General features: G+C 46.6%; 1 protein-coding gene and 1 pseudogene across 2 annotated transcripts; one reads left to right on the top strand and one right to left on the bottom strand.

Moving 5' to 3' along the window:
* The first annotated feature begins 28,386 nt into the window (after positions 1-28,386).
* SPOCD1 (SPOC domain containing 1) lies at positions 28,387-63,128 on the top strand. Its single transcript, XM_053576418.1, has 16 exons — positions 28,387-28,463; positions 28,763-30,118; positions 51,153-51,194; positions 52,213-52,389; positions 52,647-52,772; positions 52,898-52,955; positions 53,270-53,360; positions 53,987-54,146; positions 54,262-54,378; positions 55,864-55,989; positions 59,219-59,330; positions 59,514-59,664; positions 59,974-60,124; positions 60,629-60,718; positions 60,933-61,119; positions 62,301-63,128. Exons 1-16 carry the CDS (start codon positions 28,461-28,463, stop codon positions 62,948-62,950), a joined length of 3,597 nt encoding a protein of 1,198 aa, XP_053432393.1. The 5' UTR covers positions 28,387-28,460; the 3' UTR covers positions 62,951-63,128.
* Positions 42,009-42,443, bottom strand: LOC128575094 (thymosin beta-10-like; annotated as a pseudogene). Its single transcript, XR_008376922.1, has one exon. The product of XR_008376922.1 is annotated as a thymosin beta-10-like (transcript).
* Positions 63,129-71,241: the final 8,113 nt, after the last annotated feature.

Below are 71,241 nucleotides of genomic sequence, written 5' to 3'. Positions count from 1 at the left end.
GGTTTGAGAGGTTAATAAATGTGGGATCAGGGAAGGCATTAATAGGAATACATGTGGGTGGGGCTCCTCAACAAAATCTCAGGACACTGCTGAGCACTCCAGACAGCTGTCACTGAAGGCTCTTGGTCAGGCAGCGAAGGACTCAATGGCTAATGTGGCCTTCCAAGGTCACCCATTTGCGTGGACACAGAGGGACTGCAGGGATGACCCAGCCCTCAGGAAATCCCCTAGTTGTGATGATGGAGGTGGCTCCACTCCCCTCCTGGTGAGCCTGCAGGTCTATTGCTCATCCCAACTCCCCACCCACCTCCAAACCTCTCCAAGGTCACACCTCACTCCTGCTCCCTTTCTCTCTCCCAGCCAGTGACCCCACTTTCTTCCCCAGGGGGCAGCACACAGTCTGGGTCTTTTCAATCTATAGTTAAGCCTTGAATTTTCCCTCCAGCTTTCCTCAAGACCTTCCCTTTTGATTTTCAAGTGCGTTTTCTTTTCTCAGCAAAAGAAGCTTCTTGCAAATCAAAGACTTTGCCTTTCGAAAGTGTGGTTTCTGATGTGGGCTTCAGTAGACTATCCTAGAAGTTAAAAAAACAATAACATCTAAACACTGACTGTTTTTCTCTCTTTATATTCTTGTTATAAAAGCCCTAATTCTCCTGGAGGTAAAGTGAAATCTCTGATTGATGTGAGGAAGTGGGAAAAATGAAAGCAAAATTGTTATTATTTCAAGATAAGTTCTTGTTGCCTTCCTGAGTGTCTACGGAGGGTTTGCCCTTCCTGTCTCGTACTCAACTTTTAACTCTGTTCTAGTCTTCTGTCATTCAGAAGTTAATGGCTTTTAGGTAGTCAAATCTACCCACCTGTCTTACTTTTCTTCTAATGCTTTTATGGGGTTTTGTTTTTTGTTTCTAGTTTCTTTAAATCAAAGGAATTTTGTATGTGTGTCTGGTGGGAGGTAGAGTTCAAATTTTACTTTTTTTTCAGATTGGAGAGCCATTTGTCCCAATGCCTTTTATTAAACAGTCTATCTTTCCCTCATGGATTTGCAATGAGACACTTGTGATAAATAGATAGATAGAACTTATATTGTTTTAGAAGTTATTTTATTTTTTTTTTTTGTAGAGACAGAGTTTCACTTTATTGCCCTCGGTAGAGTGCCATGGCGTCACACAGCTCACAGCAACCTCCAACTCCTGGGCTTAGGCGATTCTCCTGCCTCAGCCTCCCGAGTAGCTGGGACCACAGGCGTCCGCCACAACGCCCGGCTATTTTTTTGTTGCAGTTTGGCCGGGGCCGGGTTTGAATCCGCCACCCTCGGTATATGGGGCCGGCGCACTGCTCACTGAGCCACAGGCGCCGCCCTTAGAAGTTATTTTTATTTCTGGCTTGACATCTTCCAAATTTTTATTCATTAACAATGTTTTCTTGTGGTGAAGGGTTGAGGGAGGATTACTGTTTGATAGATACAGAGTTTCAGTTTAAAATGCTGAAAAATTTCTGGAGACTGGATAGTGGTGACGGTTACACAACAATGTGAAAGTACCCAGTGCCACTGAACTGTGCACTAAAAATGGTCACAATGGCAAATATTATATTATGCATATTTTATCACAATAAAAAATACTAAAACATTTTTCTTGGATATTCTATTCTTATACCCTTTCTTTGTATTTTTTTTCCTTTCGGATTAATTTGCGATTCAGCTTGTCAAATTCCATAAGATATGCCTTTGATATTTTGATTGGAATCATATGAAATTTATAGATTATTTGGGGGGAACTGACATCTTTACCGTATGGAGTTTTTCCTTCTAGGAGAATGATACATCTCTCCATTTACTCGCATCGCCTTTTTTTCCCTTCAATAAAGTTTTATAATTTTATTCCTGTCATCTTATTCCTAGACATGTGATGGTTTGTGATGTTTCTGTGAGCGGAAACCTGAGGATGGCTCAGGGGCTGTTACTCAGGTCTGTCCCCAGCCCAGCCCCTGGGACACGTGACTGGCTCTAAAAGACACCTGGGGCATTAAGTACAAACAGCGGAGATCATTTCACCGAAGCCTTTGCTACAGGCAGCAGGTGCATTCAAGCAAGAGGTCTGGCAGCCAGAGAGAGGAGAGAAGCTGAACTGAGCTGAAGAAGCTGGCAAGGTCAAGATGAAGGTCCTCCAGGATCAGAGAAACCGAGTTTATCAACAAATGGGTCAGGAGGAGGGAGAACCCAAGATATGGGAGATTGGGGCTGATGTTCAACATTAATACTAATGCAGCTAAAAGGCATCTTTTCTTTTCCTTTTTTCTTTTTGGAGACCGAGTCTCATTTTGTCTCCCTCTGTAGAGTGCTGTGTTGTCACAGCTCACAGCAACCTCAAACTCTTAGGTTCAAGAGATTCTCTTGGGCGATGCCCTGTGGCTCAGTGGGTAGGGCACCAACCCCATATACTGAAGGTGGCAGGTTCAAACCCAGCCCCGGCCAAACTGCAACAAAAAAATAGCTGGGCGTTGTGGCGGGTGCCTGTAGTCTCAGCTACTTGGGAGGCTGAGGCAAGAGAATCGCCTAAGCCCAGGAGTTGGAGGTTGCTGTGAGCTGTGTGATGCCACGGCACTTTACTGAAGGCGATAAAGTGAGACTTTGTCTCTAAAAAAAAAAAAAAAAAAGAGAGAGATTCTCTTGCCTTAGCCTCCCAAGTAGCTGGGACTACAGGCGTCCACCAATGCCTGGCTATTTTTTTTTTGTTGTTGTTTTTTTTGTTTGTAAGCAGGCCTGGGTCAGGTTCGAACCCACCAGCCCCAGTGCCTGTGGCTGGCGCCCTAACCACTGAGCTATGGGTGCCGAGCCACATCTTTTCTTTCATGCTGCAGAACAGATTGTGGCTTTGGAGCTAGGAGACCCAAGTTTGAAACCTAAGCCTGTCACTCACTGTGTAGGTTATTTAGCTGGCGAGGACACTAGAAAACCCAGTGTCCTCACCAGCAAAATAAGGGTGAGTTCTAATTATATATTTAATTGTTTAATTATTTGTCTGCCTCCCTCTGGACTGTAGCTCCACAAGGACAGGGACCATGTGGCTTTAATTCATTAATGTGCAGGGCTGCTGCCAGCCTAAGCAGTGCTTTTCAGGGAATTAGAAAAAGACATCCTGTTGGGCAGATGCAGCCCTTTGAGTCCACAGCTTGTTGAAAAGTCCCTGAGCTGGATCTTGGCCCCTACTTATCCTGGGCCGGGTGCCCTTGTGCCAGAGCAGCCTGCCCTGGCTTGTCTACCCAGCACTTAGCACAGGCTGACACCTGAGAGGTGCTAAAGAAATGTAGTGAGCAAACAGATGATTGGATGTGGAGGTTTAGAGAGAGAGAAAGAAAGATGAGCAACATATTTCTGGAAGCCCCCGAGGCTCAAAAAGAAATCTCCTGCTTCCAGGTGCAGACTAACATGGACTTTTCCAAGTGCTTTATTTCCTGTATGTCTGCAAAGGCCAGAGGTGGTGTCATCCACTGGCGCCTTGGCTGGGACCCCAAAAGGATTGGGCCAATCTGATGATACAGACTCCCACTTTGCAGAGGCCTGGGAGCTGCCAGGAAGCATTCTCCTTAGGGGAGGGGGGAGCCTGACTTGGTAACAAAGCCTAGAGCTACCTAGAGAAGTGGGACCTGAGAGGCTCTCTGAGGAGGGAAAGGGCGTGGAGATAGGAAGATGAGGCACACCCAGGTATGAGAAGAGCAGAGCAGAGCAGTCTAGATAAGGGGATGAAGGTGCAAAGTTCTTGGGGCTGGACAGAGGTTGCTTGGCCCATTCAAAAAGAATGACTTTGGCCAAAATGTCTGGCCCTCCATGTGTCACTTCATAGCACCTTCACCCATTAGGAGCTCTTGGGGTTTTCCTGCAACTGATCCCTTCTTTGTGAACTTCGCGATGTTGGAATAACTCAGACATACCCACGGCACCTCTGTGCCCACCAACACGTACTTCATCGTTGTACAGAGCCAGCCTAGGGGTTGATAGACTCATCCTATGAAATAAATGAGAATCCCAGCTCCACCGGGTGTTGCCTGTGGACTTTGTCAATTCCTCCCTGTTTCCTTCTCCATGTGTAAAATGGGAATAAGAGTATCAACCCTGCAGAGTTTGGGGGAGGATTCTGCCTTCAATAACAAAGGCAAAATGTGTAAAAACAGAGGAAAGACAACTAAGAATTCCATGGAAAACATATAGATGGAGATGGAAAGATAGACACAGACTCCTTGACTCAGTAATAAAAAATATTTAGATGATCACAGTAATCCTTAAGATTTTAATTTCTTTTTCTTATCTTTCTGAGCTGAAAGCCCAGTGTCCAATATCTCTCATCCTGTCCTAACCCTGAAACTTCAGGGCTCACCCCCTTGTCCTGTTTGAAATGTACGGCTGGGCAAGGTGGCTCAAATTCTAGTACCTCCTCTTGGGAGGCCAAGGCGGGAGGATCCCTTGAGTTCAGGAGTTTGAGACCAGCCTGAGCAAGAGCGAGACCCTGTCTCCACTAAAAAATAGAAAAACTAGTCAGGTGTGGTGGCTCATGCCTGTAGTCCCAGCTACTTGGGAGGTTAAGGAAGGAGGATCGTTTGAGCCCAAGAATTTGAGGTTGCTGTGAGCTATGAAGATGCCACAGCCAACAGAGTGAGACTCTGTCTCAAAAAAAAAAAAAAAAGAGGGGAACATTGGGGTATTACAGGTCACACCTTTGTTGATATCTTGACTTCTGCCTTGAATATCTGTCATCTGTTTGATGCCTTCACCCCTGCCTGCCCGCCCGCCTTTGCACCTGCTCTTTTCTTTGCCCGGGATTCCCTTCCGCTCGGTTCCTCCAGTTCATCTTTTAAAGGGAAACTCAGTTTATCAAGGAAGCTGCCCTCCCACTCTTTTATAGTCCCAGACACAGAGCCCAACATCTCCTCAGATCTTTAAGTATCTGTTGAACAAATACATAAATGAACCTCTAACTAAAACTCTGGGTCACTGTACTGAAAATAGTCCTGTTCTTGCAACGAACCCAGACGGCGCTGCTGCTTCAGCCTCCAAACTTCCCACACATGCTCAAAAATTTTGCTGTTAGCCTTTATACTGGAAAATGGTTTGGCTGAAAATAAAATTCTTGAGTCACACTTTCCTTCCTTTGTAGGTGTTGCTGTATTGTATTCTAATGCTAGAAACTGCCATGAAGTCAGAGGCCAGCCTGGTATTTTTCTCTTATAAGTGACTTGTTCTTCTTTGTCCAGATGCTCAAAGAGTTCTTCCTTTAACTTGAACATTTAACAAAGTTGTATTAGAATATATTTTGATATTGCTCATGCTGAACCAATTTTTCTGGGCCTCATTAACTTTCTTTCTTTTTTTTTTTTTTTGAGACAGAGTCTCACTCTGTCACCTTGGTAGAGAGCCGTGGTATCACAGCTCACAGCAAACTCAAACTCGGGGGCTCAAGCAATTCTCTTGCCTCAGCCTCCCAAGTAACTGGACCACAGGCACCCGCCACATGCCCAGCTGTTTTTAGAGACAATGTCTTGCTCTGGCTCAGGCTGGTCTTGAACCTGTGAGCTCAGGCAATCCACCAGCCTCAGCCTCCCAGAGTGTTAGGATTATAGGCATTGGCCACCACGCCTGGCCTCTCATTAACTTTTCAATCAGTTTCCTTTTTTCTAAAACAACTTATTTTATTTATTTATTTTGAGATAGAGTCTCTCTTTGTCACCCTTTCTAAGAGTGCCATGGTGTCATTGCTCATAGCAACCTCAAACTCTTGGGCTCAAGCGATCCTCCTGCCTCAGCCTCCCACGTGGCTGGGACTACAGGTGCCATAAAACCTGGCTAGTTTTTAGAGACAGGGTCTCGCTCTTGCTCACACTGGTCTCAAACTCCTAAACTCAAGCAATCCACCGGCCTTGGTCTCCCAGTGTGCTAGGATTACAGGCATGAGCCACTAGGCCTGGCTAAAACATCTTTTGGAATAATTATCTCTTAGAATATTTGTTTGATGTCATCTTCTTCTTCAGAGACTCTTGAAGTGTGTGTAAGGTCTCTCTTTGTCATTTCTGTTGTTATTTAAACTTTACAAAAATTATTTTCATTAATTTTTTCTTATTTCCCCGTGTGTTTCAGCAGAGTTTGTTCTCTTTTTGTGCTACTTTCACTTTGATTTTCATTTCTGTGATACTGTCGTTTCTTTTTGCTTTTTCCTGAACCCCAACAGCTTGTATTTTATTTTATTGCCTTTTACAAACTTGCTGTTATTTCTTTTTTTTAACTTGCGGTTATTTCTATGAGTCTTATATCTCATCTCTATACTCATGGTTTGTACAAATAAATGCTTCATTGAGGTTTTTTGTTTGGTTTTGCTTTGTTTTTATTCTCGTAAATGTTCTTTGGGGTTTTTTGTTGGTGGTGGTTGGGTTGTTTTCGTTTCTTGTTCTTTCCCTCTTTTTGTTTCTTGTATCTGTGTACAGAGCTCGAGAGGGTTTATTTTTGGTTGCTAATATTCATTCAAACGAGGCAAATTTTCCCTGGACCAGCTATTTGCAAGAGGTTCCTGTTGGAGAAGGGCCAGAAGTGTTTAGAGTCTGGCTCAGGGTTGTGTAAGAGTTCTTGGAGCCTTTACTTCTCCACAGCTAATGAAGATGGGGCTTTTCTTTTTTCTTTTTTTTTTTTTTGTAGAGACAGAGTCTCACTTTATGGCCCTCAGTAGAGTGCCGTGGCCTCACACAGCTCACAGCAACCTCCAACTCCTGGGCTTAAGCAATTCTCTTGCCTCAGCCTCCCGAGTAGCTGGGACTACAGGCGCCCGCCACAACGCCCGGCTATTTTTTTGTTGCAGTTTGGCCGGGGCCGGGTTTGAACCCGTCACCCTTGGTATATGGGGCTGGCGCCTTACCGACTGAGCCACAGGTGCTGCCCCGAAGATGGGGCTTTTCACTCTGTTGTCCAGACTGGACATAGTGAAGCACACTATAGCCTTGAACTCCTGGGCTTAAGTGAACCTCTCAAGTGATCACTACTTGAGAGTGCTCAGCCTCTCAAGTAACTAGCACATGCCATGATGCCTGGCTAATTTTTGTTTTTTATTTATTTTTTTTAGACGTGGGGTTTTGCTGTATTGCCTAGGTTGGTCTCGAACTCCTGTCCTCAAGTGATCCTCCCACCTCGGCCTCCCAAAGTGCTGGTATTACAGGTGTGAGCCACCATGCCTGGCTTTGTGGTGGTCCTTAACTCAGCCTCAACTCCTCTGTCTCATGAAACCAATCAGGTCCAGGGAAGATTCTGACACCAGCCTCTTCCCTACGTGTTCCATTTCTCTTGCGAGGTCCCCTCCCATCTCCTCTGAGATGTGGATTCTCTGTTTCTTCTTGAACTCTTTTCTGAGCTGCCCTGCTTTTATTTGCCCTTTCTCAGATTTCATTTCAGATTTCTCCCAGCTTCCTCAAAGATAGTGCCCTTCTTTTTGTTTTATGAGAAGAATGGGAAAGTACCACCTTTACGGTTTTCAAACAAGAAATTGCAGCAATATTGGGAATCCAAACACATCTCTCCTTTTCAGCAGCTTCACGTTGTCACCATTGTGGCTTGCCAGCTCTGCGTGACCAGCCTCTGGTGACCTCATGGCCTTCTTTTCAATGCACGGCACTCTGGCCACAGTGTCTCTTTCATTTCATCTCCTTGGAAGCTCCAAATTGTTCCTGCCTTGGGGCTTCCACCCATGCCGTTTCCTCCTCCTTCTGCTCTTTGCCTGGCTGACTCCTATTCAACCTCAGATCTCAGCTGAAAAAGGAGATCTTAGTTCACCTCCCCAAGGAGACCTCCCTGACTCCCCAGATAAAGCTCAGCAACCCTGGTCGAATGCTCCCAGGACTCTGTACCTCTCCTGGTACACAGAGTCAGGACACGTTTCCATCAGCCACATGGCCTTGCTCAGGGTGAAAATACAATTCCCATCTATCTGGATTTTCAACATACAGGCAATAGTGCCGGATCCCCATGGCAGAGATAACTAGAGCTCCTGGGGTAGAAGGAGAGTCTTGGTGAGGAGAGTGGAAGAAAGGCCAGGTGCCTCCCTGCAGACTTTAAATCCAGTGAAGAGGGACATAAGACATGGCAGGACTGTGTTCTGGGCAAATCCATGGGTGTTGGCCAATGGCAGGGTGGAGGTCTCTGGAGGAAGCTGGCTAAATCACCTTCCAGAGACAGCTTTGGTTTTTCTTTTAATTGTGTTTTAATTGCGCAATTGACATTTAAACAGCACTAAAGACAATGTTTAAAAAGTAAGACAAGTCACTGGACCCCATCCATCATACACATCTGAATTGGAAAGAGCACCAGACTTAGAGCCCAACACACCAGGTTTGGCAGCCCTCTGTGCCCGAGACTGCCTGCGCCACCTGGGGCAGCTTCCCTTGCCCTCTCTACACCCTAGCTGCCTCACCTGCAAAGCAGACAATGCCTGTCTCCTAGGGATTTGGGGAAGATTGGGGGATTATGTGAGATAAGGCACGTGTAAGCCCTTGGCATAGTTTCTGGGGTATGGTGGGCTCTCAGTAAGTTTCTTTCTTTCTTTTTTTTTTTTTATCAAGGCAACTGTTTTCTTTTTTCTAGTATTTTTCTGCCAAGCTTTTATCAAGTCCAGATGAACACTTTGCACGCTGTAATCATGCTTTGAGTTTAATTTTGCAGTCTGTTTGTAAGCACACTGTATTATAAGCACTATTTCAACATTTTCGTAATTATTTAATGGTGGAACACCATGCCATTGAGCCAATATGTCATTATTTATGTAACCATTCTTCTGCTAGTGGACATTTTTTGGTGTTATAAGTGATTGTGTATTGAATTCTGTATTCTATGTTATTTTGCTATCATTTTTATCTCATTAGTTGAAGGTTGACTATTCTCCCATGTTTACTTACTCCTTGAATGGCTTGCTTATGACCTTTGTACGGATGTCTCTTAGCAACTCAGATATTTTTTACTGATGTATGTGAAGTATTTACATAATGTGGACATTAGCCATTTGCCATTTTCCCCATTCCCAGGTGATATTTCAATTTTAGTTATTTTTCTATTATACAAATTCTAAATTTTTTTTTTTTTGAGACAGAGTCTTATTTTGTCACCCTTCGTAGAGTGCCATGGCATCATAGCTCAAAGCAACCTCAAACTCTTGGGCTCAAGTGATTCTCTTGCCTCAGCCTCCTGGGTAGCTAGGACTACAGGCATCTGCCACAACCCCGGGCTATTTTTAGAGCAGGGTCTGTATTTTGCTCAAGGTGGTCTTGAACCCATGAGCCCAGGCAATCCACCCACCTTGGCCTCCTGGATTGCTAGAATTACAGGTATGAGCCACTGCACTGGCCCCAAACTCTAAATGTTTTATCTTTTCGTCTTTGCATTTATGCAACATTATGTCAACATCACTTCTGATGGCAGGTGCATGAAGAGGTACTGGGAGTAAAGGCTACCCTGGTTCCTGACTCCAGAAGGCCTCAGTTATGGATACAAACATGGAAAACATTACAATGTGACTCTGGGGCCCAGCACAGTGGCTCATGCCTGTAATGCTAGCACTCTAGGAGGCAAGGCAGCTGGATTGCATGAGCTCAGGAGTTCGAGACCAGCCTGAGCAAAAGCAAGACCGCTGGGTGTTGTGGTGAGAGCGAGTGCCTATAGTCTCAGCTACTTGGGAGACTGAGGCAAGAGAGTCGCTTGAGCCCAAGAGTTTGAGGTTGCTATGAGCTATGAAATCATAGCACTCTACCAAGGACAACAAAGCGGACTCTGTCCCAAAAAGTAAAATAAAATAAAAATAAAAATACAGTGTGACTCTGATAAGTGCTAGAACTGTTAGAACCGCAATAGCGGCAGCTGGTTGAGCCCCCTCTCTGCGCCAAGTCCTGTTCTTAGAACTCCTATATACTATCTCATTTAAACCTCACCAAGATCTGTTGACTTAGCCACTATTTTTATCCCCACTTTATAGATGGGAAGATTGATCCTCAGAATGGTTACTTGACTTACCCAAGCTCTCATAGCTGGTAGAGCTGATGTGAAACCAGGCAGTCATATTTCCGAGTTTTCCTTCATTTCTTTGTTTTTGTTTTTTTAGAGATGGGGGTCTCACTTCATCACCCTAGCTGGAATACAGTGATGTGATCATAGCTGACTGAAAACTCAAACTTTTGGGTTTAAATGATCTTCCTGCCTCAGCCTCCCAAGTAGCTGGGACTATAGGCATGAATCACCACACTTGGCTAATTTTTTTCTTTTTTATAGAGACAGTCTTGTTATGTTGCCCAGGCTGGCCTTGAACTCCTGGCCTCAAGTGATCCTCCTGCCTCCACCTCCCAGAGTGCTAGGATTATAGGTGTGAGCCACCAAACGTGGCTAGGAACCTACCTTCTTTTTTTTTTAGAGACAGAGTCTCACTCTGTTGCCCTGGGATTGAGTGCTATGGTATCATAGCTCACAGCAACCTCAAACTCTTGGGCTCAAGCGATCCTCTTGTCTCAACCTCTTAAGTAGCTGGGACTACAGGTGCCTGCCACTACACCCAGCTAGTTTTTCTATTTTTAGTAGAGACAGGGTCTTGCACTTGCTCAGGCTGGTCTGGAACTCCTGAGCATAAGCAATCCACCTGCCTCAGCCTTCCAGAGTAGTAGAATTACAGGCGTGAGCCACCGCACCTGGCCCCAGAACCTGCCTTCTAATTACTGTATGAAACCAGCTCCCCAGGGCAAGGATGTAGAGGTGGTGGCAATAGTGGTGTATAGGGCTGGAGTCGTACATCAAGGAAAGCCTCCAGGAGGAGGTAAGTACTGTACTCAAAGCTGAGTATTGAAAGGTAAAGACAACTTTCTCCTCAGGGAAGGGGTAGTGGGGGAATGGACATTCCATGAAGGAGGAACTGCTTTGCCAAAGGCCTGGGGAGAGAGCCCTGTGAGAGGCTGTAAGTTGGCCAGCAGCCTCGAAGTCTGGATGCTTCTATTATTATGTACATTTTCTTTATCTGTTTATTCAAAACAGCCTCTGTATTAGGTGCTGGAGATACAGTGATGAATGTATCTGTCTACATGGAGTTAATAGTCTAATTGGGAAAAACAGACTGGAAGGAAGATGTTCTGAATGTCATTCGTCACTGCTGAATTATTTTTAAAATTCCTGTCTGCGTTTTGGACTACTTATATCTTTTTTAAATTTAATTAAATTAATTAATTAATTAATTATTAAATCATAGTTGTGTACATTAATGCAATCATGGGGCACCATACACTGGTTTTATATACCATTTGACATATTTTCATCACACTGGTTAACATAGCCTTCCTGGCATTTTCTCAGTTACTGTGTTAAGACATTTATATTCTATATTTAGTAAGTTTCACATGTACCCTTGTAAGATGCACCATAGGTGTGATCCCACCAGTCACCCTCCCTCTGCTCATCCTCCCCTCTCACCTCTCCTCTGTCTCCTCCTTCCCCATATTCTTAGGTTATAACTAGGTTATAGCTTTCATGTGAAAGCCATAAATTAGTTTCATAGTAGGGCTGAGTATATTGGATACTTTTTCTTCCATTCTTGAGATACTTTACTAAGAAGAATATGTTCCAGCTCCATCCATCTAAACATGAAAGAGGTAAAGTCTCCATCTTTCTTTAAGGCTGCGTAATATTCCATGGTGTACATATACCACAATTTATTAATCCATTCGTGGATCGATGGGCACTTGGGCTTTTTCCATGACTTAGCAATTATGAATTGGGCTGCAATAAACATTCTGGTACAAATATCTTTGTTCTAATGTGATTTTTGGTCTTCTGGGTGTATACCTAGTAGAAGAATTATAGGATTGAATGGCAGGTCTATTTTTAGATTTCTAAGTGTTCTCCAAACATCTTTCCAAAAGGAATGTATTAGTTTGCATTCCCACCAGCAGTGTAGAAGTGTTCCCTTTTCTCCACGTCCACGCCAACATCTCTGGTCTTGGGATTTTGTGATATAGGTTAGTCTCACTGGAGTTAGATGATATCTCAAAGTAGTTTTGATTTGCATTTCTCTGATGATTAAAGATGATGAGCATTTTTTCATACGTCTGTCGGCTGTGCACCTGTCTTCTTCAGAGAAGTTTCTCTTCAAGTCCCTTGCCCAGCCTGCGATGGGATCACTTGTTCTTTTCTTGTTTATACGTTTGAGTTCTCTGTGGATTCTGGTTATTAAACCTTTGTCGGAGACATAACCTGCAAATATCTTCTCCCATTCTGAGGGCTGTCTGCTTGCTTTACTTACTGTGTTCTTGGCTGTGCAGAAGCTTTTTAGTTTGATCAGGTCCCAATAGTGTATTTTTGAAGTTGCTTCAATTGCCCAGGAGGGGTGTGGGGGCTCCTCCTCATAAAATATTACTCCTTATATCTTAGCTAAACCACTCTTCCTTGCAGCTAGAGTGCAAGCGTGTGACCCAGGTTCCTCCAATCACACTCACCTACCTGAGATATCAATTGATGTGTGGGAAGAGCTGCAAGTGGGGCACCCTTTTCTGCTGTCCTGGTGGCAGCCAAAGAAGTAAGGTTCTGGAGTCAGTGACATCTGTGACAGCTTCGCTGGGAGTTAGATTTAGCTGTGTGCTTCTTGGAGAGGCTCCTGAGAGCTGCATCTAGAACCTGTTTCCCTAACATCCCTAAATAAATTCCCTTTCTACTTAAATGAGCTAGAGTGCACTCTGTTATCTGCAAGCAAGAATACTAATAAACGTGCAAATAAACAAATGAATATACAGTTGACAGCCTGGGTGCGGTGGCTCACGCCTGTGATCCTAGCACTCTGAGAGGCTGAGGAGGGTGGAGTTTGAGACCAGCCTGAGCTAGAGCCAGACTCTGTCTCTACCAAAAATAGAAAAAACTAGCTGGGCATTGTGGCACATGCCTGTAGTCCCAACTACTCAGGAGGCTGAGGCAAGAGGATCCCTTGAACCCAGGAGTTTGAGGTTGCTGTGTGCTGTGTTGATGCCGCGATGACTGGCACTCTACCTGGCGCAACAGAGTGAGACTCGGTCTCAATAAACAAATAAATAAATCAAAATTAAAAAGAATAAATATATAGTTGATCCTTGAATGACACTGGTTTGAACCGTGAGAGTCTTCTTCTTCTTTTTTTTTTTTAGAGACAGAGTCTCACTTTGTTGCCTTCAGTAGAGTGATGTGGCATCACAGCTCACAGCAACCTCCAGCTCTTGGGCTTAGGCGATTCTCTTGCCTCAGCCTCCCAGGTAGTTGGAACTATAGGTGCCCACCATAAAGCCTGGCTATTTTTTGTTGCAGTTTGGCTAGGGCCAGGTTTGAACCCGCCACCCTCAGTATATGGGGCCGGCGCCCTACCCACTGAGCCACAGGTGCTGCCCGGGAGTCTTCTTATACTCAAATTTTCTTCTACCTCTGCCACCCCTGAAAAAGCCTGGCCAACCCCTCCTCTTCCTTCTTCTCCTGAGTCTACTCAGCGTGAAGGCAGTGAGAATGAAGACCTCGATGAAGATTCCCTTCCACTTCATGAATAGCAAATGTATTTTCTCTTCCTTATGATTTTCTTAAGAACATTTTCTTTTTCCAGCTTATTGTAAGAATCCAGTATATAACACGCGTCACATACAGAATACGCATTAGTTGACTATTTATTAAGCTTCCAGCCAACAGTCAGCTATTAGTAGTAAAGTTTTAGGGAAGTCAATAATTATATATGGATTTTCAACTGTGCATGGGAGATGTCAGCATCCCAAACCCCCACCTCATTCAAAGGTCATCTGCGCACATTGAGGAAACTAAGGGGTGGAGAGGTCAAGGGTGTGGCCCAGGGTCACACAGTGGTACAATTCCAAACCCAAGAGAATGAGAATCCAGAGCCCAGAGTCTTATACTGGCGGCTGCTGGATCGACACCCCACCTGGTGTCTGGGGCAACAGGGGCTGCTCCTGCTTGCAGATGGTCACCCAGTCTTCCTCTTTTTATGCTCAGCCTGGGCAGAACATGGTTTCTTTTGCTTGTCAGGCGCCCAGGCTGCAGGTGGCTGGGAAGAGAGCCTTTGCAAGTGGTGCCCTGGCCCAAGGCTCTTGAGCTCTTGCAGAAACCCACTATCACCCTTTCTTGAGAACTGTAATATGATAGGATTACATATTTTTATTAATATTATTGTCATGCAATTATGTTCCCGTCTTGGGGTCAGAGATGAGCAGCAGACTGGGGGCTGGAGCCTGAGGGACCTGTCCCAAGAAGGCGGGGAGAGAAGCAATCCAGGCACGAGGCCCTGAGGTTGTGGGGTGTCTAGCCCCTGTGTATCCACTTGAAGCAGGTAGGCTGGGTGGTAGATTCATGGCCTTTGACAGCACCTATAAGACTAGGTACAGAAGGGAAAACAGTGCCTTCAATTGTGGGCTCCTGCCCACAATTCATGATCTGCCTTAATTAAAAGTGTCACGTCCTGGGAGACAAAACAAGTTGCCAAGAGCACTGAGCCGATGGCAAGAGAAGTCGATCACACAGAGGTGGTTTATCCACTGGCAGCACCAGCCTGTTAGCCTCTCAAGACATGAGGGTTTTTCTGTTGATGCATTTCTTTGCACTTTCCAAGGCTGGTGGATCAATAGCTACAAACAGCTAAAATGGATTTCTGTCTTGGCTTCCCACACCTCAGACTGGAAGATGGACTTGAGACAGCTCAGGGTTCCACTGTTCCATTGTTAGGTGTTGCCACTGTCAGAGGCTGCTATCCATAACTGTAACCTTTGCAAGTGCCTATTTCAGAGATTTGGAAACTGAGGCTCAGAGCTGGTCATTGGCCCCAAGGCCTTCACCAGTGCTTGTTGTATGTTGTTACAATGTTATTAACATCGTCAGTTTCCCAGCTGAGGCTCTAAGAGGAAAGTTTGCTTGCCCAAGATCCCACGGCCTCAGTCCTGGGCTGGAGTGAGAAGCCAATGAATTGGAGAGCTCAGCTGAGGGCTGGCCTGGCCTCTGCACGCCTGCCTGGAAATCAAGGGGAGAAAGGCCAGAGGCACCAAGATTTGTATTTCTCTGAAAGGCCCTTGAAGGGAGATACCGGCTCCTTCCCTATCCACAGTGCCAAGGGCTTCAGTTCCTGGCTCTGGAAGGACCTATTCCCCAGGGCTGCAACTCTATTTTTAGCCTTGAATCTGTCAATAAATGAAGCTTTGCAGAGCAGCCAGCCTGATCCTGGGAAGAAAGAGGCCCTTTATTAATATTAAGCACTTTCTGCGTGCTGGGCATTATGTGGAGTGCTTCATATGGATCATGTACTTAAATCTCTACAACATTCCTGTAAAATAACTACAATTACCATCATTTTATAAATAAGGAAAATGAAGCTCGAAAAGGTGAGGAAACTTGCCGAGGCCAGCAGCTGATAAGCTGCAGAGCCAGTATCCAAATGCAGATCACGCTGGAGTCTGTGGGGCTCTAAGCCCATGTCCTTTCTTCCTTACCTCCTGCCCTAATGAAACATGACCTTGACCTGTCTGAGGTCAGGAGAGGGTGGGCAGAGAGTCAGCACATAATCAGGGGACTAGGGAGGCGCTGCCATGCAGGAAGGATCCACTGGCTCCAGCTAGAGGGGAAAGGTTTCACTGAGAAAGAAATCTGGACTGGACTGTGGGGTCCCCCCAGGTGGAGGAAGAAAGGGCCCTGCAGGCAGAAGGAGTGGCAAAGGCTCAGAGGTGCGGTGTGCGAGACCTGTTTGGGGGACAGTGAATAGTCTGGTGGGATTTGGGAGAGAAGGAAGGTGAGGCCAGGGGTGTAGGCCAGGGGCAAGATTCCCCAAAGATCTTGAATCCAAAGGGGTTTTGAAGTCTGGACTCTGGAAGGATTGTGAACAGAAGAATGACATTGTCACGTCTGAGCTTAGAAGGTGTGTAGAGGATGGATTTGAGGGAGATGCCGTGGAGAGGGGGACAAACAACTCTGCCTACTTCTAATGAGAACAGCTTCCACGCGGGTGCTTTTTATTATTATCACCTGAGACCCACAGCAGGTGCTCAGGCAACAGTAGCTATTTGAAGGCTGTTGTCATCCCTTTTTTTTACAAATGATGAAAACTGAGGCTTTGAGAGATCAAGTAACAGCCCAGGGTCACTAGGATTGAAATCAGAGTCTGGTGGATTCCAGAGACCATGATGCTACCCTGGCCAGATGGGAGGCTATGCAATAAAAACAGTCTTAGGCAAAAGGATGTTTATCTGAAGTCCAGGAATGGAGAAGATAGGGCAGGCTTCAAAAGTGGTAATAGAGTCAGATTTTTGTTGTTGTTTTGTCCTTTAAATACATTTGTTCCTGCACACTGAGGACTGCAATTTCATCACTAAGGTTACAAAGCTTTTCTGGGGCTGGAACTGGAGGACAGAGTCAACCAGGGAAAGGGCATTGTTTCTGTGGGGCTGGGGTAAGGGGAAAGGGCAGGGTCCAAAGTCCAGCGTGTCCTGCAGTTCTGAGGTCCCCACAATCAGAGGCGCAGCCTGGGCTTAGGGTTTGAGTGGTAAGTGGCAGGGGTGAGTGAAGGTGGTGGGTGAATCTGGGTCTTAGCTGCATCTGACATATGACATGGAGGGCTCAGAAGTCTCCGGGTAGGTAGGAATACACTCCCCCCCACAATAATGGTGGTATGTCAAAATGTCAAAAAGACTCAGGGGTCAACTAAGAGACTCCCAATGGCTGAAATTGGAAAACTTTGAGGAGCAAAATAGAGTAGCATTGGATTACAACCCAGAGCATGAAATAAATATCCATCAGTCCATACAGATATAAATAAATGAAATAAATAAATGAATGAGAAGGGACAAATCTCCCATGCAAAATTCCAAATAATTTACATAGATAGTCTACCGTCAAGGAGGTGGCGTGTAAACCCCACTGCTTAAGTGTGTGCTGTTGCATAATGAGTGCCTTCCTAAAAAGGAAAGGAAAAGGAGGGTGGATGGGAGAAGAGTCACCTTTTCAGTGGAGAAACTTGACAAACACCCGGGCCAGGTGATCCAGGCCGGCATCAGCAGTGATAAGTCATGCTGAGATCATGTGTCCATCAGCAGCCCTGTCAGGGCGTCAGCAGCCCTGTTGGGACGCCAGCAGCACCTGGCAGCCTTGGAAAAGGTCCACCCACGTTTTATAAGCACAAGTACTTCCGCCTGCAGCAGCCCAGCTCTGGTTTCCTCCTGGCCGTGTCTGCCCACGTGCTGGTGGGATGAGGATCAGGGCCCCGGAGCATCTGGTTGTTTCTCATCTGCTAGGAGCTCAGAAGCTCAGGAAACCCCGTCACTTTGGCAGTGGTCTAGGTCTTTGAGGTGCAGCCACGTTGATTGGAGACTCCATGTGGGTCTGTGGGAGGCACAAGCAACACCCAGCAAAGGTGACAGCGATCTGCACTACAGAGTCAGCAGTGCCCAGTGGCAGCAGATCTGACCTTGAGTGCAGAGGAGCAAGAGCATACAGAGGAGACCCCAAGGGGTCAGCAGGGCAGTGGCATCTGGCAGCCACAGAGGGCCCTGGTGGCTGCGGGGTCCATCTCTAGGCAGGGACTGAGCCTTGGGACATGGAGCTGCATGTCCTGTATTCTGGAGCCTCTTGCCTGGGCTCCAGGGGGTCTGCTTCGGGTTTTCTAGTTCCTAAGATGAACAACCATGGACGTATCCTTCAGTGAATCAGGGAACCTGGGAGGCAGAGTGACAGTGAGCAGTGGGATGTTCAGGCCAGGTCAGAGGAGCTGTGGACAGCAGTAGGGATCTCCGGCTGAAGGGTCTGGAGCTGGTGTGCCCAGCAGTGGTGGCACTGCCAGCTGGCAGAGGCTGAGCCGGGCATGAGAGTGGCAGTTTCAGGAGCTCCCTGGGCAAGTGTGGCTCCCGTGACTCCTGGTTCTTCCCCACAGTGTCCACCTGCTGGCCACCCAGTGTGGTCCAGATCAGCCCCCTCTTTCTCTTGTTTCCTCACCTGGTAAAGCTAAGCTCAAGAATGTGCACAAAGGCATCTGTGGAAAATCAGTCCGTCTTCAGGGCTACAGGACTGAGAGCAGCCCCCCAGTTGAATCCCCCGTAGATACAGGGTACAGGGTGGTAGCCAGAGGGAGAACCAACAGCGGTGCACTGGTGGGAATTCACCACTTGCTGGCTGCCTGGTGCTGCAGGATGGCCCCAGCCCCAGGAACCTCCAGGAAAAGCAGAGCAAGGTGGAGTCACAGACGGAGGGCTTCAGAGGGAGGGCAAAGCACATTCCCAGTTTCTGGCTTGCAGGGCTCAGTGGAAGGACTCTAGGATGGGGACAAAGTAGGCGGGATAGGAGCTAGGCAGTGGCAATTTCCCTGCCATCACCTCTTGATCTCTCCCTGACTCTCCTTCTGGGTCCCAGACCCTAACCCTCACCTTTCCTCCCTCAGACTCATGGAATTCAGAGCCCTGCACCTGACTCAGCCAGGTGTCACCTCCACAAAACCTCCCAGCTCCTGGGAGGTCTGCATGGGGCCTCTGGCCACAGACTCTTCTGTATAGAAAGTAGGGAGCGAGAGCTGCCAGTGCCGGACACATGCCCGTCCTCACTCTCCCTTAAACCTTATAACCAGCAGCTTTGAGCTTTGAACCTACCTTTATCTGGCTCCAAATCAAGTCTCTTTCCTCAAGAGGGGAGAACCGCGAAGCTCCCTGAGCTCCTGACACCATCAGCCCCTTCACCATGTACCTTCATTGCCCCTTGTCCCCGGTACCTCTTCATTTGCCTAAAAACTCAGTTCTCCCTTTTCTGAAGTCCCCTCGGTTTGACTTTGCAGTCATCTCCTTCCTTTGGTGACCACACCTCTTGCTCAGTTCCCTTCTGTGGCATCCCTCCTGTCCCAGCCTCTGAGGTTCCACCGACCTCCTCCTTCTCCAGAGTTACCAGTAACTCGGGGCCTCAGGATGGGCCCTTTCCTGGTCTTTGTGTTTCTGGGCCCCTCTGTAGCAACTGACACTCTCAACAGATAAACCACTCATTGGAAAAATAAGATTTATTTTTACTTCTGAATTTAAAACAAATACATGCACAAAAACCCCACATGCTCATTCAGACAGGAGGAGAGAAGAAAGAGAGAGATTGAAAGGATGAGAAAGAAGCCATCAAGGATCAGAAATTTGTCACAAAGAAGCTGGGCCATACCAAGTCCTGGAGAGGATGTGGCTCTCCATCGTGGCCGACGGGAGTGGCACAATTGGCAAATCACTTAGGAACCCAGGCATTAGTTTGTAAGGCCGAACATGCACTTCCCTCCCTGGTTAGCGGCTGCCTCTGGCAGCATCCCTCTCTCTCAGCTCTAATTTAATGCACAGCAGCCATTCTCCCTGACATCAGGACTCAGCCCAGCTGGCAGGTCCCACCTTAGCCTCAGTTGCATATCTTTCTGTCTTCTGCCAAGGGTTTTCTCCTTTGGGGTGGGCTGGAGGGCAGGGACTCAGCCCAAAGCCAAGCACAGGCTGGAAGTGTAGGGAGGTTAACATTCCAGGGCCATCCTGGATGGATGAGGATCAGAAGCCTGCAGATACAATTCTGGAATTGCAGAATTCAATGACCCGGCAATGACCCAGAATTCAGTGCCCCGGCAATGACCTCTATCTCCTCCCTGTCTCATTCTCTCAGCTGCCTCACTTCTCCTTCTGGAGATAGCTACCTGCATGTTGGCATCTTAGTATTTTTCTTAGGCTCTGCTTTAGGACCACCCAAGCCAAGAGGTCTATGACCCAGCATTTTCACCCCCAGCTTCACGTGCAAGAGAAACTCTTACCATGTACATCAGGAGACACATACTAGAATGTTCCATCAGCACGAAACCTGCAAATGATCCAGATGACCACTGAGAGGAGACGCAGGAACATACGATGGAATATTACGGACCTAAGATGGAATATTACACAGCAGTACAGATAAATACGACCATACGGATGGAACACGGCACTAGAATCGTGAGTGATCAAAGTATATCCCCAAATATCAACATGCTATCCTTTCAATACAAATAGGACACTAGAAAAAATATATACTTTTGAGAAACAGATGAAATGACATAAAAAGGAAAGCAAGAGAACATTGAAAGTGGATTCAAGTTAGGGGTCACTTAAGGATGAAAGTGGGGGAGATCACAGTGTTTTGTTTTTCACGTTGAGCAGTGGCTACACGGATATTTTTTATATTACTAAAATAGTCACACAAATACATAAATGCATGAACAATTTAAGAAAGGCCTTATATGGACCAATGATGAGAATTTGAATTATATACCCAATTATTAAGATAAACCTCATTCTATGCAATTGAGGTCTAATAAAAAATAAAACAAGATTGATTAAAAAAATAGAAAAGTACATAGAACCACAATAAAAAACTGCCACCCAGTGACAACCCCTAATTACCGACATTTCATGGAAGTCTTGGCTAGGCGACTGTAGCTCAGTGATTAGGGTGCCAGCCACATACACCAGGGCTGGCAGGTTCAAACCCAGCCCGGGCCTGCTAAACAACAACAACAACAACAAATACCTGGACGTTGTGACAGGTGCCTGTAGTCCCAGCTACTTGGGAGGCTAAGGCAAGAGAATCAGAGGATTGCTTAAGCCCAAGAGTTTAAGGTTGCTGTGAGCTGTGATGCCACAGCACTCTACTGAGGGTGACAGTGAGACTCTGTCTCAAAAAAAAAAAAAAAGAAAGTCCTATACATTTTTCTATTAATAAATATGTCTGTATATATTATATATAATATGAAGGTGATACTATATACAGTTATTAAAAACTTTAAGAAATTTCAAGTTATATATATTCATTGTAGGATAATGAAAAATACAGAAAATTGGAAGGGAGGAAAAGGAGCAACTTAGAAGCACTACTAACACTTTGGTACATTTCCTTCCTTCTTTTCTTTCTTTTGGTTGACAACACATGATGATACTTTGTGTATGTTGTTAAGTATTCTTTGACAAATTACCTCTCTTTGTCTTAAAACTCTTAGAACAGTAATTTTGCAGCAGAGAAGTCTGGAAAACACCGTCAAGCGATGAAAGTTAATAATATCTATGGCTATCACGTGTCCACTGATAGGATATGAGGAGAAGCTACTTCCCCTCTGTGGCATTCTTTCCAACCCTCCCCCCCCACCAGTTTAATCAGGAGAAGAACAGAGAAACACAAGTTGGGAAACCTCCAAACTGTCAAAGTCGTGTAAAGCAGAGAATAACTGAGAGACTGTCACAGATCGGAGGAGTCTAAGGACACCTGTTAGCCTAAGCAGTGTTGTACCCTGCACTGGAGCCTGGAACAGATAGCACAGGAAGGGGAAAACTGGTGAACTCAAAATAAAGTTTGGAATTTGGTTTCATAGTAACATACCAATGTTGGTTTCTTAGTTGTAACGCATACTTGTAGAACACGCTATGTAAGATGTTAACGTGGAACTTCTCATAATATGTGTATTTGCAACTTTCCTATAAGCCTAAAATTATTCCAAAATAAACAATTTATTGGGGAAAACTCCAAAAATGAAAAACCAAAATACTCCTCGCTTGGCTTCCATCAGGTGGGGCCCATGTTCTCTTCCTCCCTTCTGAATGCCTCTGCGGGGTGTGTGTGTGTGTTTTCTTACTTACTAAATGACAGTCGCCACCGGCACAGTGAATGAACTGGACGGCAAGGCAGGTCCTGCCCTCGTTGGAATCCAGCGTAGAGGGACTTTGGATGGAGCTGGTCTGAGGTTGGACATCAGCTCTGCTTCTCCCCAGTGGTGGGATCCCAGGCAACTCACTTCTTTGAACCTTTGCTTTCCTCTGTAGGACATGAAGAATGATGCCTACCTTACAGCTTTTATGGGAAGACTAAATAAGATAATATACCAAAGTCAGTCCCAACCCCCAGTAAATGTTCACTAAGTATTTACTTTTTTTTTTTTTTTTTTTTTTTTTGTGGTTTTTGGCCAGGGCTGGGCTTGAACCCGCCACCTCCGGCATATGGGACTGGCGCCCTACTCCTTGAGCCACAGGCGCCACCCCACTAAGTATTTACTAAAGAAAATACCCCACCCTGGATCATGGCTCGGTCTCCCACGTAGTCACTCTCTCTCTAGTTTCACCTCCTCCATGGAAGGAATTTAACGCAAGAAGCAACTGAGAGACTGAAAAAAAAAAACCAAAAGTTAAAGTCTGATGGTAAACTGAAATAAGTATGAACTATAAAAACATTAAAGACTAATGTTTATGTGTGTTAAAAAAGACTGATGTTCGGGCGGCGCCTGTGGCTCAGTGGGTATACTGAGGGTGGCAGGTTCAAACCCGGCCCCGGTCAAACTACAACAAAAAAATAGCTGGGCGTTGTGGTGGGTGCCTGTAGTCCCAGTTACTTGGGAGGCTGAGGCAGGAGAATCGCCTAAGCCCAGGAGTTGGAGGTTGCTGTGAGCTGTGTGGCACCAACAGCACTCTACCAAGAGTGACAAAGTGAGACTCTGTCTCTACAAAAAAAAAGACTGACATTAAAATAACAAAGGAATGGAGATGGTACTGGGGGTGTGTGTGTGAAGGCTGGTGGTGCAGTTCTTTTTGACAGAAGAACATAAGTGACAACTTAGACTGTCCTGGAGAAATTTAAATTATGGTACACATGTTGGCCAGGCGCGGTGGCTCACACCTGTCATCTTAGCACTGTGGGAGGATGAGCAGATGGATTGCCTGAGCTCACAGGTTTGAGACCAGCCTGAACCAGAGTGAGACCTCATCTCTAAAAATAGCTGGTCATTGTGGTGGGTGAGGAGGCTGAGGCAAGAGAATCGCTTGAGCCCGAGTTTGAGGTTGCTGTGAGCTATGATACCCAGTGCAACAAAGTGAGACTCTGTCTCAAAATAAATAAATAAATAAATAAAATAAACAAAAACATACTTCTGAGAAATTGATAGATCAAGTACATGAAAAATAATGAAGAATATTATAAAGAATATTCTCAACACATAGAAAAGATAAATATTCAAGTGGATGGATACCCCAAACACTATGACTCAATCATTACCCATTCTATACCTGCAACGAAATATCACATGTACCCCCAAACATATAAAATATTACGTATCCGTAAAAACCTACAAGTTCTATAATCCTCTGATAAAAAATATTGCTGAATATGTAAACTGACACAGTCAGCATCTAGCCTCACATGCTATTGTGCTCCTATATTACAGAGAATAGAAAGCTAAAATCTATTTCCCAGATTCCCTTACAATGAGTATTTTATTTATTTATTTATTTTAAATCTTTTTTTTTTTAATTCACTTTGTCACCCTCGGTAGAGTGCTCTGGCGTCATATCTCACAGCAACCTCAAACTCTTGGGCTCAAGTGATTCTCTTGCCTCGGCCTCCCAAGTAGCTGGGACTACAGGTGCCTGGCACAATGTCTGGCTATTTTCAGCTATGGCGTCTCACTCTTACTTAGGCTGGTCTCGAACCTGTGAGCTCAGGCAATCCATCTACCTGGGCTTCCCAGAGTGCTAGGATTACAGGCGTGAGCCACCGCGCCTGGCTATTTGTTAATTTTATTGAGACAGAGTCTCACTTTGTTACCCTGGGTAGAGTGCTGTAGTGTCATAGCAAACTCTTGGGCTCAAGGGATTCTCTTGCCTCAGCCTCCCAAGTAGCTAGGACTACAGGCACCCGCCACAATGCTACTTTTCTTTTTTCTATTTTTAGTAGATGGGATCTCATTCTTGCTCAGGCTGGTCTTGAACTCCTGAGCTCAAGCAAAGTGCAAGGATTATAGGCATGAGCCACCATGCTTACACCACGCCTGGCTTACAATGAGTATTTTAGATCAGAATTCCATTCCACCACTTAGTGCCACTGTGAAAGATCTGAAAGACTAAGGAGAAGGCCAAGACCATTGTTCTCTTCCTTGGTCTGTTACTGTTTCCAAGTCCAGTCTCTGAACCATTGAGCTTTTCAGCATCAAAAAACTAGGCTTGTCCCTAGTTTTGTGAATGTTCAGTAGTAGAAACAGCAAGGCAAGACAGATATCCTATCTACCAGTTGTTGCCACAGTGATGTATTTGTTAACATGGTCTCAGTATGTGCTTAGGATCCACTCCTACAGCTTCACAATGACTTTGGGAACACTCAGTGCCCTATATTGAACTTCATTCTGCTTAAAATACCTGGAATAGTCTCTGTTTTCTTCACTGAACACTGATTTCTATAGATTTAAGTTACTAGAGATTACCACAGATTTGAAAAACATGATTAGGGCAGCGCCTGTGGCTCAGTGGGTAGGGTGCCGGCCCCATATACTGAGGGTGGTGGGTTCAAATCCAGCCCTGGCCAAACTGCAACAAAAAATATCTGGGCGTGGTGGCGAGCATCTATAATCCCAGCTACTCGGGAGGCTGAGGCAAGAGAATCGCCTAAACCCAGGAGTTGGAGGTTGCTGTGTCCTGTGACACCATGGCACTCTACCGAGGGTGATAAAGTGAGACTCTGTCTCTAAAAAGAAAAACATGATTAAAAACATGAGTTAATACAAAGAGGAGCAAGAAAAGCTTATCCTATTAAACTGAGAATTTATTACATTTAATACATTATTTTTCAAGGACACAATGAACATTAACGACCAACAGTATTTCAGATCATCAAAAACATCTTGAAAACTTTTCAGAAGAAAAATTGACATTACATAGACCATGTTATCTGATCGCAATGCAGTAAAACTATGCTCATTTTTATTTAATTTATTTTTTTGAGACAGATCTTGCTCTGTTGCCTGGACAAGAGTACAGTGGCATCACCGTGTCTCAGCCTCACCATCATGACCAACAGAGGTCAGACAATTAAGTTTGAGAACTTGCCACTGTGCACTTAATGTTGGCAGCACTCTACAAACAGCTCAGTAAGGTTTTCTAACTTGGAATATTAGTATCTCACATCTGTGTTGGTGTCAACGTGTGGCAATGTCTTGCTGAGTGGCTTTCATTATTGTTGTGGGTTTCTGTGTGCCATTGCAAGAATGTCAGAGCTTGAATTAGAGCAATGAACAAATATTAAATTTCTTGTTAAACTTGGCGAGAGTGGAAGTGAAATCAGGGACATGTTAGTCCAAGTGTCTGAGGATAATGCCATGAAGAATACAGCAGTGTACAAATACATCACATGTTTTCTGAGGGAAGAAAAATGTTACTGATGAAGAGAGGTCAGGGAGGCCAGTAGCAAGCAGAACCAATGACAACATTGCAAAAATTCATGGAGTTGTGCATCAAAATCGTCAACTGACTATGAGAAGCATAGCAGACTAAGTAAACATCAGCAGATAATAGTTAGGAAAATCTTTAGCTGAAAATCTTGGCATGAGAAAGGTGTGTGCAAAAATGGTCCCGAAGGAGCTCACCAATGAACAAAAGCAAAGGAGGGTTGAAGTTTGCCAAGACCTTTTGGAGAGCAAGACCATGTTTTGGGCTGTTTTATCACTGGGTAACATGGGTGGACCAATACAACCCTGAAACAAAGCATCAAAGTGCACAGTAGAAGTCAGCCAGTTGTCCACAACCAAAAATGTTCAGTCAGTCCAAATCAAGAGTCAAAATGGGGCGGCGCCTGTGGCTCAAGGAGTAGGTTGCCGGTCCCATATGCCAGAGGTGGCGGGTTCAAACCCAGCCCCGGCCAAAAAAAAAAAAAAAAAGAGTCAAAACGATGTTGCTAACCTTCTTTATCAGAGGGATCATTCATTATGAATTGGTATCAAGTGGAAAAAAATTAACCAAGTTTACTACTTGGTAGTGCTGAAAAGGCTGCTTGAAAAAGTTAGACAAAAACATCCTAAACTTTCGCCAACAACTCATGGATTTTGCGTCACAACAGTGCACCAGCTCTCACCATGGCACTGTCTATGAAGGATTTTTTATCCAGTAAACAAATAACTGTATTAGAATACCTTCCCTACTCACCTGATATGATCCCCAATGATTTTTCTTTACCTGAAGATAAAGGAAATATTGAGAGGAAGACATTTTGATGACATTCAGGATATTAAGGGTAATATAATGACGGCTCTGACGGCTATTCCAGAAAAAGAGTTCCAAAATTGCTTTGAAGGGTGGACTGGGCACTGGTATTGGCGTATAGCTTCCTAAGGGGAGTACTTCGAAGGTGACCATAGTGATGTTCAGAAATAAGGTATGTAGTACTTTTTCTAGGATGAGTTTGCAAACTTAATTGTCATACCATTGGTTTTCAATGTTAAGAATCAATTTACAGGCAAACTATGCCAAACTGAATTATCTGCACAAGCTAGAACATAAAGCTATAAATCTCAACCATGCAAAGGTAAAAATTTAGGTCATGAGGAAAGGCAGGAGCTGGGAGAGAATATCAAGAGAAATTATCCATTTCACATGGGACAGAGTCAAGAGATACAGTCAACAGAAAAAACAGCCATTTAAGACTATTATTCAAAGTGATAATAATAACCAATAGAAAAACTAAAATATAAATGGAAAATGGAAAAACTGGGAAGAGAAAGGGGGTAAGGGTGGTTAATCAAAATATCACCCCAGAGGCTGGGCGAGGTAATCCTAGCACTCTGGGAGGTCGAGGTGGGTGGATCACCTGAGTTCACAGGTTTGAGACCAGCCTGAGCCAGACTGAGACCTTGTCTCTAAAAATAGCTGGGCATTGTGGTGGGCTCCTGTAGTCCCAGCTACTAGGGAAGCTGAGACAAGAGAATCACTTGAGCCCAAGAGTTTGAGGTTGCTGTGAACTGTGATGCCACGGCACTCTACCAAGGGCGACAAGTAAGACATGTCACCAAAAAAAAAAAAAAAGCACAACAAAATATCACACCAGGAAGTCAATAGATACTGTTAAATTAATAAATCAAGCAATAAAGGTGTCATTATCTTTTTGCTGTTATGAAATTAAAAAAGGAAAAAATTACAATAAATATTGTTTAAAAAATTGTTCACATGAGTTAGGGATTGGGGAGTGAAAAGAAGTTTTAAACTTTTATTTATTTATTTATTTATTTTGATATAGAGTCTTATGTTGCCCTCGGTAGAGCGCTGTTGTTTCACAGCTAGCAGCAACTTCAAACTCTTGGGCTTATACGATTCTCTTGCCTCAGCCCCCCAAGTAGCTGGGACTACAGGCGCCCGCCACAACGCCTGGCTATTTTGTTGTTGTTGTTGCAGTTGTCATTGTTGTTTAGCAGGCCTGGTCCGGTTCTTACCCGCCAGCCTCCCTGCATGTGGCTGGAGCCTTAACCCCTGTGCAAAAGGCGCCAAGCCAGGTTTTAAACATTTTATATCTAGCTTTTCTATTGGGCTTGAATGTACATTGCTATCTACACAAATTGTATTTGAGCTAATAATATTAAAATAAGTAATTAGGCAAAAAACATCTACTTCTAATTCTGACATCCCCCTATGGACTAGGGCTTCAAGTAACTTTTTTTTTTTTAAACAGTGGTAAAGGTTTTATTTTATTATTATTTTTTTTTTGGTGTCACAGCTCACAGCAACCTCCAACTCCTGGGCTTAGGCGATTCTCTTCACCCTCCTGAGTAGCGGGGACCACAGGTGCCCGCCACAACGCCTGGCTATTTTTTTAATTGCAGTTTGGCCAGGGTCAGGTTTGAACCCGCCACCTCTGGTATGTGGGGCCTGTGCCCTACTCCCTGAGCCACAGGCGCCACTTACAAGTAACGTCTTATGGTAGGATCTCGTTTAAACTCTCAGGCAAGCAGTGAAGCCCCTTGGCCTTCCAAGACTCCTCACCAGGTCTACTAGTAACACACCATTCACTCATGACTGACTTATACGCATTATTTCATCTCACGCTGGCAGCCACAGGTGAGGAAACTGGGATTCTGAGATGTTAAGTGACTCCCCAAGAACACAAACATAGAAAGTGGAAGAAAGCACCAGGTGCACCCACCTACCCCTGTTCAGAAGCTTGAGGGATTGGCACATCCTCCAGGAAGCCCTCCGGAGGGAGAGAGCGCCATCTGCTGGGCGGGAACACAAGAACTCCTGGGTGCGGCGTGGTGCGCGTCATTGGGACTCCGCCCCCACCTCACCAAAGGCCGCCCCTGCCTCACGTGATCCCAGAACTTTCTCAGCCAAAAGGTGGAACCCCAGGAGGGTAAACCGGGGGACCCCCGGAGAGACAGGCTAGATTGGTTGGGCCCAGTTCTCTGGGTGGTTGGGGACTGTCCTAACCGGGGCTTGGCACCTGGGTGGGGTGTCCATCAGAAGGAACTGAAAGAAAGGGAGGGATGGGGGAGGGGCGATGGGGGAGTGGTTTAGAGCTGGGCTTTCTTCCACTTTTTATGTTTGTGTTCTTGGGGAGTCACTTAACATCTCAGAATCCCAGTTTCCTCACCTGTGGCTGCCAGCGTGAGATGAAATAATGCGTATAAGTCAGTCATGAGTGAATGGTGTGTTACTAATAGATCCCATTTAAACAAAATTGCAAACTCTGAGAGGCAGGAAGACCTTGAAGGTTGCTATAGCTCAGTCCTGGTTGGGGGCAACCCTGGTTGGGGGTAGGCTTGTTCCCTCTTTGCCCTGAGGTACTCACACGCCTGGATCGCTCACCTCTAGGCCTCAGAAGTGGGCAGGGCCAGAACATTTCTGGGAAAGAGGGCTGCCTCCCAAGTTTTCCCTGGCCTGGTGTCCTGAGTGGACTGGCATGTGAGACTCTGTGGTGAAGACCCTTCTCTTTTTCTCCACACAGTGCCTGAGTTCTGCTTTTGACCCAGGTAAGTGGACAGCCATGTCCCAGGAAGAGGATGCAGAGGACTTTGTGTTCAGTCCCCCACACAGCTGTGGGCTTTTCCAGGAGGACATGGCAGGAGCCAGCCCTATGCCAGCCCTGGCACCAGATCTGCTAGGAGCAAGCTTAGGGGCCCAAGGTTGGGCAGGTGGTAGGAAGAGGACCTTCAGGGAGGAGGCCCAGCAGGTTGCCAGCTCCCAGACTGGGCTTGTTGCTGGGGCCAGCCTGAGGATCTTGGAGCAGGAAGTTGTGGGCCAGGACCAGGATGCAATACCTGGTCCCCGGGTCCACACGCAGGTGTGCACAGTGCCTGTTCGGAGGAGGGTTCAGGCCTCCAAGAGGCTCCAGGTTTCTCTGCATGACATCTTAACTGAGAATTGCCCCAGAAATCTTTGTAGCATGTCTGGGTGTCTTCCAAAGAGAGATGTGATCAACAAGGAGAGGCTGGCAGGGGTGGAGGAAGTGAGCTGTCCTAGGCCCAGAGAGGGTAGAGATGTCAGAATGAGTTCTCCAGGGTCTGATGGAAGAAGCCCCGCACTCAACAAGGACCCCCCTGAAAGGAGCCTGCCATCCTCACCAGGCCCAGCCCCCATGAGGGCAAGAAAGAAAAGCAAGAAATTTGGAGCCTGTTCAGAGGGTAAGGAGGGAGCTGGTGGCTTCTTGTGGCTTGATCAGCACTCTTGGGGAGGCCCTCCCCAAAGCACTGATCTGGAGTCCTTGGAAGGCCCCTGCAGATCGCTCTCTCCTGAGGACACTGGGTCTGGGTCTGGACATCCAGGTGGACGCTGGGTGGGATGTGACGTGGGGACTGAGAATTTTGGGGATGAGGCCAAGTTGGCCTGTGCCAGTGGCCCTGTTGGTTCCCCAGAGCCCAGTGGAGGAGAGGCCCTCAGTCCAGCTGCGCAGTCCCCTCCACAGAGCCCTGCATTGTGCCTGGGAGCATCTGGACAGGCTTCTGCAGAGCAGAACAAAGCTGAGCACACCGTGGGGCCTGGTACTGCTGAAGGTCCTATCACATTACAAGACCAGAAGGAGCTGGAGGTCAAGGCTCAGCCAGCATCCAGGGGGAGGCTGGGGCAAGGACTCACTGCCCCCACTGGCACCCATGCCAGCTCCCTGGAGCCCTTGGGCAGTCTCAGCCCCTCCCTGGAGCCTGCAGCCAGCGAGGCCTGCTCGGGCCCATTCACAGGGCAGAGAAGATCTGAGTATGCTAAGGAACTGAAGAGGGACCTAGTGCCTTGTGCCCGAGATCAGGGCACAGACAGCTCCAACCGGGATGAGCCAGAGGAATCCAGCCCAGGAGACTGCCCTAGACTGGTAAGTTAAGACTGAGAGTTGGGGATAGGAATGGCAAGGCTATGTCTCTCAATACCAGGCTTGGCAGTGGGATATAACAGTGCTAAGCTAGACAGGGAGAATGAACATTCTGTCTCACCCATTTTAAGTAAACTGGATAAACTGAGGCCCACCAATTGTGGAAGGAGAAAGTGTGCCATATTTACTGAATTCTTGTGAGAGGTTGTTATATTTTGAAGTCAGTGAGTTGTGGGTTCAATTCTTGCCTTTATTACCTGAGTGACCATGGGACTACAATATATATTTGCAGTTTTTGGCCAGGGCTGGGTTTGACTCCACCACCTCCAGCATATGGGGCTGGCGCCCTACTCCTTTGAGCCACAGGCACCGCCCTCCATGGGATATTTTTTAATCTCTCTGTTTCTGCATCTATAAAAAAGGAATATTAATTCCAGTTCAATAGAATTGTTTTGAGGGTTAGGTGAGATTATGGTATAAAATAGTGTGCCTAGCACAGCATAAGGAACAAAGAAGATTGCTTAATTTATGTTAAATTTGCTTTTAAGATAGGAATTGGTTCCATATTACCAGTTGGGGAAACTGAGGCTCAGGGAGGTTAACAGAATTGTTTAGGCTCACACAGCTAGGGATTTAATGCCCAGCCATGTTCCCTATATCCACTGCTCCCCACCCATTGCTTTTTTTTATAATCATTGTCATCATTGTATTAATAATTAGCTTACATATTTACACACCAGAGGCAGAAGATGACACTACTGTTTTTGGTATATGTTTCTCACATAGTTGAATTTTTATCACATTTGTTGAATGTATATATTATGTGTTAAGCATCTTTCTTTCTTTTTTTGAGACAGTCTCACCCTGTCGCCCTGGGTAGAGTGCCCTCTCGTTATAACTCATACCAACCTCAAACTCTTGGGCTCAAGAAATCCTCTTGTGTCAGCCTCCCAACTAGCTGGGACTATAGGCGCTGACCACTATGCCCGACTAGTTTTTCTGTCTTTAGGAGAGACAGGGTCTCACTCTTTATCAAGCTGGTCTTGAACTCATGAGCTCAAGCAATCTACCCACCTCATTCTCCCAAAGTGCTAGGATTACAGGTGTGAGCCACTGCGCCTGGCCAAGTGTTTTTGATTTGATTCTCGCACGAACCCTGAGAGACAAGGTGACAGACCCAGCTGGTAAATGACAACTAGCATATGAACCCAGGCAGTCTGTCCTGAGAGCTTGAAGCCTGTCTGTGTATCTTCCACGTTATCAGCACAGTAGTCATAGTATCTAATTTGCTGAAGACGTGCTGGGTACTGTACTAAATGTTTTACTTTCAATCTTTGTAACAGCCCTATGAGGACTGATACATTCTCATTTTACTGAGATGGACACTGAGGCTCTGAGAAGTGACTGACTCATCAAGGCCAAATAGTCAGTTAAGTAGATCTGAGATAGGAATCAATGAGCTATCTCTGTGTTTACCAATATTTTCTACTATGTAGAGATAGTCCCCAACTCCCAATGGCTCGACTTATAATTTTTTGACTTTATAATGTTGCAAAATCCGTATGCATGCAGTAGAAAGTGTACTTCACATTTTAAATTTTGACCTTTTGCCAGCCTATATTATATTCTCATAATGCTGGGCAGTGGCTGCGAGCTGCAGCTCTCAGTCAGGCATGAGATCGTGAGCGTAAACTGACACTTTACAGTGTAGTAAACGCATTTTTGATTTATGTATTTTAACTTACGATGAGTTTATCAGAATGTAAACTTATCATAAGGTGAGAAGCATCTGTAATTATACTCGAATGCTATTACGTGTCTTTGTAAACATCACTCAAAATATTAACATTTAATTTAAAAAGTAATATGTATTTATCACAGAAAACAAAGAAGAAATAAAAATCCCCCATATGCCAATATTCAAAGCTAACTTCTGTTGACATTTTGCTGTATCTTTTTTTCTGTTTTTCTCCTATGCCTATGTTGCATGTATTAAATTTTATAATTTGCTTTTTTGGCATTTAAAAAAATGTTCATGGGTAGCGCCTGTGGCTCAGTGAGTAAGGCGCCGGCCCCATATATTGAGGGTGGCGGGTTTGAACCTGGCCCTGGCCAAACTGCAGCAACAACAACAAAAATGTTCACATTTAGTTTGCTAACACATAGTGCGAAGTCTCTTTTCGTACCTCCTGGCCCAGTTGCCCTTCACCTGGAGATAGCCACTGTTAATGGTTTGTGACCTTGCGGTATCCTTTTTAAGGGCCTCTGCGTATATGAACATCTATGCAGTGAGCCTTTTTATATATAAACAGGCTCAAACTATGCCTTATTGTTCTAGGATCTATACTTTTTGTTTTTTAAGCTCTATAGTATTTGAAGAGCTTTCCAGGTTGACACACATCGTTCTGCTGAATTTGTGCTTTTCCTGAATCCTGCGTCATAGCTGTCTATAGACATATTTGTCACAGCCACAGGCGCTGTCAGGATGAGAGGATGGACTAGAGCTTCCTTTTCTCATTTCTAGCCATCGTAGTGTAATTAGGAACACCACGTCCCAAAGGTTGATAGACTGACATTCAGTCCTGGCTTTGCCACTATCTGAATTACCTGGGCAAGTGGCTTTGTCTTTCTGAGTATAATTCCCACATCTATAAAATGTGAATATCAAAAGTACTTTCCTCCTAGAGTGTAGTAGAGATTAAATAAGATGACCGTGTTTGGCACTTAACAAAGCGCTTGGTATCAGAAAAATACTCAAAAATGTTACCTGTCATTGACATATACAATTTTCTCCTGCTGTAACTGAGGCTAGGGTGAACGTCCCTGTGCCTCTGGCTTCTCCCCACTTCAGATGATGTATTTGGACCAGATGCCCAGAAATGGGATTTGTGGGTATGCGGTGTTTTGAGGGGCTTGTCTGAGTGTGGTGGTGAGCCAGGTTCCTGCCTGACCTGACTGGAAGTGCTCATGACTGCTCTCTCCTCCAGGCTCCATCCTCAACTCAGTGGCACAGCCCATCATCCCACAGCTTCCCAAACAACCATTGCCATGGCAACTGCTACCAGCTACAGGAGAAGAATTAAGGCTGGGCTGTGACAGGGACGGTCAGGTGGTTGGGTCAGGGCTGAGTAGGGTACTGTACTGGCTCAGTAGGCAACTGTGGGCATGGTGCCCAGCTGGTCTGAGCCCTGGTTAGGGCCCCAGCACCTTCCCCTGGAGGCAGCCTGGCTTTTGGCAGGGGCACACAGAGGAGTTCAAGGTCAGGCTCTGCCTCTTACTATGGGGTGACTTCAGATAAGAAATGTCTCTTTTCCAAATCTTAGTTGCTTCCTCTATGAAATGGAGACAGAGTGCTGGGACCCAGAACTTTGAGGAGAGGCTGGTTGTGTTGAATTCTTCTGGTTTGAAATAGTCTCTCTTGGCTCGGCGCCTGTGGCTCAAGCGGCTAAGGCACTAACCATATACACCTGAGCTGCTGGGTTCGAATCCAGCCTGGGCCCACCAAACAACAATGATGGCTGCAACCAAAAAATAGCTGGGCATTGTGGCGGGCTCCTGTAGCCCCAGCAACTTGGGAGGTGGAGGCAAGGAGAATCGCTTGAGCCTGGGAGTTGGAGGTTGCTGTGAGCTGTGATGCCCCAGCACAGCTTGAAGCTCTGTCTCAAAAAAAAAAAAGAAAGAAAGAAAGAAAGAGTCTCTTTCAGGGTGGTGGAGGGCAGGCCTGAGATGCCATTCTCTCGTCTGTCCTGAGCACCACGGTGAGCAGGGAGGTATGGGGCTGGTTTGTGGATGGGGTAGCAGCAGGCATGGCAGAGTGGGGGGAGCTCTGCCAGTGCCCCCTGCACTGCCCTCAGTGTACTCATCACAACCGTGAGGCACATGGCGCCCCTGGCTACACCCAGACTCCTAGGCTGCAGCTGCAAAGTGGCAGGAGGTGAGGGAGGGGCGAGCGTGACCTTCCAGCAGGCAGACAGCCTAAGAATAGCTCTTTCTATTAGAGTGCTTACTGCAGACCAGGAGCTTCATATATGTTATCTCATTTAATCCTTACAATAGCCTTAAAAGCCAGTGTTAATACCTCCATTTTACTAAGAAAACTGGGATTCAGAGAAGTTAAATGACTCACTCAAGGTCACACAGCAAGTAAGGGATAAGTCAGGATGTGAACCGAGTCCTGTATGACCTCAGAGTCTGTGCTCTTAGCCAGGCTGCTGATGGCTTGGCTAAGGGTTTTGGGGTGTTTTTTTTTTTTGTGTGTGTGTGTGTGTAGAGACAGAGTCTTACTTTATCGCCCTTGGTAGAGTATCATGGCATCACAGCTCACAGCAACCTCCAGCTCCTGGGCTTAGGTGATTCTCTTGCCTCAGCCTTCCCAGTAGCTGGGACTACAGGCGCCCGCCACAACGCCCAGCTATTTTTTGTTGCAGTTTGGCGGGGGCCAGATATGAACCTGCCACCCTCCGTATATGGGGTCGGCGCCCTACTCACTGAGCCACAGGTGCTGCCCAAGATTTTGGGTTTTTATAGGGCTTGATTATAATTTGTTGAATGAGGAAGGGGCTTCTCCAGGGATCTCACAGTCTAGTGGGAGGAGACAGGCAAGTAGACAGAGAGTTGAAATACAAACTGAAGCCCAGTGGACCATGGATGCCCAGAGGGAAAGGTAGGGCAGAGGAGAGGGCTGTCAGGTCTGGGTCTGGGCAAAAGAAGTAGGTGTTCAGCAGGCAGAGAATATAGGAAGGGCACATCAGGACGAGGGCAGCAGATGTGTGCAAGGCTACTGAGGCAGGAGGCAGTGTGGAGTGTCACAGGAGCAGAGCAGTAGGTGGGGCACAGCCAAGAGAGTGCAGCAAGGTGGGAAAGATGCAAAGAAGACAGTGCTTGAATGGACGTGAAGAGACTGGGTGTGGTCCAGTGTCAGGGAGTTCTCTCCAGGACGGGAGCCAAAGAACCTTATTAACATCAATGTTTACAGAGAGAGTGAGCTTGTTATGTTCTAGGCACCATTCTGAGAGTCTTGAATAATGATAATGACCCTTGCATCAACACTATGAAGTAGATACTGGTACTATCCCCATTATACTGATGAGAAAACTGAGGCACAGAGAGATTGAGTACTTTTCCAAGGTCACACAGATCCTAAGTGTTACCAGCCAGTATACTATTCCATGAATATGCCATAGTTTGTTTACTTAACTCCAGATGGACATTAGGATTATTTGCGATTTTTTATTTCATATGGTGCTGCTACAACCATTTTTTTTTTTTTTGAGACAGAGTCTCACTATGTCGCCCTCAGTAGAGTGCTGTGGCATCACAGCTCACAGCAACCTGTAACTCTTGGGCTTAGGCGATTCTCTTGCCTCAACCTTCCCAAGTAGCTGGGACTATAGATGCCCACCGCAACGCCCAACTATTTTTTTGTTGCAGTTGTCACTGTTGTTTAGCTGGCCCAGGCTGGGTTTGAACCCACCAGCCTCTGTGTATGTGGCCAGCACCTTATCCACTGAGCTGTGAGCGCCACCCAACAACCAGTTTTGTATATGTTTTTGGTACATATGGCCACGAGTATCTCCAGGGAATATTTCCTATGGTGGAATTGCTGGGATAAAGTACACACATCCCCAACTTTACTTAAATAGTCCCAGATGTTTTCTAAAGTGGTCTAAATAGTTTACATGCCCACCAGCAGTGTAAAAAAGTTCCAGGGATTTCACATCTTCACCAACACTTGAGATTATCAGACTTCCATTTTTGCCAAAGCGGAGCTATGTCTTAGGTTCTCAGTGTTGTTTTAACTTTCATTTCCCTATTACTTTTCATGCATTTTGGCCATTCCTGTTAAGTCTTTTGCCAAAAAATTATTTTTTGTTTTGTTTTTATCTTTTCCTTATTGATTTGTAGGAGTTCTTTATGTATTATGGATAGTACTCCTTTGTCAGCTATGTATTTTGCAAATATATTCACCTCTAGAATGTAGCTCATAATTTGGCTTTCCTTTTGGTGTCTGTTGATGAGCAGAAATTCTTAATTATTTTTTATTGTGGTGAAATGTACCTAAATTAAAATGTACCATTTAAACAATTTTAAAGTTCAGAGGCATTAGAACACTTACATTATTATGTAACTGTCATCACCATCCATCTCTAGAACTTTTTCCTTATCCCAAACTGAAACTCTGTACCTGTTAAACAATAATTTCCCTCTCCTCCCCTCTGATAATCACTATTCTCCTTTCTGGCTCTATGAATTTGACTAGTCTAGAAACCTCATGTAAGTGGAATAATATAATAATTGCCCTTTTGTGATTGGCTTATTTCACTTAGCATATTGTCTTCAAAGCGCACCCATGTTGCATGTATGAGAAATCAAGTCCCTTTTAAGGAAGAGTAATATCCTGTTGTATGTATATACCACATTTTGTTTACCCATTCATCTGTTAATGGACATTTGGATTGTTTCCTCCTTTTGGCTATTGTGAATAATGCTGCTAAGAATATTGGTGTACAAATATCTGTTCAAATACCTGCTTTCAATTCTTCTTGTGTATATGTACCCAGAAGTGGAATTGCTGGAAGAATTCTTAATTTTAAAATATCCAAATTCATTAATTATTTAGTTTGTATTTTTAAAAATCTTTTTAAAGAGTTCCTTTGGCTCAGTGCCTGTAGTACAGTGGTTATAGCGCCAGCCACATACGCCGAGGGTGATGGTTCGAACCCGACCCAGGTTGGCTAAAACAACGGTAACAACTGCAACCAAAAATAGCCAGGCGTTGTGGTGGGCGCCTGTAGTCCCAGCTACTTGGGAGGCTGAGGCAAGAGAATCGCTTAAGCCAAAGAGTTTGAGGTTGCTGTGAGCTGTGACTCCATGGCACTCTACCAAGGGTGACATAGGTTCTATCTCAAAAAAAAAAAAGAAAAGAAAAGAAAAATAAATAAAGAGTTCCTTTCCTAACACTTGTACACTGTTGGTGGGATTGTAAAGCAATACAGCCTCTTTGGAAAGAAGTATGGAGAATCCTCAAAGAACCCAAAGTAGACCTTCCATTTGATCTTGCCATCCCATTACTAGGTATCTACCAAAAAGAAAGAAAAATCATTTTACCATAAGGACATTTGCGTTAGATTGTTGATCAGAGCTCAATTCAACAATCGCCAAGACATGGAACCAACCCAAGTGCCCGTCAACCCATGAATGGATTAATAAACTGTGATATGTGTATACCATGGAATACTCTTCAGTTACATTTTGATGGAGGAGACTTTCTATCTTTTGTATTAACCTGCATAGAGTTGGAGATCATTCTCTTTAGTGAAGTATGACAAAAATGGAAAAGCAAGTATCTAATGTACTCAGTACTAATATGAAACCAGTAAACTAATAAACCCACACAAGAGAAAAACACAATTTAATTCAAGTTGGGGGAAAGGGGAGGAGGAAGGAGGGAGAGGGCAGGAGGGAAGAAGATGGAAATGCTTCCACCTCACAGGTACAATGTAACAGTATATGGCACACCTCCTGGGTGAGGGGCACGACTACAACTTGGGCTGTACCTAACAAATACCAACAATGTAACCTCATCATCTGTACCCTCATGCAGGGTGTCCATAGGTTGGTGTGCAATTTTGATGGAGGAGACTTTTGCACGGAACATTATGGATACCCTGTATTAATCTAAAAAAATAAATTAATAAAAAAAGAATTCCCTTCCTTGGCCAGGGGCAGTGGCTCATGTCTGTAATGCTAGCACTCTGGGAAGCCAAGACAGGAGGATTGCTTGAGTTCAGGAGTTTGAGATCAGCCTGAGCAAGAGCAAGACCTCAACTCTGCTAAAAATAGAAAAATTAGGCCAGGTGCAGTGGCTCATACCTATAATCCCAGCACTCTGGGAAGCTGAAGCCTATGGATTGCTTGAGCTCAGGAATTCAAGACCAGCTTGAGCAATAGTGACCCTGTCTTTACTAAAAATAGAGAGTTTGAGGTTGCTGTGAGCTACGATGATGCCACGTCCCTCTACTCAGAGACTTTGTCTCTGAAAAAAAAAAAATAAGAAAATCAGCCGGGCATACATGCACACCTGTAGTCCCAGCTACTCGGGAGGCTGAGGCAAGAGGATTGCTTAAGTCCAGGAGTTTGAGGTTGCTGTGAGCTATGATGATGCCCTGGCACTAGCCTGGGCAACAGAGTGAGACTGTCTCAAAAAAAAAAAAAAAAACCCCAACAACAATAATACCGTTTCTCTTTTAAAATGAAATTATTATCATATATGTATATTGTATCATTTTCCCTTTCACACTTAGGTCTATAATCTACTTGGAATTAATTTTTGTGAATGATATGGGGTAGGGATCCAATTTAATATTTATTTATTTTGAGACAGAGTCTCACTATGTTGCCCTCAGTAGAGTGCTGTGTCGTCACAGCTCACAGCAACCTCCAACTCTTTGGTTTAAGTGATTCTCTTGCCTCAGCCTCCCAAGTAGCTGGGACTACAGATGCCTGCCACAATGCCCGGCTATTTTTTGTTGTAGTTGTCATTGTTGTTTGGCAGGCCCAGGCTGGATTCGAACCTGGCCAGCTCCCGTGTACGTGGCTGGCGCCCTAGCTGCTGAGCTACAGGTGCCAAGCCCCAATTTAATATTTAAATATGAATACTCGGTTGTTCTAACACTGTTTTCTGAAAATTCCGATCTTCCCCATTTACATGCAATGTGAACTCTGTCTTAGGTCAAGTCTCCATGTACATAGGATTGGGTTCTTTTCTCTCTATACTCTCTTGTTCAAATTATCTTTCCCTTTGCTAATATTACACAATAAATTATAGTAGCTTGGCAGCGCCCATAGTTCGGTGGGTAGGGTGCCAGCCACATATGCTAAGGCTGGTGGATTTGAAGCCAGCTAAACAACAGTGACAACTGCAACCAAAAATATCTGGGTGTTGTGGCGGGCGTCTGTAGTCCCAGCTACTGGGGAGGCTGAGACAAGAGAATTGCTTAAGCCCAAGAGTTTGAGGTTGCTGTGAGCTGTGACGCCATGGGTCACGTAGTGAGACACTGTCTCAAAAAAAAAAAAAATTATAGTAGCTTAATAATTCTTGTTATCTGGTGAAGCAAGCTTTCCAACTTTGTTCAGGAGGATCATCACTCTTACATTTTTTTGCTCCTTCACGTATTACAATCAGTTTGTCAGTTTCCAGACAAACACACACATATTACAATCCGCTTGTCAGTTTCCTGACAAACACACACACATATACAAACATACACAAATCCTTTGGGATCATGATTAAAAATGTATTGAACCTATAAATCAGTTTCAGAGAAACTAACATGTTTACAATAATTGAGTTTTCCAAAATCCATGAACATAGTATTTTTCTCTATTTTAATCTAATGTCTTTCAAGATACTTTAATATTTTTTCTATGAAAACCTTGTACTCTTTTTAGATTTATTTTTAAATATGGTATCTATATGTCTATATAATGTATTGTTATGGAAAATTTCTAATATATATAAAAGTAGACTGAATTGTAAGCAGGAGTTGGCAAATTATGACCCAGGGGTTGGCTACCTCACCTGGTTTTGTAAATAAGTATGACTATTTGTTTACATATTGTTTGTGGCTGAGGTGGTTGTGATAGAGACCATATAGCTGGTGTCAAAGATAAACAAACCCAGACACTAGTTAAAGTGATAAAGACAGATTTTAATCAATAGTAACTGTTGCAATAGCGAAAACAGTTCAGCATGAACTGAACTAAACTCCTATTTGTACAGAATTAACTGGAGATGTTAAAGGAATCAGGGAGTAAGGAGGGGGACGAGCAGGGCTTGTATAATCAGAGAAGTGCAAGTTACAAAGAATTAGTTGACGTAAACATGTTTAGGCCAGGTTTGTTTGCTAGCTGGAAATTATCAAAGTTAGGATTCTGTCTTCCCATACAGATTGGGAGGCAGGCTCTACACTCAGGTATTGGCTAAAAGAAACAGTGAATTTGGGGGGCAGCCTTGAGTTTTTCTAGGCAAGTATTTTAAGAGAGGCCAGGGTCATCTTAGGGATGTGGCCTTGAACTCTTAGTAACTATGTTAGTGTTTATTCAAGTCTTTTTTTTTTTCCCTTTAAAGGCAGAGTCTCTTGGCCCGCCTACATGGCTATAATCCTAGAACTTTGGAAAGCCTGGGCAGGTGGATTGCTTGAACTCAGGATTTCAAGACTAGCCTGAGCAAGAGTGAGACACCATCTCTAAAAATAGCCAGGTATTGTGGTGGGTCCCTGTAATGCTAGCTATTCCTGAGACTGAGGCAAGAAGATCACTTGAGCCCAAGAATTTGAGGTTGCTGTGAGCTATGACGCCACACACTGTGCTGAGGGTTCAAAGTTAGACTCTGTCTTAGGAAAAAAAAAAAAAAGGTAGAGTCTTTCTGTATGACCCAGGTTGGAATGCAGTGACCTGATCACAACTAACTGCAGCCTTCCAGGCTCAAGCAATCCTCCTGCCTCAGCCTACCAAGTAGCTAGTATTATAGGCACATGCCACCATACCTGGCTAATTTTTTTTTTTTTTGTGGAGATGAGGTCCCGCTGTTGTCCTGTGTTGCTCAGGCTGGTCTTGAACTCTTAGCCTCAAGTGATCCTCCTGCCTCAGCCTCCTAAAGTGCTGAAATTACAGGCATGAGCCACCACACCTGGCCTGTTTGAGTCTTTTTTTTTTTTTTTGTAGAGACAGAGTCTCACTTTATGGCCCTTGGTAGAGTGCCGTGGCCTCACACAGCTCACAGCAACCTCCAACTCCTGGGCTTAAGCGATTCTCTTGCCTCAGCCTCCCGAGTAGCTGGGACTACAGGCGCTCGCCACAGCGCCCGGCTATTTTTTGGTTGCAGTTTGGCCGGGGCCGGGTTTGAACCCGCCACCCTCTGTATATGGGGCCGGCGCCTTACCGACTGAGCCACAGGCGCCGCCCGCCTGTTTGAGTCTTTATAGACAAAGGTTGAAGCTTATTTGAGAAGATGGCTCAGAGGAACCTGGCTAGAGTTCCCTTAAGAAGAAAATCTTTGTTGCTGGCAAGCCTAAAATATTCTCTCTATGGTTCTTTTTGTTTTGTTTTGTTTTATTGTTATTTGTTTTGTTTGGAGATAGAATCTCACTATTTTTCCCAGGCTAGGCTTGAACTCATGATCCTCCTGCCTCAGCCTCCTGATTTGTGGCTTTTTTTTTTTTTTTTTGGAGACAGAATCTCACTCTGTTGTCCCAGGCTATAGTGCCATGGCATCAACATAGCTCACAGCCACCTCAAACTCCTGGGTTCAAGAGATCCTCCTGGTTTACCCTCCTGAGTAGCTGGGACTACGGGCACCTGCCACAATGCTCGACTAATTTTTCTATTTTTAGTAGAGACAGTGTCTCGCTCTTGCTCAGGCCAGTCTCAAACTCCTGAACTCAAGCAAGCCTCTCACTGCAACCTCCAAGAGTGCTAGAATTACAGACATGAGCTACTACGCCTGGCCCTGATTCATGGCTCTTTGCAGAATAGGTTGCTGGCCCTTTGTACTCACACCCAACCCTAGCTGCCATGTGTTTATCTTGTCTAAAAACATCAACTATTCATTCAGCAGCTAAATTTGTTAATATTTTCATGAGGATTATAATTTATTTTTTTGTTTGTCTTTTTTGAAATAAGAATAATCCAAATAAGGTCCACACATTGCAATTGATTTATATGTCTTCAGGGTTTTTTTTGTTTGTTTGTTTTTTGTTTTTTTGAGACAAGATCTCACTCTGTCACCTGGGCTACAGTGCAGTGGTGTCCTCATCATTAACTGCAATCTCAAACTCCTGGGCTCTAACTCTCCTCCTCTTTAGCCTCCTGAGTAGGTGGAGCTACAGCTATCTTTTTTTTTTTTGCCACGAAGTGGGTTTTATTTTCATTAATCATACAAACAATTTTCTATAATATCCCAGGGCAAACTGGAGAATTTGGCAGTCCAATTGGGGGTCCCCTCCATGGCCCGCAGGCCGGCGACCCTGGCGCTGAGTGCCCGGGTTCACAGTGCAGCTTGTGGCTCATGTCCATCTGGCAGGTGTCTCTTCCTCCACATCACGACTGGGGTCTCGAGAGGACGGGGATAGGGGATCCGCTAAAGTCTTAGGAAATTTCACTCCACTTCTCCTGCTCGATGGTCTCTTTGGTTGGCAGGGTGTTCTTCTCCTGCGTCTCGGTTTTATTCAGCTTGGCCTTATCGAATCTGGCGATTCGACCTGTCCGGTTTGTCTGCCATTTTCTTAAAACGATCCTTGGCGTCCTGCTCCGAGCCCGGGGTCCTGGTGCTCCCACTCCAGTTGCTGCAGCAGGAGACCTACAGCTAATTTTTTTTTTTTTTTTTTTTTTTTTGTGGTTTTTGGCCGGGGCTGGGTTTGAACCTGCCACCTCCAGCGTATGGGACCGGTGCCCTACTCCTTGAGCCACAGGCACCACCCAGTTTTTAAAAATTTTTTTGTAGAGACAGGGTCTTGCTATGTTGCCCAGGCTGTTCTCCAACTCCTGGTCTCAGCCTCCAAAAGTGTGGAGATTACAGGTGTGAACCACCATTGCTGGCTAGACGTGTCTTTTAAGTCTCTTTTAATCTATAGGTTGTTCTTTCATATCTTGTTTTTTCTTGAAGTCTTTTTTGGAAGAAACTAGGTGGTTTGTTCTGTAGTTTACTGCATCCCTTGGATATAGTTAAACATGTTTCTTTGCCCTCTGTATTTCCTATAAACTAGGGGTTGGATCTAGAGGTCTGATTAGAATTGGATTCAGTTTGGGCCCAAACTATGCCATGCCTGGTGGTGTGTCTGAAGGCACATAATGTCTCATTTTTTGATGTTGTTATAAAATGGTAATTTTTTTATATTGCAGCTTCTGACTGTTGCTGGCATATAAAAAATATAACTGAGTTTTGTTTATTGATTTTTTTATCCTGAAATCTTGCTGAACTCTTTTATTATGAATTCATATTGTTTATCTTTTTTTGTTTTTTTGTAGAGACAGAGTCTCACTTTATCGCCCTCAGTAGGGTGCCGTGATGTCACACAGCTCACAGCAACCTCCAACTCCTGGGCTTAGGCGATTCTCTTGCCTCAGCCTCCCGAGTAGCTGGGACTATAGGTGCCCGCCACAACAGCCAGCTATTTTTTTGTTGCAGTTTGGCGGAGCTGGGTTTGAACCTGCCACCCTTGGTATATGGGGCCAGCGCCCTACTCACTGAGCCACAGGCACCACTATCTATTATTATTATTATTTTTTTGCAATTTTTGAACCCACCACCTCTGGTATATGGGGCCGGCACCCTACCCCTTGAGTCACAGGCACTGCCCCGTATTGTTTATTAGGATTTGGTTTGTTTTCTACGTAGACAATCATATATAGACAACTGGAAGTTTGCCTTCTATGTAGAAGAGTGACAGCTTTGTTCTTTCCTTTCCAATTCTTTACATCTATTGCCTCCTCCCTTTCCCTTACTGTGCTAAGACCATTAATCTAATGTTGAATAGAAGTGGTGATAGCAGGAACCCTTGACTTGCTTTGGATTTTAAAGGAAACCCAATCATCATTTCACTATGAGTATGATGCTTGCGATGTTTTTATATGGATGCTGTTTATCGGGTTAAGGACACTTCTTTCTATTCCTGGTTCGCCATTTATTCAGAATGCCCTGTGCATTTTATCAAATATATTTTCTCCATTTTTGGAGATAATAGTAGGATTTTTATCCTAACATATTAATGCAGTGAAGTTAAGGAGCTGATTTTTTTAAACATGAAGCTCATCTTGCCTTCTTGGAACAAACCCAACTTGATGATGTCGTATCTTTTTTATATTTTCTAATTTCATTTTGTTTTGGACCTTTTGTATATCAATTGATGAGTTAGCTGGCCTGAAATGATTTATTCTCATACTATCCTTGTGAGGTTTTGGTATCAAGGTTTTGCTAGCCTTGTAGAATGAATTATAGATTTTTTTTTCTTTTTCCATTTTCTGGGATAATTTGTATAAGATTGGAATTATTTGCTGTTTGGATATTTTGGTAGAATAGCTAGTTTCAAAAAAGGTCTGAACTGATGTTTTCTTTGGGGAGGGTGTTTCTCATTGTACTACTTTATCTTTTTTGATGCTGTTATAACATAGTAACTTTATCAGTTATAGTTATAGATTCATTCAGTTTTTTTTTTTTTTTTACCTTGAATCAATTTTGGTAAGTTATACTTTTCTAGATATGTATCCACTTCATCTGAGTTTTCAAATTTACTGGTGTGTTGGCATACAACCTTTTACGGTAGTTTCTTATCTTTAATGTGTATGCATTTGTAATTATTCCAAATATTATCTGGTCATGCCTTCTCTCTTTTTTTATTCAATCCTGCCAGAAAACTGTCAGTTTTTCAGTCTTTACAAAGAACTGACTTTTGGTTTCATCTTCTTTCCTGTATGATTGTTTTTAATGTCATCTTTCTTTCAGTTTATTCTATTGTTTGATAATCTCTTAAACATAGTATTTAGTTCATTAGTTTTCTGCCTTGTTTTCTTTTCTAATAAAGACATTTAAAGCTATAAATGAGGTGGTGGCTTACAGCTGTGATCCTAGCACTCTGGGAGGCTGAGGCAGGTGGATTGCTTGAGTTCAGGAATTTAAAACTAACCTGCGCAAGAGTGAGGCCCTGTCTCTACTAAAACTAGAAAAACTACATGGGCATCATGGTAGGTGCCTGTAGTCCCAGCTACTTGGGAGGCTAAGGCAGGAGGATCACTTGAGTTTGAGGCTGCTGTAAGCTATGTCACCAGGACACTCTACCCAGGGTGAGAGAGTCAGACTCTGTCTCAAAACAAAAATAAAAGCTATAGGCCGGCCTGTAGTCCCAGCTACTTGGGAGGCTGAGGCAGGAGAATTGCCTAAGCCCAGGAGTTGGAGGTTGCTATGAGCTGTGTGACGCCACGGCACTCTACCGAGGGCAATAAAGTGAAACTCAGTCTCTACAAAAAAAAAAAAAAAAAGCTATAGGCCGGATGTGGTGGCTCATGCCTGTAATCCCAGCAGTTGGAAGGCCGAGGTGGGCGGATTGCCTGAACTCACAAGTTCGAGACCGACCTGCACCAGAGCAAGACCCTGTCTCTAAAAACTAGCCAGGCGTTGTGGTGGGTACCTGTAGTCCCAGCTAGTTGGGAGGCTGAGGCAAGAGGATCACTTGAACCCAAGAGTTTGAGGTTGCTGTGAGCTAAGACACCACAGCATTTTACCAAGGGGGACCAAGTGAGACTGTCTCAAAAGAAAGAAAGAAAGAAAAATGAAAGCTATAAGTGAACCTGTAAATTATCATTTTTGCTGCATCCACATACTTTAATATATAGTATTTCTCATTATCTTTCAATTACAATAATTTACAATTTTTAATTATAATTTTTCTTTGAGCTATGTGTTATCTAGAAGTGTGTTTCTTATATTCCAAGCATATTCATTGTTGGTGGTGGTTATTACTGTCTAACTCAGTCGCACTGTGGTCTGAGCAGATAGTCTTTGTCTGAGTTGTCTGGTGTTTAAGCCACCAGCCACTGTGTCTATTGAGCACTTGAAATTTGGCTAGTCTGAACTGAGATGTACTGTACGTGTAAATACACACAAGATGAAAGACTTAGTATAAGACTGGGCTCAGTGGCTCACACCTGTAATCCTAGCAGTCTGGGAGGCCGAGGTAGGAGGATTGGAGGCCAGCCTGAGCACGTGCGAGACCCTGTCTCTACTAAAAGTAGAAAAATTAGCTGAGCGTGGTGGTGGGTGCCTGTAGTTCCAGCTACTTAGGAGACTGAGGCAGGAGTATCTCTTGAAGTCAGGAGTTTGAGGTTTTTTGTAAGCTAAGCTGACACCATGGCACTCTAGCCTGGGTGACAGAGCAAAACTCTGTCTCAAAAATAAATAAATAAATAGAGACAGGAAATTTTCTTGCTATAATGGTGGATTTGTCATTTTTCTTATAGTTTTACTGATTTTCATTTTACATTTTTTGAGATTATGTGATTAGATGATTATAAGTTTAGAGTTGTTATAGTTTCCTAGTGAAATCGCTTATTATCATGCAGTAAGGTTTTGTGTCTAATAATATTTTGCTTTAAAGTCTGTTTTATCTGTTACTAATATAGCCACAAAGCTTTATTTTGGGTGGTATTTGCCTGTTCATATGTTATTCTATTTTTTTAAACCTTTTTTGCATCATTATGTTTTAGAAATGGGTCTTATAAATTATATTTAATGGGTCTTATAATTATATTTTCTTTCTTTAAAGGTCTGATAATTTTTGTATTTATCTGAAGTATTAGTTCATTTACATTCATTGTGTTTACCAATTTATTTGCATCTATTTCTACCATTTTATTTTGTGCTTTATGGTTTGAATTTCTATACTTTTCCCCCTTTTATTGCTTCCTTGGGGGTTGATTATTTTTTCTTATTCCTTTTTATCCCTCTACTAGTTTAGAAGTTTTATATGCCTTTTTTTTTGGAGACAGAGTCTCACTATGTCGCCCTTGGTAGAGTGCTGCGGTGTCACAGAACTCTAACCTCAAACTCTTGGGCTTAAGTGATTCTCTTGCCTCAGCCTCCCAGGTAGCTGGGACTACAGGTGCCCACCATAACGCTCCGCTGTTCTGTTGTTGTTGTTGTAGTCGTTGTTGATTAGCAAGCCTGGGCCAGGTTCAAACCCACCAGCCCTGGTGCATGTGGCTGGTGCCCTACCCACTGAGCTACGGGCGCCGAGCCTCTATGCCTTGTTTATATTTTTTGGTGTTTCTTCTAGAAATTTTAACTCAAATACTTCACTTACTAAAGAACAAAGGTAGTTACAACCTTTATCTTCATCCAAAGTGATACAAGGATCTTGGGATGCTGTAATTCCAAGTACGCACCTTCCCGATTTGTGTAGTAAATTGGTCTTATCTTATTTTTTCAATTTCCCAAATTGCACGCTGTTATTACAGTTTTGTACAATCATTTATCATTTTCTTTGCTCAAAATTCCTCCTTTCATCTCACCTTTTCTCTCTAGGATGGTTTTTCCTTCCTTCTGCCTCAAGTTCATCCTTTAGCATCTTGTTTATTGAACAAAATAAAATTATCAAGAAAAAACAATAACTCTTGGTTTTCTCCACAATATCTTGAATTCTTTTTTTTTTTTTTTTTTTTGGAGACAGAGTCTCACTCTGTTGCCCTGGGTAGAGTACTGTGGCATCATAGCTCACAACAACCTCAAACTCTTGGGCTCCAGCAATCCTCTTGCCTCAGCTTCCCTAGTAGCTGGGCTACAGGTGCTTGCCACAATGCCTGGCTAGTTTTTCTTTTCTTTTCTTTTTTTTTTGTAGAGAAAGGATCTTGCTCTTGCTCAGGCTGGTCTTGAACTCCTGAGCTCAGGTGATTCACCTGCCTCAGCCTTCCAGAGTGCTGGGATTACAGGTGTGAATGTCCACACCCAGCCTTATTTTACTTTTCATTACCATTGAGAAGTCAATCAACTGTTAGTCTAATTGCTTCCTTTAAAGATAAAATGTCTTTGAGCGTGTGGCATTATGGCACCGTAGTTAAAGCTCTAGAATCAGACTGCCGGGTCTTAAATCCTATAGCTCTTTGGTTTACTAGTTGTGACATTGTGCGAGCTGATTAACCTCTCTGTGTGTCTGTGCCTCAGTTTTCCCTTTTGTAAAATGAGAGCAATAATATATATTAGTACCAGTACATACGTATAGGGTTGTGAGGTGTCCAATCTTTTGGCTTCTGTGCTCCACATTGGAAGAAGAGTGGTCTTGAGCCCCACAGTAAGTACACAAACACTAATGAAAACTGATGAGCAAAAAAAAAAAAAAGATCTGTGCGTAATTTTCGTGATATTCTCTGTCACAAGCAAGCAAAACAAATCCTGACATAATCTACGTGCGGCCTGCAGGCTGCAGGTTAGACACCCCCGCATCTAATAAAGCATTCCCAGCAGTAGTGGCACATTTTCAATGCCATTAAAGTGCTAGCTATTATTTTTTCTCTTTATGCTTTAAGATCTCCTTATCATTAGCATTGATGTGTCTAGGTGTAGATTTCCTTTTATTTATCTTGTTTGAAGTTCACGGAGCTTTCTGAACCTGTGAATTGCTGTCTTTTATCAATTCTGGAAAATTCTTTGCTATCTATCTTCAAATACTGCCTCTGTCCCATTCTCTCTCCTCTATCCTTCTAGAACGTTAGTTAGATTAATTAATCCTTTCCACTCTTATCTTTTATCTCTCTCTTTTTTTTTTGAGACAGAGTCTCACTTTATCACCCACAGTAAAGTGCTGTAGTGTCATAGCTCACAGCAACTTCCAGCTCTTGGGCTTAGGTGATTCTCTTGCCTCAACCTCCCGAGTAGCTGGGACTACAGGTGCCCACAACAACGCCCAGCTATTTTTGTTGCAGTTTGGCTGGAGCCAGGTCTGAACCCGCCACCCTCTGTATATGGGGCTGGCGCCCTACCGACTGAGCCACAGGCGCCGCCCTTTTGTATCTCTTTGACTGTTTTTCACAGTCTCTGTGCTGTGAATATTCTAGATAATTTTAAAAGATCTGCCTTCTAGTTCACTAATTTGTTTCAGCTGTGTGTAATATGTTATTAAACTTACACGTTGAGTTTTTTATTTTAATTATTATTATGTTTTTCATTTCTAGAAATGGTGTTTGGTTTCCAACCAAATCTGCCTGGTTATGGTTGTTACAGATTTTTGTACTTTGTTCATATGTTCAATTCCTTCCTTTAGTTCTTTAAAAATACTGTGTATACATATTTTGTATTCTGGTCTGATAAGTCCAGTATCTAAGGTCTTTGCTTGTCTGGTTCTGCTGCTGGTTGTTTGAGAGGCTCATAACACTGGCATAAGGACCCCCTGGACAGGGGCCAGCCACGGGGCTTTGAACTATGAGGGACTAGTCTTAATATCTTTCCTGCTCCTTTTCTTTCCAGATCCCGTTTTTTCTTTTATGTCTCCCTCTTTCTCAATTTAATTTTTTGAAAGGCTGATTCATTTCCATGATTCTAAAAAAAAAAGGGCAAAAAGTCTCCTTGTCAGTACCCAGTCCCTTCCCTGCTGGCAGCCTGGGTTATTAGGTTCTTGTGGATACTTCCAGGGATATTTTATGCATATCCAAGCGAATGCAAATTTAAAAATTCATCCTCTTTGTAATGCAAATGGTAGCACACTACATATATTGTTCTGAACTTGTTTTTATAAAAAATATGTTTCTGGGCAGTGCCTGTGGCTCAAGGAGTAGGGTACCGGCCCCATATACTGGAGGTGGGGTGGTTCATACCCGGCTCTGGCCAAAAACTGCAAAAAAAAAAAAAGAAAGAAAGACAATTTAAGGGCTGCATCTGTGGCTCAAAGGAGTAGGGCGCCAGGCCCATATGCTGGAGGTGGTGGGTTCAAACCCAGCCCCAGCTAAAAACTGCAAAAAAAAAAAAAAGTTTCTGATTATAAAAGAATATAAAAGAAAATATATGCTCATTTTGAATTAACATGAATGCCCAAGTGTCTACAAGTAGAAAGTGAAAGTCTCCTCGGAATTTCATTCCCCAGAGATAACCTCTATTATGCATCTATAAATGTATATTTACATAAATGAGCTAATGCAATAGATACTGTTCCATAACCTATTTTTTTCTTCTTCTCCTAATAAGACACCATGACATCTTTCCATGAATCTTTACACGTCTCCACATAGCCCAGTAGTGTGTGCTTGGGCTTTGGAGTCAGAGCTAGGTTCTAAATACTGGCTCTGCAGCTTAGCAGCTGTAGGACTTTCCGATCCAATTTAAGCCTCAGTTTTCTCATCTGTAAAATGGAGATAGAAATAGTACATACCTCATTCTGTATGAGACCTTAATAAGATGAATAAGATCATGCATGATGTGCTTCCTCCGAGGCCAGCTGTTCTATAAACTCCAGTGAGTAGTAAGTTTTATTATGACTCCCTCATCCTTTATAATAGCCACATAGGATTCATAGTATGAAATGTCACCATTTATTAACTGAGCGTTTCTGGCATAAAACTGGGGTCCACAGAAAGGAGAGGAGACCAATCCAGGGACAAGGAAAAACTATTTATTTATTTATTTATTTATTTATTTATTTATTATCTATTTTTGAGACAGAGTCTCACTTTGACACCCTTAGTAGAGTGCTGTGGCATCAAAGCTGACAGCAACCTCAAACTCTTGAGCTCAAGCAGTTCTCTTGCCTCAGCCTTCTGAGTAGCCGAGACACAGGTGCCTACCACAATGCCCAGATATTTTTAGAGAAGGGGTCTTGCTCCCCACACAGTTGCAGAAGGCTTTTATCAGCCTTTTCAGTATAGCTGGCGTGGGGAAGTGAGCCCAGAGTACCACCTGGCGCTCTTCTCTAGTGTGGGTCAGGATTATATGCGTATATAGGTAGGGTGTTCCCCAGAAACTCCATCCTTGAAGCATTCCAAGAGCCTGGGGAGGGGGTTGCCGGTTTCTCACCTGTTGTTTTTGTTTTGAGACAGAGTCTCAAGCTCTCACCCTGGGTAGAGTGCTGTGGTGTCATAGCTCACAGCAACCTCAAACTCTTGGGCTTAAGCAATTTTCTTGCCTCAGCCTCCCAAGTATCTGGGACTACAGGTGCCTGCCATAATGCCTGGCTAGGTTTTTGGTTGTAGTTGTCATTGTTGTTTGGCAGGCCTGGGCTGGATTCGAACCCGCCGGCTCCCAGTGTATGTGGCTGGCCGCTGAGCTAAGGGCACTGAGCCCTGACCTGTTTTTTTTAAAATGGCTGCCCTCCTGTCAGGGTTCTGAGAATTCCTTTTCCACATTAACTGTTCCCTCTTTGATGAACGCTAGATTGTACCCAGTGAACACTGAACACACACCATTTCAAAAAAAGTGTCTTCTTTTTGTGAATTCCTTGTCATGTGGTCACTAGGTCCTCTGGATTCTAAGGATTCTAATCTCTGCCTCCTCTTTCTCTCCAAGCAGGAAGTAAAAATGCCGCAGGGGGCGAAGCTTGTGTGTTATGTAGGTTTTGACTTTTTATTACTATCCTTCTTCCTCCCTTTCCTTAGGTGGGCTGGACTGGGTGGGGGGTCCTCCACTGTAGAGGCAATTCTAGCCCCCTGGCCTGCCCTATTCCAGGATCTCCTAGCCTTCCCCTTGCCCTGTGCTGCTAGATCTCAGATTTCCAGTTTCCCCTAAATTGTGGAACTTGATCATTCCCCGATCATTCAAGGATTTGTTTTCACACCCATCTGTTTTCAAAACAACTCCCTGTGGTTTGTAATAAATTAAAAGAATCAAACAAAACACACTTGAAATGGGATAAAAGCCTAAAGAAAGCAAGAGAGCAAGAGGAAATCTTGTTACAACAACCCCTTCACTTTCAACCAATCCTGGAAGAGTACAATTGCTAGGGCCAAAGTTAACACTGGGCTTTCTGGCAGCCATAGCAAAAAGGGAAGCAGGATAGACTCTGCAGCTCATTGAAAGACCAAAAACTACTCTGCGCCTTGAAAATGGTCATGAAGGGATTTCTGTTGGGGCATAGAGGGTTGATTGGCAGCTTTACAGAGTGGGTGATGGCTACATGTGGCTGCTTCAGAGGAAGGTCACAGAACAAGTCAGTGACCCCTGAGAGGGGCATGACAGAGGTTTGCGCAGAAGAAGGTGGAGTCAGAACAGGGTGTGTCTCTCATGATGAGCTGAACGTCTAGTCTGAAGGAGGGTGGGAAGGGTCCTGGTGCAGGGCTGGGTGTTAGAAGGGAAGCTGAGAAGCTGAGAGGATGGGAGTGAGGACAGGCACCTCCCTGGGGACAGAAGCCAGCCAGGCAGCATTTATTCGCCACTACTATGTGCCACTTTGTGCCTTTGCTGACATCAGGAATACAGTGGGGACCAAGACAGGTATGTTCCCTGTCCACACTGGGCTTATAGTCCAGTGAGGGAGAGACGTTAAACAACTGCCTGTGAGGTGAGCACTCTGAAGGGGGGTGGGCAGCCCCCCGCCCTGCTTGCTTCTCAAGTGCTGTCTCCACTGCAGCTAGGTTCCGGGTCAGTGATCCAGCTCCTGGGGGCCATCAGCCACAGGCAGGCAGTGGGGCAGCTACGGCCAAAGCTGGAGGCTCTGGAGGACTTGATGGAGGTCACCTCATCCTTATCTGCCCAGAGGCCCAGAAGGAAGGAAAGGCCCATGGCTCAGGGCCCTGCTGGGTGCCAGGTACAGAACAGGCTACTTTACGTAGGTGATGTCAGTTAATCCTGCTGAGAGAGGAAGCTTCACACCTGCTCAGAGAGCTGGTGTCACTTGCTCATGGTCACACAGAACCCAGCTGGCTGGCTTGGGCTCTGTGTGTTCTTTCTCCTGCACCCCAGAGTCAGGAGCTTGCCTGGAGGAGGGAGGGGCTGGGTCTCCCTTTGGAGATGGCACAGTCACTGGCCTCAGCTTCCGGCTAACCACCATGTCCTCTTCCCAAGGTTTTCCAGCTGCCTCCTTCAGGAGGTGCAGCATGGGACTCTGGGAACCTCTTTGATACTTTCGACCTTATGAGAAGCTGCTCCCCACCCCTCAGGGACCCGACCACTGATACTGAGTGTCCTCAGGTGAGTGCTTCTGCCCCTGCCATACGGCCTCCTTCACCAGGGTTGGAAGGACATTGGGTTGGGGAGGTGGTGAGGACCAGTGGGGGGCTCATAGGCACAGCCTCAGTTTTCACTGTCCCCTACAGAGTGGCCCAGTGGAGGCTGAAGAAGAGGAGCCTCTGCAAGAGGGAGCAGAGGACCCAGGTGAAGAGCCCTGAGGATGACCCTCAGTCGCCTCCTGTTCTCCAGAGACTCTTGGGGACTGGGGAGGATTCAGACCCAGCTCTTGGCCCCAGCCCTTACTGGACTCTCTTTTCCCCCCCACCCCATCAGTCTAAAGCCCTTCTCCAAAGGGGTAGGGGCTGTTGGCTGCCTGGGCTTGGCTCCCAGAGAGATGAGGGGGCTAAGTCCTAAGGGTGGGACCCCTCTCATCTGCCTGAGCCCTTCAGCATTGAGTCTCCCCCCACCCCCATTCCCCTGAGCACCCCTTGAGAGCCCGTGACTCTGTCTTCCTGTAGCTCAGCTCCGGCCCCAACAGGAGGAGCTACCCCTGGTTATGAAGATTAGGGGCACCGTGGCCCGGGCTATGCAGGAGGTGCTGTGGAGTCGGTAAGACCTCACTTCCCACTTCCCAGACACCTCCAGCTACTGTGCCATGCCATGTTCTAAGGGCTTCTGTGTGTATGACTGACCCCATTTGGTAGCAGTGAGGTCACCTGCCCACACAAACAGCCAGGGGAGAGCTGAAATCTGAACCTAGGTCTTTCTGGCTTCAAGGTCATCCTTTCCCAGACATAATGAGAGCCCAGAGCTCCCACTCACTAATGGTGAGACTGAGGCCCAGAGAGGGCAGGACTTTGTAAAGGCCACACAGCAAGTCAGTGGCAGGTTCAGGGGACTCTGTCCTCTCCCCAAGTGAGTCCTTACCCCACCCCCAGGTCTCCTCCTCTCCACATACCCCAGTTCTGGATCACGCGTGGGCTGAGGAGTCAGACAGTGTGGATTCAAATCTTGCTTTGCCACCAATCACGTGGCCTCGAGTGAGCCCCTTACCTTCTCTGAGACTCAGTCACCCCATCTGTAAAATGGAGAATGATGATATTTCTTCCCCACAGGGTTAGGGGAAGAATAACTAGGTTCATGTAGGAAAATACCAAGGTCAGACCCTGCCCCCCATTCCTTCTGGGACCAAATGCACAGGCTCAGTGCACACGGCCCTGCCCTTGTCCCCACAGCCTCCAGGAGCTTCCAGACCTGGTGCTGCATGAGGAGGTGGTAGAGAGTGTTGCGGCCAACATCGAAGCAGCTCTCTTCGACCTGACACAAAGCACCAACTGTCGCTACAAGACCAAGTACCGCAGCTTACTGTTCAACCTGCGAGATCCCAGGAACATGGTGAGCAAGGCCATAGCGGGGCCAGGCCGGCCCCTCAAGGCTCAAAGACCTGGGAGGACACTGGGGTGGGGGCCCTTGGAGCGATGTGGTGCAGCCCCTGTCCCCGCCCCTGCAGGACCTGTTTCTCAAAGTGGTTCATGGAGATGTCACCCCCCATGACCTGGTGCGGATGAGCTCAATCCAGCTGGCCCCCCAGGAGCTGGCCCGCTGGCGGGACCAGAAGGAGAAAAGGGTGAGATGTTGGGCCAAGAGAGGACATGGGGTGAGAGGGTGGCCCAAGGATGGAAGTGAGAGAGACAGAGAGCAGAGGAAGGAAGAAGACAGGGAGAAACACAGAAAATGGGAAACAGAAAGAGAAAGGAGACAGAGAGAGAGACTCTCCCTGAAAGAAAAATAGGAAAAGAAGCAGAAATGAAAAGCATTGGGGATGGAGAGCTCGGTATAGAGGGACATGCTTGGTTTTCCATGAGCTGGGCTATGGGAGGAGGAGGAGGACCAGGATGATGGTCCAGAGTCTGGAGTCCAGCGTGGCCATCAGTGTCCATGGGGTCTAGTCCTCTGATAATCCCCCTTTACCTATCCCAGCTTCAGATGCCCTAGGCTGGATGAGGGGCCCCACAGCCCTCATGCTTCACAGTTTACATCCCCAAATACCCTGTGTCCATGGGTCTCTCCCTGTCTAGGACCTGCTTAGAGGCAGGGAACATGTGGCACTGGGCAGGCATTGGAAAATGGCTCACCCTGTACTTGTTGGTGGCCTGGTGAAAGAGGAAAAGACTCATCTAAGGGTCAGGGCCACTAGGATCTGGCGGGGTGCTCAGGCCTCTGTTCTGGAAGACACTAGGCTGATTAGAATTAATAACAAGCGTCTATCAGGTGAGTCTGTTCACTATAGGCTGAGCTTCTGTCCAGGCACTGTGGGGGCCAGGAATCAGGACTGGCTATGGAATTTATGGAGGCTGGCGCAAAATGAAAATGTGGGTGCTTTGTTCAACAAATGAGTCAAGGTGACATAGGGCACATAATACAAAGCACTAAATGAAGCCTAGGGCCCTTCTAAAAACAGGACCCTGTGCATCTGCACAGATCTCACGCCTATGAAGCTGACCCTGGCAGGGAGGCTAGGACCCTGTCTTCCAGGGGGTATTAGAAAAAGAGAGATGGGCTTTCAGGAAAGATTTCAGATAGAATGACATCGATCAACAATAAGAATCACAACTAACATTTACTATGAGCCATGCTCCGGACTAAGCCTTTTATGGACGTTGTTTAATACTGTGTCTTTAATTCCTGGAGAACAGATAAACTGAGGCTTAGAGCACATAAGTGCTCACCCCAGGCCATACTTCCTTGTACAAATCTTTATTAAGGGCCCAGCTGGGACTCCTGAGTTCATACTCTTTCGGAATCACCACACCTTTCCTAGCACAGAGGGCGAGGTACACTCAGAGCAGAACTGACTTGTGAGTGAAAGTGAAACCTGGGAAGGCTTCCTGGAGGAGGCAAGACTTGAGTTGAAGGGTGAATGAGTGGAAGATGGAGTGGTAGTGAGAGCGAAGGGTTTCCAGGGGAAGGGAATGGCAAAAGCAAAAGTATGGGGGCAGGGAAAGGCCTGGTGTGGAAGAAGAAGATCCCCAAGGGAGGAAAGGGAGCTTTGGGCTCTTGGTGGCCAGAGACCCCCTAACCTGGCTGAACTTGGGCTACTTCTCTTCTTCAGGGCCTGGAGATCATTGAGCAGCAACAGAAGGAACCATGCAGACTTCCAACCTCCAAACTGACCCACAAGGGTGAGGTCGAGATCCAGCGGGACACAGACCAGACGCTGACCCTGGAGGACCTGGTGGTAAGGGGTGGGGGGCTGACCTTGTGCCAGGCAGGGCCCACGCCCAAGGATCCCACGCCACACCTCACCAGCTGTGTGATCTTGGGCAAGTCACCTAACTGCTTTGAGGCCCACCTTGTTTGTGATAAAACAGGGACAATGATCCTTAACATATGTGGTCTGGGGCAGCACAGAGCAAGACACTGCCACTGGCACAGGCCTGCCACACCTTCTTGGTGGTGGTCCCTTCCTTTTGTCTAACCCCAATGCACCCCACATGAGTGGTCCTAAGTACTGTCATTGCAGGAGCTCTGCTCACATCTGCTGGGAAGCAGGAGTCAACACTATTCCAGACAGTGATTTTTTTTTTTTTTTTGTAGAGACAGAGTCTCACTTTATCACCCTTGGTAGAGTACTGTGGCGTCACAGCTCACAGCAACCTCCAACTCCTACCCTGTTTCCCCGAAAATAAGACAGTATCTTATATTAAGGTTTGCTCCCAAAGATGCGCTAGGTCTTATTTTCAGGGGACGTCTTATCTTTCCCGTAAGTAGGTCTTATTTTCAGAGGATGCCTTATTTTCGGGAAAACAGGGTAGGCTTAGGTGATTCTCTTGCCTCAGCCCCCCGAGTAGCTGGGACTACAGGCGCCCACCACAATGCCCGGGTATTTTTTGTTGTTGTTACAATTTGGCCAGGGCCGGGTTTGAACCCACCCTACCCACTGAGCCACAGGCACCGCCCAGTGATTTTTTTTTTCTTAAGAGGTAAGGAACAGAGCCTGCTCTATTCAGCAGATTTCCGGGGGGGTAACTGCCTGGCGCCTAGGGTAGTCAGGCCAGAGGGCCTCCTGGAACTTGACCCGAGAGCTGGAAAGCCGACAACAGTGACCAGGGTCTGGGTCTCCTCTCCCCCACCCGCATGGTCATCCTGCTCTTTCCTGCCTTGGCTCCTTCTCCTTGCACATGACCTGACATAGTTGCTCAGCAGCCCCAGAACTGACGTCATCTTGGCCTCCTACAGGCAGTCAGAACATCCCCTGGTCTCACTCCAGTCACGCTCAGAAGCCCTGCTGCCTGTGGCTGGGTGTTCCATGAGTCAGATGTTCACCTGGGTCTAATCAGCTACGTCCAGGAGAGGGGTGCAGGGCAAGGCCCTTGAACCATATTCATTCCCCCAATACATACATATTTATCGAGCTAGGCACTGGGGAAATGGCAGTGAACATGAGACATGGAAATCTCTGCTCTCTTACCACCATTTATATTCAGGCCGATGACTGGGAGAACCGCTGCCTGTGCAGCAAGGAGCCCTGAGGGGATGTGGCTGTCCCCTAACCAAAGCCAACCTACACTCCCCAGACTAAGTTGTAATTTAGGGACAGGAGCAGGATAGAGGGGAGTGCTTTTGCCCATTTCCAGGATGAGGAACGTGGCACCATTTCCCTGAGGTCAGGCAGGAATGGGAGTAGAACTGTGATGTCAGCCCAGGCTGTCTGACTCCAAGGCCTGTGCTTTGCCACTGCTCTGGAGGTGGTTTATAAGATAAGAATAGAGTTTCAAAATCTTCTTAAGCCTCCTGAAGCACTGTTTGTGTTTAAAGCTACTTCTGTTATGAGAGGGGAAAAGTGATTTGGCAATAGACATCAAGAGTCTTTAAAACGTTCTTTTTCCTTGATTCTCTTGTCTGCTTCTGAGAACTTGTCCTAAGGAAATAATTTAAAGTTTAGGGAAATACTTTCTGCACAGAGACGTTCAGTGCTATTGATAGTATTGAAGACCTGGAAATGACCCAAGTGTATGTATAGTAAGAGAGATGCTCAGTACACTGGGGTCCGCCTCAGCAGAGCAGCATCTGCAGGGAATATATAAGGTGGCATTTGCCTCTGCTATTATTAGTGAACAAAAGGAGAACACAAGTTGACTGTTTGATCACAGGTGTTTTTTTTGTTTGTTGGTTGGTTGGTTTTTTTGAGACAGAGCCTCAAGCTGTCATCCTGGGTAGAGTGCTGTGGCCATCACAGCTCATAGCAACCTCCAACTCCTGGACTCAAGCAATTCTCCTGCCTCTGACTCCCAAGTAGCTGCGATTACAGGTGCCTGGCACAACACCCGGCTATTTTTTGGTTGCAGCTGTCATTGCTGTTTGGCGGGCCCGGGATGGATTTGAACCTGCCAGCTTAGGTGTATGTGGCTGGCGCCTTAGCTGCTTGAGCCGTAGGCGCCGAGCCTGATTTCAGCTATTTTAGTAAAAGTACACCCAGACCAGGTGCGGTGGCTCACGCCGGTAATCCTAGCTCTCTGGGAGGCTGAGGCAGGGGGATTGCCTGAGATCAAGAGTGCAAGACCAGCCTGAGCAAAAGCAGATCCTGTTTCTACTAAAATAGGGCATTGTGTTAGGCACCTATAATCCCAGTTACTCAAAGGGCTGAGGGGGCGGCGCCTGTGGCTCAAAGGGGTAAGGCGCTGGTCCCATATGCCAGAGGTGGTGGGTTCAAACCCAGCCTCAGCCAAAAACTGCAAAAAAAAAAAAAAAAAAGGCTGAGGCGAGAGGATTACTTGAACCCAAGAGTTGAGGTTGCTGTGAGTTATGACATCACAACACTTTACCCAGGGCACAGAGTGTGAGTTATGACACCACAGCACTTTACCCAGGGCACAGAGTGAGACTCTGTCTCAAAAAAAAAAAAAATTTTTTTTTTAAAAGTACCCCCCAACTTGTACATAGAAAAACTATTATAAAGGAATGTCCAGGATATCAACAGTTGTTTCTGAGTGGAGACAAAAGGTGATTTCCTTTTTAATTTTCCGTTTTTCAGTATTTTCCAAATTTTCTTTATAAGTTCATGGTACTTTTGGGGTGGGGCCTGTGGCTCAGTGGGTAAGGTGCCGGCCCCATATACCAAGGATGGCGGGTTTGAACCTGGCCCCGGCCAAACTGCAACAAAAAAATAGCTGGGCAATGTGGCGGGCGCCTGTAGTCCCAGCTACTCGGGAGGCTGAGGCAAGAGAATCGCCTAAGCCCAGGAGTTGGAGGTTGCTGTGATCTGTGATATCACCGCACTCTACCAAGGGTGATAAAGTGAGACCGTCTCTAAAAAAAAAAAAACAAAACAAAAAACAAGTTCATGATACTTTTGTAGTAAATTATGAAAAAAAGTAAAACACATCCCTGGTAACCCCTACCCATGGAGGGCTCCTGACTTCCCTAGCCACCTTCCCAGCCTACCCGTTTTCTCCTCTGTCTCCCAGGGACCCACAGTGCCCACGCACTGCAACCCACCAGCCCTGCCTGCCACGCTGGAGGACACCATGGAGCAGCATGAGCACCACTTTCTAGACCCCAGCTGCCGCATCTGCATGGGTGGGAGGGGACACAGGAGCAGTGCAGGGATGACAGGAAGACTGGGGCTGTGTGGGGTTAAGCAGCCACAGGGATTCATGGCCTGGGGGAAAGATGACAGAGTGGTGTCATTGGCTCTAAAGCTCTGGGTTGGCTTCTGCTTTGCTGCTTGCCCGTTTCAGCTCCTGCCTCTGCTGTTTGCAGACTGGAAGCCCTTGAGTGAGCTGTCAGGCTCCTACAAAGCTGTCGGGGGTAAGGAGGACAGTGTCTCCCAGAGAGCCCCAAGCCTGGCTCCTGTGTCTTCTCCAGAGATGCCTGAAGCCAGGGAGATGCTTCCCATGCAGCCTCAGGACAGGTATGGGGGCGGGGAGCAGGGAGGTAGGGAAGCTGGTGGGGTTGGAGGAAGGCTACCAGCTGGGGCAGCAGGCACAGCACAGGCTTTTCTTTTTATATGGCCTTGGGCAAGTCTTCCCTCCTTTGGAAGCCTCAGTTTCCCCATCTGTGCAATGGAACTAATCCCAGGCTCCTGGTTGCCCCCTGCACAAGGCCAATATTCCAATCCCCACAGTGTGGACACAGCACCTGCTCTGAAAAGAAAGGAGGTGCTGGGGAAGTCCTGGTGACCTGCTCTGCCTGGCCCTGTGTTTTCTGTCCTTCCCTCTAGTGTCCCATCACCAAGGCTCCAGATGCCTGCTGCACTCACAAAGGCCCTGCCCTGCCAGCTACCCTGGGAGGGCACTCTGGACATGTTCTCCATCAAGCGGTTCCGGGTCAGGGCCCAGCTGGTCTCAGGACACAGCTGTCAACTTGTCCAGGTGCACCTGCCCTGCTCACTGACCAGCCCAGTCAGCTACTTACACACCATGTGCTAATTCCTATATTCTTTTACTCATGCATTCTAAAATAAGACATTGGCACCCCTCTCTGTGCCTGCCCTGTGCAAATCATGGCCATGGCCAATGAGACGCCAGCCCTGTAGCCCAAGGCATAAACCAAGAAGGGCCCAGAGGAATATGATACCTCTCTGGCCAGGAGGAGGGTTTTAGGAGTGATCATTGAGTGACTGAACCATCAGCTCAAGTGCTGGATGAGGGTGGAGATTAGAAGAGGGAGGAGGGGCTTCTGAGAAATTGTAGGTAATTGGCCAGGACAGGCTGTGGGTTTGCAGGGTCAATTAGAGTTTTCCAGGCAGCCACTGAGGGTCTAGATATACTGCTACTTACCTTCACCTCAGGCTTTGGCTTTCCAGGTGGCTGGGAATGAGTCATCCTAAGTGGGAGGGAAGCTGGGGGCTCACTGACCATCCTACCTGCCCCCAGGCTTTGCCCGATGTGATCCGTTCAGCAGGCTGCATCCCCCCCAACACTGTCTGGGATCTTCTGGTCAACATCAGCCCAGCTGAGGCCAAGGTAACTGTCCACTCTTGGGCAACCCTTCTTCTCCTAGCACCTTACTTCTGGCCCTGAGATTGCTCGCTCTCCAGCAGAGGCCTGGTTTGGGAGTCTGGTGTGACTGCAGATTCACTGTGTGATCCCGGGCAAGTCCCAGATTCCTCCTCTGGAAGATTAGGTGATTGCAGAGCGGAGGATGACTGCACCTAACGCTGCTCTCCTGCAACTGCAGGATATCTGTGTGGTCAGACTGTGCCCACATGGTCCACAGGACACCCAGAACTGTCACCTGCTCTACTCCTATCTCAACAACAAGCAGCGCCACAGCCTGGCTGCTGTGGAGCACATGGGGGTGGTCCTGCTGCCCCTGCCAGCCTTCCAGCCCCTGCCTTCCAGACTGCGCCCTCTAGGGGGCCCAGGTGAGTGCCTGATGCCCATACCAGACCCTGCTTCCCTTCACTTGGTGACCAGGCTGGGCATGGTTGACACAGTCCGTCTCAGCAGAGCAGGTACATCTCAGCAGGGAACTCTTGACAGGTGACACCAATAACAGTAATAGCTCACACTTGGACACTGCTTACTGTGTGCCTGTCATTGTTCTGAAAACTTTACCTGGAGGAAATCTTTTAGCCTCAGATAACCCTAATCAGAACACTACTATTAATTAGATCCTCCATTTCATAGATGAGAAAACTGAGGTAAAGAGAAGGCAAGTGACTTGTCCAAAGTCATACAGCCAGTCAGTGGCAGAGCCAAGCTTCATATCAAGAAGCATGGCTCCAGAAACTGGGCTCTTGACTACCACACACACTGCCTCTCCAGCTAGGCAACCTAAATAGAAACTCCTGGGGCAGCCGTGTTAGACCCTGGCTGTAGGACAGAGGCAGAACTCACAAGCACCTGACTATAAATGTCACCTATGATAGGAGGGAGGAATGTTTCACCATAGCTCTACTGAGCCAAATTTGGCCTCTGTGCATGCATACTTTCTGGGATGTGGCTCCAGGAAAGCAGGTGGGGTAGGGGTGGGGACTTATAGGGTGGACTGTACCCCTTCCTGAGCAAAGTGTTTGGCCTTGCTGGGCTGCATGTCCTAGAACAATGAGATAGATTTCGACCCCATAGAGTCTTGAGATCAAACCATCCATGCCCCACCCTCAGCCAGACGAAGCTTTATCTCACAGAGACTACATCTTCCAAGAGAGGTTCACCTTCCTACTTACTTTTCCCAGCATCTCACGGACCCCCATCTCACTGTAGGGAAGCTATTCTTGGGACCTAAACTCTAGATCAGGGATCCTCAAACTTTTTAAACAGGGGGCCAGTTCACTGTCCCTCAGACTGTTGGAGGGCCAGACTATAGTTAAAAAACAAACAAACTATGAACAAATTCCCATGCACACTGCACATACCTTATTTTGAAGTCAAAAAACAAAACGGGGAACAAATATAATCACACCACCTCATGTGGCCCATGGGCTGTAGTTTGAGGACCTTTGCTCTAGATCTGTTGCAGCCAAAAATGCAGCTTCTGGAGGCTATGTTCTCTCCCACCTGGCTTTTGGCCTCTCCCTCCCTGTTTCCTTTCTTCTTTTCCCAGGTCTAGAAACCACTCACTCAAGTCTGTTGCTGGCTGTGCTGCTCCCTAAGGAAGGGCTTCCAAACACAGCAGCATCTAACTGCTTGTGGGGGAAGGTTCGAAAGATGGTCTCCTTCAACAGGAAAGTGGAGATGAGATACTATAAGCCAGAACACAGGAGGCCGGATATGGCCCTGAAGAGCTCCCCTCCCCCAAAGGGTGCCCTGCAGCAGAGTCAAGGGAAGGGCATTCTGGCTCCAAGGCGGATTTCTGCTTGTCAGAGGCTCCCCAGAGGCAGGGGGAGGCTGTGGGCAGAGCCTGATACCTGCCAGCGTCCTGGGCGAGGGTGGTGGCCCTCAGAACCCAGTTGGTGTCTGTCCCAGCATCCCTATTCAGCAGCAGCAGCTGCCCACAGTTTTGGCCATGGCCAGCACGTCCACAGGGCCTCCTGCCCTCAGCAAGCCCTGCTCCAGCACCTCAAATCCCTAGTGACCATAAGCCACCAGCTGCAAGCCTCACTGTGGCCCCTAGGCCAAGAGCTCCTTCCCCCACTCCCTGCAGCATCTACCCAGCCCCCTGCACCTCTAGAGCCTCTTGGACCAGCCCCTGACTCCTCTTTGGGCCCTGTAGATGAAGCTGGCTCTGAGTGTCTCCTTCCTAGGGAGGCTTGACCCTCCTTATCCACCAGAACAAGGGCTTTGATTCCCTCACCAGTGCTGAACCCTGAGCTGTTCCAGAGAGAGTTGGGGTGACGGGATAGGAGGGGAGAGTCGACTCTACCCACCTGCCCTATTGGAGTTTCCTGTTCTGCGGTCTGTTGTTTGATGTTGATTTTGTTGTTCAATAAAAAGTTTGGCAAAGTTGGAACTGCATCTGCTAGCTGGTCACGAGACACCCTGGTTCTGGCTGTCTCTGGGTTGGTTGGGTGTCTCCGTGAGTTTCTGGGCACCAATATACACCAATATGCTTTCCTAGTTGCCTGTCTGAAGTCCTGGACCATCACTGGCCCCAGGTCACAGCTGTTTCCATGGTAGCCTCTGGAAACATTTTCTAAGCCCTCTGAACTAGGCAGAGGAAGAGATGGTGGAAGAGAAGACAGGACTGGGGCATGAGTAGAAAGGGAAAAGGTGTCTAGACACCTAGAGATTGCCAGGGAGGAAAAGGACAGCAAGACGCAGTGGTATTTAATATTTTCAGTTAATAATATGATATTTTCTTTTGGATAGATTGAGGGAATAGCACATAGCTCCCCCATATTGCCTGTGTGTTTCTGTGTATGTTTCTGCATGTGTGTGTATGTCTATTGCCTGCCTATATGTAGATCTCTGTTGAGGAATTTGGGAGATCCAGATAGAGTACCTCTTGTCAGTTCCCAGAGACTGGCAGTGGAGAAAGTCAAGACTGTTGGCCTTAAGGGTAGCCTTTGGGTTGGATGGTGCTGCCCTACCTTGAGCCTGGAATGAGCGCCCAACAGCAACTGTAATTGTAAAGCATCTGGTGTGGGGTGAACCCAGAGAGAGGCAAGACTGGGCACTGACCCGGGAACTAGCTGCCCTTGGCTAACCAACCCAGCATAGAGAAACAGGGAGGAGAGAATCTCTGCAGGATCCCCTCCCTTTAGCCCAGGTGTCTGAAGGGATGTACCTCTTGCCCACCTCCTCTCATAATCTGCTTCCCTCTGGCCCCTGCTGGACTGGAAGAGTGGGCCAATGGTTGTCTGGGGAGCCCTTCTCTGCCCCTTGAGCTGTGCGGCTGCTGTACCTGCAGCCGACTGTAGAGGGGGCCCGCGGCCTTGGAATGGAGGTCCGGGCTGGCGGGCCCGGAGGCTGGGCTGGGGGCGGGGCGAGGTGCTAGAACTTAGCGGAAGTGGCTGGAAGTGGGGGCGGGTGGGTGCAGGTTGAGGGTAGAGAGAGGGGGCTGGACAGGTGAAATGGGGAGTGGGCGGGCTCCTTCGGGAACTTTTCTGGATCCAGAAGTTTGGGAGCGCGATAGCCTTCGCGCTATATGCAAATGACTCAAATTACTATGCAAACCTACAGTTCGATTGCGAGTCCACAACTTGGGTGGTTTTCTCGACGCAGGGCGAAAGGAGAAGGCTGCGCATCCCCTCTCCCGGCCCAGGGCTTCCTCCCGCGGCACACAGAGTAGAACCAGCTCTGTACTCTGGGCAGGGACTTATTTCAGAGCTTCAGTTTTCCCCTCTGTAAATGGGGGTGACAACTCGGCTCTCAAACACCTAGTCAGCGGGAGGGCTATAGGTGGACCCCGAAATCCTGCAGCCCGTCTCGTGGCGGGGACTGGACAACGTGACGCCCACCGCTGTTTTTTGGCCGTCGTCCACACGCCCCTTGCCTTCCTCTCTTTTGGCTGAGGCGGGAGGGCAGATTAGGCATGACGTCCTGGGGGCGTGGCCGGCAGTTGCTAGGCTCGAGGGGCGTTGCTATGCAACACTGGGCCGGGCTCGCGTTGCTGGGCCGGAGTTAGAGTAGCCGGTACCCGAAAGGCCCCCTACCTCCCTGGATTTTAGTGGAGGGCGCCCCGGGGTGGCTGGGATTGCGACGTTGCTCTCCCCCACGACTTTCTCCAGGCCTCAGCTCCCCCTTAACTGGACGCAGTCTCTGAGGGTCCTTCCGGTTCACACCCTCTGCCACTCAATGATCCTCTGGGCTCTGGAGCGAAGAACCCTGGGTCTTTGTACACATGTCTATGCGCCTGCCTGTGCAGGGGGCGGGGGAAGGCGGGTGTCGCTTTTAGATCTCCATAGCAACCGCTCTTTTGTCACCCTATTGCTCCCAAAGGTTTGAGCGGTTGCTTGCACTAATTTACATATATCTGCATTAACATAGAGGAGGGGCCGGAACTTGTTTGGGTAACTATCCCTGGACAATTCCCTTCGCTTCTCTCATCCCGTCTGCTGGGCACGTGGGCTGCGCATGCGTGTGTTTTGCTTGTCCTTGTTCTCAGATTTGGGGTAAGTGAACTGTAATAGTGACCACCGATTTCCAGTCCCCACGACCCTTTCTTGAACCATTAGCATGAATCCATCCACTACTACCTGACCAAGGACATCCAGCTCCCCGTGCAATGCCAGTGCTGCTCTTTCCTGGCTGTGTGGCCTTGGGCTAATTTAATTCCCCTCTCTCTGGCTCAGTTTCCTTCTCTGTAAATATAGATACTAATCCCTAACTCACACCTATTGCTACTCTGGCACAAGGTGGACACTTTCTCACTTCCTCTGTAGAGCCCTGCTCTGCTCAGGACCTAACCAAAGCAAACCAACCCTCTTTGCAGCTCAGGACATGGCAATTAGACACCAGGAAGAACTTCCAGATGTCAGGGCAAACTGGATTGGAGGCACAGGATGGGGACTATTGGTTTGCCTGTTTGTCCTTGGAGGTTGGAGTATAGGTTGGTGAGTGTGGACCCTGCCTCACCAACTCCCACCCCCTTACTTCCCTGTTTCTCTTCAGCAACCTTGCATTCCTGTCCCAGAGGCCTGGAGTCTGAGGTGGCTGCAGCAGTGGCAGCTGAGGTTGGGAGGCCTAAGACAAGAGCTGAGGAGGTGAAGGCTGAGGAAGTTCCCTCCAGGACTGAGGTGTTTGGGATGGAGCAGGGCTTGGGATGGGGTAGGAGACTAAGCAGAAACTTTGCTTGGAGAGCCACATGTCTGTGCCTTTACCAGAGGGGACTGGGGAACCCTGAGGACACTCCGTTGCCCTTCTGGACCTCAGTTTCCCCACTGTGGACAATTGGGACTCCTCTACTGTGACATGGAAGGCAGCTGAGAAATTAGCTCAGTCTGGAGAGCCCTCTCACTGACGCAGCTATGTGACAGTGCTGTGCAGGGAGTGAGTTCCCTGTTCTTGAGACTGTGTAAGCAGAGGCTGAGAGAGACTCCTTGAGCATGGCTGGGATGGAGCAGCAGATCCCCTCCTGGAAGTTCTTGTTTTTGTTTGGACTCCAGCTGCTCCAGATAGCCTCCTCAAAAGCGGTGAAGTCCTTCCTGGGCCTAATGTCAGCCTTTCTTTCATTGGCAGAAGGTTGTTCTTACTGTCCTTTTTCCTAGTGTCTCTGTAACTCTTTTTTTTTTTTTGGATTTTGGCCAGGGCTAGGTTTGAACCCGCCACCTCTGGCATATGGGACCAGCGCCCTACTCCTTGAGCCACAGGCACCGCCCCTAGTGTCTCTGTAACTCTTCACAGCCTCCATTGCTTGGGTCAGAGGAGAGGCAGAGGATGTGTTAAAGGGAGAGAACCAGTTCTACTCTACGTGGATCTGTTCTCAATTAGGTTCAGATAATTTAAAAAATAGGGTTGGCTCCTATTCTGGGTGGAGGAAGGTTGTCAGTGGTGGAGAGTGGGTTCTGGTTGGTTGGTTGGCTTCCTGGAGGAGCTGGGCCTGCATGGTGTCCATACCCTGCAGTTGTCACTCTGACTGCCGTATGCAGGACTGCAGTCGGCCGGTGGAAGGCAGTGGGCCAGCCACCTGTGCTCCACAGGTGAGGGTTCCAGGGACAGTGTCCCGGCTGGCCTGCCTGTGTCCCACTCTGGGAGCCAATTAAGTCTCTATCCCTAGCCAAGCCGATTAACAGTTAATAAGGCAGCAAACACCTGCAGCTATGAAGGCGAATTAAGAGCAACAGTCGGCATAATACACAACCCGATAAGTGAGCAATTAACAACCGGAGAAAGATTAATAGAAGCAATTACGTCCTACTCAGAGCTCTGTAAATATGACTGTCAACGGCTGGGGGATTCAGTCCATTCTCACCTGGCCCCACCCCAGGCCACAGCCTCTGCCAGCAGGGGTGCCAGCCAGGCCAGCTTGTGGAGCCTGGACCGTGGAGCCCTATACATATGGGATATGCACAAATATGCAAATGCACACACATAGACATACATATATAGACACAGAGAGATGGCCCACAGAATGCAGTCACTCGATACAAAAATTCCCCACTGTCACCCACACTCACGTTCACACAGATGGGCACACACAGACATATATAGGTCCTTCCAGAAATATACACAGACATACATAGAAAAATACCCACAGTGTCACAAAGAGACACTTACAAAGAGAGCCACACAGGCTACCAGTGACACTCACATATACGAATTTAGACTTACAGACACACACAGCTTTCTACTCATAGGGTCACATATGAGGTCTAACAATTAAGTTCATGAACTCATCCCAGAAAAAGTGCTACATACTTGATTGTTGAATGTCACTACAGTCACCTTCAAAGTTCTCCCCTTGGGAAGCTATGCACCGAAGCCAGAGCCTAGTCCATCTTTCAGAGCAATTTTGGAACTCTTTTTCTGGAATTGCCATCACAGCTGTCGTCATATAAGGTCTGACAATTAAATTCACAAACTCATCCTAGGAAAAGTGTGACATACCTCACTGCTGAGCACCGCTATGGTCACCTTCAAAGAACTCCCCTTGGCCATCTGGTGACCATAGTGATATTCAGCAGTGAGGTAGGTAGCACTTTTTCTAGAATGAGTTTGCAAACTCCATAGTGGGTGCAACAGAGCACTGGACCAAGAGAACTGGAGTGAGGGTGGGAAGGGGCACATGGGGGACAGATTATAAACACACATGCAAGCATGTCTGCATACATGTGACTCTAAACATGTGTGTCCTTGCCTAAATGTGCTTTATCCAATTTTTTTTTTTCGAGACCGAATCTCACTATGTCACCCTCAGTAGAGTGCCATGGTGTCACAGCTCACAGCAACCTCCAACTCTTGGGCTTAAGCGATTTTCTTGCCTCAGCCTCCTGAGTAGCTGGGACTATAGGTGCCCATCACAATGCTTGGCTAGTTTTTGGTTGCAGCTGTCATTGTTGTTTAGTAGGCCTGGGCTAGGCTTGAACCCGCCAGCCTCGGTGTATGTGGCGGGCACCCTACTCGCTGAGCTATGGGCACCAAGCCTGCTTTATCTAGTTATAGGTGTATTTCTGCATGTGCCTGATATATCTGTGTGGCTGGATGAATGCGTATCTGTGATGATGTATGTGTGCATGTATGTGTGGATATGTGTACGCATGCTATGTTGGGAAGACCTGTGACCACTCATGTGCGTATCTGGATTGTGTGTGATGCTGTGTCAGTGCTCATGTCTGAGTAGTTGTGTGACTCTACTTCGCAGTGGCTTTCCATGTGTGCCCTGTCCTGGGGCAGATGAGGGGAATCTCTCCAGAATGTCTCCCTGGGTAGCCTGGGAGTCCTTATGATGCTCCAGGGACCAGGAGACCAGAGACCTGCTCCAGGAAGTAGGGCTGGCAGACAGTCAAGGATGTACTAGGATTCCTTGGGCTTTTTGGCTTCTGTCACAGAGACTTTCAGCCCTTCTAAAGAAATGTGCCTGGAGGTTAATTTCTCCTGATTGAAGGCAGAGCCAGGAAGTCACTGAGCACCTTCCTTTTATTTATTTATTTTTTTTAAATAGAGACAATGTCTCATCCTGTTGCCCAGGCTGGAGTGCAGTGTGCCTTCCTCTCTCTCTGAAAGCCACAGCTCCAGTCCCCAGTGGCCCACGCTTTCCCCACCCCTGCTTCTACCCATAGCTACCCGTGGAAAATTGCCAGATCCAAGACCCGTGCACTCGGACACAGTCTGGGACAGGCACCAACCTGCACAGAGAGCTCAGAGCATAAGGATACATATGGTCCTGCAGACACACAAACAGAGTCATGATTATAGCACGTAAGATGCTGCTCACCATCACACCCAGACCTAGCTGCTGGGCACAGGCTTGTCACAAAGACAACGTCCCACACACCTGTGCTCTCACTTGCCCACACACCCATCACTCTCTGAGATGAGCCTAGCACCAAGCTGAAGGGCCCAGAGGGCCATGTGACAGGTCCCCCACCTTCCCCGACACAAGCCTGGCCAGATGGTGGAGGCTGACAGGCCCTGGGGGAGCTCTCTATCACCACTAACCCGCTGGCTGACAGGCGAGCACTGAGCACCGAGGCCTGGCTCTGCCAGAGGAGCAGGGGTGTAAATAAGGAGGTAATGAGGCTCACCAGCCTCTCCCTCCAGCCAACTGCCCCAGAACAGGGTAGGGCCTGCCCTAGGGCTTCTCATTCATACTCTATAGGAGTGCAACACCCCTAGGGCACAGAAGGACCCAAATGCAGGTAGACTTTGTTCCTCTGATAGCCAAAGGCACAGGTGCCCTTCCATAGGGAGGAGCCACTCACCAAACCAGGGCTGATGTTGCAGAGCTCTAGGCCAAGCCCCTCACTCCCCTCTCTGCCTCCCACCACCTAATGGAAACAGACAGAAAACAGTGATCTGAGAGATCACAGGGAAACAGATCTGAGGTTCCCAAAGCCAAAACATTTGCCCATCAGTCTGTTCTTCCGTCAGTCAATCCAGCCTTCTGTTTGACTTTTAGTCATTTGATCTTTGTTTTTTGTTTATTCCTTTGTCTATCCATTCATTCAACAAATAAGGACTTTAAACAAATTGTTACATTCAGTCCAATGATTTGGCTGCCCTCTGGGCACCCCGGCCTGGGAAGTAGGAGCCAAGGAGAAAATGGGTTTGGGCTCTGAGAGAGAAGAGGAGGAAGTGGAGAGGATCCCCATCCCCTGCTTCTTCCTCAGTCTCTAGAAATCAAAGAGAAGGTGCTTCTTCTGCAGCTGGAGGGAAAAAAGCCAAATCCCAGGATAATAGATAATAATAGCTAACACTTACGGCTGGCGCTCTGTGCCAGGCACTGTTCTAAGTGCTTTACATGAATTAACTCAGTTCATCCTCAAAACAACTCTATGAGGCAAGCACTATTATTAACCTCACTTGGGAGCACAGCGAGGTTAAGTAACTTGCCCAAGGTCAAACAGCTTGTCAGAGCCACCCCAAGCCTTTAGAGAGCCTTGGGCAAGAACACAAGAAGGCCCCCGGCCCTCTACCCATCGCCCTTGTCATCCTCCCCTGGGCTCCCCCAGCATTGTGAGAGGCCTTGTTTGCATGTCTGTGGGCACTCAGCATCTCAGTTCCCACTCAATCCACACTCCTGGAAAATAGCCGCCCTTCTGCTATCCTTTGGGCTTGAGATAGAGCAAGGCTCCACAGACCCTGGTAAGTGGCTTAGGGCTGCATGGGCAGGGTCCTGGGTTGGGGTTTGATCTAGAAGTTAGCTGGAGCTCTGGGTGGGCACAGCACTGTGGACCTGTGGACATTCAAATTCCTTGCCCCATCCAGAAGAGGGCTAAAGTGGGGTCCCAGCGTAGTGACCTTGGTTGGCCAGGTCTGAGAGTTCTGGAGACAATAAGTGGCTAGTTAAATTCTCACCAGAACCCTGGTGGGCAGGGCTGGGTTGCTGCATTTTTCTTCACCTAGGCCAGCGGTTCTCAACCTGTGGGTCCAGATCCACAGGAACTGCATTAAAGGGCCGAGGCATTAGGAAGATTGAGAACCACTGCCCTAGGTGGTCTCTGACCTTGCCAAATCCAGGCTGTTTCCACCCACGGGAATACTCTGTGCCCAGCTCTAGGCTGGATGCTGGAGACCAATTATAATTATATGTATTTGTGGGCTACAAAGTGATGTTATGACTTTGTATACAATATGGAGCAATTAAACTAATCAACATATCTTTGCCCTCAAATATTTAACTTTTCTTGTGTGTGATGAGAACATTAGAGATTTACTCTCTTCCTGATGCTGAAATGATTCTTAATGTTGTCGCTCCTCCCACTCTAATCCTGCTGACATCCCCGCCCCTCCTGCACCAGGGATCAGGGAAGAAATGGAGGCTCCTGAGATTGGGTGGGGTTCTTCCAGTCAACACAGCCAGATCCTGGCCTCTGTTTCCTGGGCCCCAGGATGCCGGCTCAGTCTCCAGAGGCTTTTCCACACAATTACCCAGGCCAGGATTTTCGATCTCTGGTGCCAACCAGACCCTTGTTATGCAAATATAGGCAAATGAGATGCAAACA

Source organism: Nycticebus coucang, chromosome 22 (assembly GCF_027406575.1).
Source record: "Nycticebus coucang isolate mNycCou1 chromosome 22, mNycCou1.pri, whole genome shotgun sequence".
Lineage (NCBI taxonomy): Eukaryota > Metazoa > Chordata > Mammalia > Primates > Lorisidae > Nycticebus > Nycticebus coucang.
This window is presented reverse-complemented; position numbering and strand designations above follow the sequence as displayed.

Coding starts and splice junctions, on each gene's coding strand:
- SPOCD1 (XM_053576418.1), top strand. Junction 52,390..52,646: donor AGGGCCCTGCTGGGTGCCAG/GTACAGAACAGG, acceptor CCTCTTCCCAAG/GTTTTCCAGCTGCCTCCTTC. Junction 55,990..59,218: donor TGACCCTGGAGGACCTGGTG/GTAAGGGGTGGG, acceptor TCTGTCTCCCAG/GGACCCACAGTGCCCACGCA.